At 36.2% G+C, this 72,089-nt stretch overlaps 2 protein-coding genes and 1 long non-coding RNA gene across 3 annotated transcripts; 1 reads left to right on the top strand and 2 right to left on the bottom strand.

Moving 5' to 3' along the window:
• Window positions 1-21,955: 21,955 nt before the first annotated feature.
• LOC113314256 lies at window positions 21,956-24,107 on the bottom strand. Its single transcript, XR_003342341.1, has 2 exons — window positions 23,753-24,107; window positions 21,956-22,786 (listed from the first exon to the last, which is right to left on the bottom strand). It is a non-coding gene; the product is annotated as an uncharacterized LOC113314256 (long non-coding RNA).
• Window positions 24,108-31,498: 7,391 nt separating this feature from the next.
• On the top strand, window positions 31,499-32,935 carry LOC113308437 (protein BIC1-like). Its single transcript, XM_026556901.1, has one exon. The coding sequence runs from the start codon at window positions 31,677-31,679 to the stop codon at window positions 32,175-32,177; it is 501 nt and encodes a 166-aa protein (XP_026412686.1). The 5' UTR covers window positions 31,499-31,676; the 3' UTR covers window positions 32,178-32,935.
• Window positions 32,936-34,279: 1,344 nt separating this feature from the next.
• LOC113313947 (protein CIA1-like) lies at window positions 34,280-39,763 on the bottom strand. Its single transcript, XM_026562719.1, has 10 exons — window positions 39,422-39,763; window positions 39,160-39,306; window positions 37,922-38,140; window positions 37,701-37,765; window positions 36,978-37,043; window positions 36,692-36,766; window positions 36,169-36,231; window positions 35,787-35,850; window positions 34,990-35,073; window positions 34,280-34,560 (listed from the first exon to the last, which is right to left on the bottom strand). The coding sequence occupies exons 1-10, from the start codon at window positions 39,614-39,616 to the stop codon at window positions 34,489-34,491; spliced, it is 1,050 nt and encodes a 349-aa protein (XP_026418504.1). The 5' UTR covers window positions 39,617-39,763; the 3' UTR covers window positions 34,280-34,488.
• Window positions 39,764-72,089: the final 32,326 nt, after the last annotated feature.

Raw genomic sequence — 72,089 nt, 5'->3', positions numbered from 1 at the left:
TCAATGGCCGCTCTTCCTTCTAAGATGCAAATCTCAGCCACATAAGTTCGCCACCTAACGCATGGAAACTTGCGTCCCAAATCCAAACATCACGGTTTATGCAAACCCTAATTTTGGCCGCACCTGACACATGCCAAAGCCATGCACGACGATGGTTGCCAAAACGAAGGGTTGCAACAATCAACGACCACCCTTCCATCTGAGATGCAGATCTCAGCCGTCCAAGTTCGCCACCAAACGCATGGAAACTTGCGTCCCAAAGCCAAACATCACGGTTTATGCAAACCCTAATTTTGGCCGCGCCTAACACGTGCCAAAGCCATGCACGACGCTGGCTGCCAAAACGAAGGGTTGCAACAATCAACGACCACCCTTCCATCTGAGATGAGATCTCAGCCGTCCAAGTTCGCCACCAAACGCATGGCAACTCCCGGACCAAGGCCAAACATCACGATTTTACCAAAACCCTAATCTTGGTCGCGCCTAAACTATGCCAAAGCCATGCCGGACCTGAACCATGCCGCTGGCTGCCAAACGAAGGGTTGCAACAATCAACGACCATCCTTCCATCTGAGATGCAGATCTCAACCTTCCAAGATCGCCACCAAACGCATGGCAACTCCCGACCCAAGGCCAAACATCACGGTTTTACCAAAACCCTAATCTTGGTCGCGCCTAAACTATGCCAAAGCCATGTCGGCCCTAAACCATGTCGATGGCTGCCAAACGAAGGTTTGCAACAATCAACGGCCATCCTTCCATCTGAGATGCAGATCTCAGACGTCCAAGTTCGCCACCAAACGCATGGCAACTCCCGGCCCAAGGCCAAACATCACGGTTTTACCAAAACCCTAATCTTGGCCGCGCCCAAATTATGCCAAAGCCATGCCGGCCCTAAACCATCCTGCTGGCTGCCAAACGAAGGGTTGCAACAGTCAACGGCCATCCTTCCATCTGAGATGCAGATCTCATCCGTCCAAGTTCTCCACCAAACGCATGGAAACTTCCGGCCCAAAGCTAAACATCACGGTTTTACCAAAACCCTAATTTTGGTCGCGCCTAAACTATGCCAAAGCCATGCCGGCCCTAAACTATGTCGCTGGTTGCCAAACAAAGGGTTGCAACGATCTACGGTCACCTTTCCTCCTGAGATGCAGATCTCATCCGTACAAACCTCCCACCAAACGACTCATGCCAATGTTTGACTACAATGCTAACTCTTGATCACGACACCACCTTAGCTACAATGCTAACTCTCTGGTCGCAGCACCAACCTGGCTACGATGCCTACTTTTTGGTCACGGCACCAATTCGGCTACAAACGCCAAACCCTTTTGGCCACGCCACATGTAGCAACATTCTACACGTTTTCTACGAAAACACTCGAGACATCAAAACATGTCACTAACTGGGGGATGCTCATCAAGGTATTGGTTTGGCGGTTTACAGCGTGCAGCGTACACTACGCCCGTTACAAGAAAGTATCATAAGAGTGAGGCGGTTAGTAAATACAAGGAGTAATGGTGAAATGTTTCCTTCATTATGGAAACTTCAATTCCAGACGTTATCCGTTACGGCTTTCTTCCATTTACTCAAATGTTTCCAACTCTTACGAGATCAGGGTACGTTTCGTTGCGACTTGTATAAATAGGTCTCACCTATTTCCACCAAAGGACAAATTTTTGGTCAGGAGCATACAACACTCATAAATCACTTGTTAGGTTTCCCATCTGTTAGCTTTCACAATCTGATACAAGTCAAACAACTACTCTTCCAGAATCAACTATTCTGTTCTCAACACTCTCTTCGCTTCCCTCCCCAAAACCAACCCTTCTCCTTCACTTTGTGACCGAAGCAAGTCTGGAACGGCCATTTCTTGGTTTAGGCCGGATTTGTACAGATTGATCTCTCGAATCTAAAGTAATCCCTTGCAGTACATTGTTTAGGGTTTAGACTCGTTTCTCACCCACAACACATGAAATTACCGAAACCAGCAGAAACTTTTTTCACCCTCAAACACTATCTTAGAAAACCCTAATTCCAAACTCACACACAACCATGAAGAAATATGTGAATTTGAGATTTGGTTTTTCCTTTGGGACCGGTTCTACCATGACACCTAACATAGGTTAAGTTTTGGCTCTACCAAGTCTCCAACATAGGTAGGAATCGGTTTCACCGTGTCTCCTAACATAAGTTAAGATATTAATCATACCAACTTCCCGAAATGGGTAACGATCGGTTTCATCATGGTTCCCAACATAAATTAAGAATTGGTCATTCCAACTTCCCAATATATAGATTAGGACAGGTTCTACCTAGGTCCTAGACTCTCAACATAAGATTAAGAATTCATCTTCCAAAGATAGGTAAGGATCGGTTCTACCTTAACTCTCAACATATGTTTAAGAATCGGTTATACCACATATCCTACCATAGGTATGATTCGGTCATAAAATATATTTATAAGAAACCGGATCAATATACCTATTGATTTCCTTTCGATTAATGAAACAAGTTCGTATATGTACTTTCTTTAAAAAAAATATTATAAAACATTGTTTCCTAAGATGAAATTACACTTATATCCCATACAAACAATCACGTAAAAAGTTACATAGATTATGTTGATGTCGCACTTGTTAGAGCACTGCTCGGTCGAACTAGCAAGCGTTGCTATCTCAAGCTTGTTTGTCAATGTTAGTGATCAAAACTATAAGTCTTGATTCTAGTTTACTTATAGTGATATCTCGGACTATGATAGATTGTGTAGTTGAGCATTAGACTTCACGGCGTTCATCAATTGAAGACGAATAACTACTAAGGAGAGATTGTGGAACTAAAACTCACGTATCACTTGGAAAGTCTATTTATACTCTATCTCCTATATTGAGACAAAATTATATTATTATATAGTATTCGATTATACACATCTGAGATTTCGATCTGAGTTTAACTCGCTCACATATTTCTCGAAATATGTGTTGGTAAGCTTTCGCTTCAACCAAGTTCATCTTATATTCTTGACGAAAGTAAAAAGATGATCTATGAATATTTCCGAGTAACATCTTACATGGTTTGTGTGATACAATCATTTGGTGTAGAATTGGAATGTTTCGTTATGATTATTTCAATAACTTGAAAATTTCTTTGATGCTAATAGTTCGTGAAAACAGCTATTGTCAACCTCTAAGAAAGTTTCAATGATTAAAATAGAGTTTAGAACTATTATATATAACCATAGTATGCGTACTTTCATATATGTAATCCATGTCTGGGAAACATAGTATGCATACCCGTATGCATACTGGATGGTTTGTGAAAGTCCAGGTACCAAGTACACATACCGGTACGCGTACTTGCGCAAGGTATAGGTCCGGGAATTTCTGCTGGGTTTTGGAAGTGTACTAAGGTATGCGTACCCATTCGCATACTGGCGAACCCAAACCCAGACCGGCTACTTAGGTATGCTTACCTGTATGCATACTTGAGTGGTTAAAGTTCTAAAATCGGTTTGCTCATGAACTAATACATTTATATGTTAACTGCATTATTTGCGAACCGTGGCTATAATGTTCATGAATTGATTCGAGTGAATCAAACTGATTTTGCTTCAATTGTGTTCTTGTATACTTCTATGAGAATATAACAATTGAACAACTCTAGGACTAGTTTCATATGAGTCATTTGAACTAGTTGTGGTTAAGATGAATAAGATTGATATGAGAGTGTTCATATAGCTAACTTCGGTTAAATACTGTTGAGCTAACCTGGTGTGTACACGTTTAGGTACGATTACTCAAACCTAAATGAAGGTACATTTCATTTGTGTATAACAAGCTAATTTCGACCTAACGGTTGAAAGATATTGGCTTGAGTCTAATCAGGTTTTCATCTAACAGTGAATATTGAATGCTTTGTGATCAAGGTAACTTAGATTACAAACCCTTATTTGAAAATTATATAAGGGATAACTCTAGCAACTGGGAAACCTAATCCCTACACTTCCTGTGTGATACTAGTTGCGACTAGAGTCGATTCTCCTTTAACCTTAGGTTTTTCAAAAAACCCTGTAGGTTAACGACTTAAAGACTTCATTGGGATTGTGAATCCACATCCAACTATTTTCTCTGTAGTTGCATGTTCTAATCTTCCTTCTTCTATCGTGATTGAGTATTATCTTTGCTAAGATTTGCTTGAGATTTATCTCTGATAGGTAAGATTAAAAGTAGTCACAAACATCTTCGTCTTATCGCTTGTGATTCCACAATATCTTGTTTCACTTCCACACGATTAAAATCATTGTGTGGTGATTGATAATACTAGGTTGTTCTTCGGGAATACAAGTCGGTTTATCAATTGGTTTCTGTGCACCTTGATTTATCAAAAGACGGAACAAGAGTCGTAGGTATTTCTGTGGAAGACAGATTTATCTATTCCAATAGACTTTTCAGTGTGGGACAAATTTGTGTATCAAGTCTTCGAATTTGGGTCGTAGAAACTCTTGGTTTTGGGTGAGATCAGCTAAGGTAATCAAGTGCGTAGAATCCTGCTGGGGTTCAGAGACGTAAGGAGCGCAACTGTACCTTGATCAATGTGAGATTAATTAGGGATCAACTACATTCCAGTCCGAAGTTCATTGGTATTAGGCTAGTGTCTGTAGCGGCTTAATACAGTGTGGTATTCAAATCTGGACTAGGTCCCGGGGTTTTTATGCATTTGCGGTTTTCCTCGTTAACAAAATTCTGGTGTCTGTGTTATTTCTTTTCCGCATTATATTTTGTTATATGATAGAAATATCACAGGTCATGCGTTAAGTTCAATCAGTTCTTGAATCCGACCTTTGGGTTGTTGATCGAATTGATTGACACTTGGATATTGGTTTGTGATACCGTCCAAGTTATTTCTCTTATTCAATCGGGCTCGCAAATTCCTATTTGTTGATTGCATATTGAATTGAGGAATTGAGATTTTAGCTCTTTGATATACTTTTCTATAGATTAAGTTTGACTTTATAGTTAATTCTCTTGAAAGTATATTAGAGTTTGTCTATTCAGATTGCCGAACTAAATATTGGGTGTGGTTGTTAGATCCCCGCTTTTTCAATTAGTATCAGAGCATGCAAACACGTTTAAGACCTCATAAGTCTGTGTTTGTAGCAATCTGATTTATGAGGACCTTTGAAGTATCTCACAAACTACGTACATAGAAATGTGTTCCAAAGGTTCTGATTATGCCAAAAATCTTGGGCTTCACTCAAAGGATAACTCCTTAGCAAATTCTTCCGAATCCCGAGGGAAAAATGAGAAAATTGAAATCGTATCAGAATCTGAAATGGAACTCACCGGATCCTTAAAAAAAATCTGCTGATATCATTGATTTCCTAGGCTCTAAAATCAAGACTCTTGAAGAAAATAATGATCATCTCATTGATGAATTCGAGAAATCTCTTGAAAGAGAACGTGAACTCTATTGCTTTATTGATTCTCTCTCTAACAATATCGAAAAATTGATTCATGAAACTACTCTACAGCGTGAAAAGATTAGTATACTTGAAGATACTATTAGAGAGGGCTCAATTAGAGAAGAACGTTTAATCAAGGCTCATTCATCAGAGATAAACAGTCATCTTGTTGAAAAAGAGAAACTTGTTGCATCACTTCGATGTTCCCAAGAACAGTGTAACACCTTGAAGAAGTAAAACGTTGTTTTGTTGAGTAAGCCATCCTTTGTACCTCTTTTTGATATTTACAAGGCTTTACCAAGAGTAAAGAGAATTCCCTCCAAGTAATTACCCAATATGAATCACTTGAAAAATTCGCATGTGCATGAAAGAGTCAAGGAAATTATGTTTTCAATCCACTGTGATGTTCCTTTTATGGGAAAAAGAACCATTATGCTCTTCATTGTTTTACTAGAAAGAAACAAATTTCTGATCTTCATAATTTGCTTCTTTTTACAGTCAACAGAGTAAATCTTCTGACCACATCTACAGTGAATATCTTTCCCACAGAAAACCAGAATTCTTATAAGAATGATCTTTCTTCAATAAATCGTCACAGGTTGCAAGTTCCTCTGAATGGTATAAACTCTTGTGCCACTAATGAACACATTTCATGTGTTTATAGGAACAAGTCTGGCAAGTCTAAGTCGAGAAGATGGAAGTCCTTCAACTCCTCTACTATGGAACCGATCTCTAGAGGTCCTAGACTTAGTCCTCAGAAAAATCCTTCTAATGGACTCTTAAAAGGGTTTATGACAAATTCTCTTGGAATAAGTTATAATCAATGGAAAGAAGGGAACACACGTTACAAACGCCCAAAAGATGTGTCTAACTCTTCTCCCATAATTGATAGTGATATTACTTCTCACTCCTTTACCTGATCCCAGGTAATATCATCCTTGTATATATCTTAAGAGTTGCAAGGATGATGATTGTGGGAGTCTCAAGAATAATTGTATGTTTTTATGCGTCTTTTCGTTAATTATCTAAGTTTTTTGATCCTGTTGATCGTATCTCGTGCTCTAATTTGAAGTGAAGTTTTCTAAATTGTTGAGCTATGTTAAAAAAAAATTGTGTTTTCTCTTATTGGATCTTTTCCAAATCCATTCTTCATCTGTAACCGGTCTACGAACGTCCGTTTCGTCTCCATGTGAGTTCATAAGGTTTCCATAACAAGAGATTCCTTCTCCTGTTTACAAACAGATATATATTCTATATTGTGTTGTTCCAACCCTAACAACAATTATATGGATAACTCTTCAAGATCTCAAGAGATTGTGAGTCTTGACATTAAGGAGGACACTTAAGGACGTGATTCAGTTCAAGAACTTATTCTGAAGAAGATGCTTGCAAGGAAAGAGCACAACTCCTGAATTGATGAATCTGTCAAGGATTTAACTTGTTTTCAGGATGATTCAAAGGTCGAGTTTGCAAATCTTCAACTACAAATAAATCATCTTTTAGATGGTCAGGCCATAATCCTTGCTAATCAACAGATCTTGATACGGAATCAGAAGAAACTCATTATGGATTGCATTAAGGCTAGACAACTTGCTCGTGTTGTTGACCGTAAAGTTAGTGTTCTAACTCATGAACATGGAGTTTCCACGGTCAAGAGAGTCAAGGAAATCAGCGACATCTTCTATGATGGATTCATTAAAAGGTATGAAGTGATCAAAGAACAATAATCTTTGTCTAGGAAACTTCTTATGAGAATTTATTCTTGCGTTTTTAAGAAGGATAACTAGGGTTTAGAATAGCCATTATTGTGAGTACACATAGCTATTGCCAACGTTTTCATCTTGTAATGTTTTTAGATTTATTTATTTAAATTTTAAGTAATTTGGAAGATGATTTTTGCAGTATTAATCTTTATGGTTTTATATATTGCAAATTGTTATGGGATATGTTGTTTACGTCTGTGAGCCTTGACTGTCCCATATATGTTCAAAAGTTAACTCTATCATATGTCGGTATGAAAATATTGATAAAAGATAAAATGAACTTTTGACTAAAAAAGTTAATCCTATTATATTATTATGCAAATATTGATGGAATATATGATGAATTTTTGTTTACGAAGATTAAGTCTATTATATGCCATTATGCAAATAGTGATGAAATATGAATGAATCTTTGTTTATTCCGCAGTATTAGTCTTCCCTGATCCATATATTTATGTAAATACTGTGTAGCTCCGTAAGCTCTCTTATGTTGAGCTTGGAAAATTGAAGTGATCATTTTCCTTGTGGTTAATTCAATTGAGATTTTTGGATACAAATTCATGTTTCATGCATTACACCATTTATTCTGATTCCAAACGGTTTTTGAGCGTTACGAATCGGGGTTGTAACGGTTCTTGACCGTTACGAAAAGGGGGTGCTACAATTTTTTCGCAACGGCCCAGCAGCCGTTACGAATTTTTTTCGTAATGGCCCTTGTAACAGCTTGTAGACGTTACTACGTGGCACTGTCTTAACATGCCCTAGCCGTTACGAATTTATTTAGTAACAGGATGTTGTAACAAGTTCAAGCCGTTACGAATATTTTTGTAACTGTAAAAAAATTACTGTCGGTCAACCTTGACTTGGTCAAGATCAGTCAGCAATGACCAATTTTGACCAGGTCAAGGTCGGCCGGCAGCTCATTCTCGGCCGAAATACGCCGGAATTCCAAATAACCATCTGCATACACCTTTTATTTATCCTCCACAATCAACAATTTTTTCATTCAATCACATTCATCTCAATTCAATTCTTATCACATTCAAATGGATTCATACAAAAAAGAACTTAAATTCTTCTAAGTGCCAAATTTTATTTGTTAAGTATCAAATACTAGGGGAATATATATATACCAAGTATCAGTTCATAAAAATTCCTGTGTTCACAAATTCATCTAACTTGGAATGTGTGCCTAATGTGTGCCTTGTTCTCCAACCTTTTTGCTCCAAACTTGTTGCAGAAGAGCATCATCCAATTAACCTGCAAACACAAAAAATATATACTTAGATGGAAGTATCTGCAGAAAAATCAGTCCATACAAAAAAGAACACAAAGTCATCTAAGTATCAATTTTTTTATTAAGTATCAAATACTAAGGGAATACAGAGGGACTTACTAAGTTCAATTCATAGAAACTTCATATATTCACATATTCTTCTAACTTATAAAATACATAGAAACTTACAGAACTTGCACCTGACCTCCAACCTAATCGAGCTTCGTCATACACAAGATCCAGGATAGCAACATGATTAATGGATCCATCATCTATGCTGGCATGCACTTGCCTACCAATAAACATGAAATAAAAAGAAATAAAATGGGTGACCGACTGATTATGGAAAAGAAATCGCAAACCAGATCTTTTTTTTTCTGCTTGTAAGTATGCGAAAGGGTCTGAACTAAGTGACTTTAGACGCAATTTTTAATGCCATACATACTACATAGTGGGAAGACAAAGCCAAAGTATGATAGGGATATATGTGTTGGGATATACTTTTAGATTCTTAAGGGATGTATATACGTATGCCCGTTACCAGTTGAGCAATTAACCATGCAGATAATAATAATTTTGAACGAGAAAGACTACCAGTACTTACCATCTTCCATTCGTTAGCCCTATACACTTGTGAGCATCCTTCATATCTTTGAATCTCACCAAAACAACTCCTTGAGGACGGTTCTCGCATACCTGCAAGAAAAAAAGTAACATGTAAATTTTCTAGTCCAAAAATCAACATCGGAAAACATTATCTTCGAGCAAGAGAAAGATGCTCAAACAAGACTCGACCAGTAGTATATGAACATCATAAGGATTCACTGAATACCTTAACTAGCTCTACTGGACAAAGTTTCATCCACTCCTCCTCAACATCTGACTTCATCTCGGTCTTTAAATTAGCATCGGACTGCAAATGTGCAAAACAGCTCACATACTCAACGACTTCCCTAGATATCATGGCTAATTTCAACACTGTGAATTACAATCAGCCAAAAAAGATAAATCTAAACAAATGGGGTCAAGTATTTATAGGGATAAAAAAAAGTATAAACAACATTCTCACCTCTTTAATAACGCCACACCCATCGTTTGCAACAACAAGGTCTGCACCTTGACTGATGACATCAATTCTATTGCAACCAGATACCTTGGGCAATTCAGAATTCTTCAAATAAACCTTCTCAACACCCTTGGCCTGGCAAGAAACAAAAAGTGTCTTAAACCAGCAGCTTATTTAAACACATAAGATGTCTAAATCTTACCGGTGCATAGGAAGCAATCAACTTTAAAGGTAAACCAATGTAAACAACAAGAAAAAGTGCATTGGAAGCCACAAAAGAACAAGTGCACGGGAAGCAATCACTTTTACCAGCTTGACGAAAATTTCATCATTTCCTTTCATTAAGTGAAAGCAGCTGCATAAATTCAAACGCCTGGTCCAACTCAACTTTCCTCTCTCCAGCCTTCATTGCAGAACTTTTCTCTTCTCTTCAACTACCTTTTCATACTCCTCTAGTGTCTTCTCCTACAAAAAAGAAAGAAAAACAGCGCACCATTCAGAATCAATGCTTATTTCGTCACACAAATAATGTCTCTAGCTCGTAATCTTCACCGCTCGTAAGACAGAGGGAGAAGAGTGAACAGAAAAATTAAAAAACATACGAGTAGCAAAATATACAAAGGAAAATGTCATTAACCAGGTACCTTATCCTCCCCAACTTCCTTATCCTCAAACAATACACACAAGGCATACAGGAGACCAATCTTCACTGAACCACTTAAACGGTTGTCCTTTTGAGGGTCATAGTTCTTAAGACCAATCTGAAGTTCCACTATCTCAGTGCTAAGCATTACTGCATCTTCTCTTCTATCAGACCAATAACCATTGCAACACTGCACAACACCATAGCACATTTCAGCTCTGTCGGTAACTTTTGGAACAGCTACAACTCCGCATTGCAACATCATTTCAGCTTCCAATACAACTCAGCTCAAGCTATCACTTTCTTGGCAGCAACATCATCTTTGCAGCTTATTTCTGAAGCAACCCATTCATTCAAAGCATCATCATACTCTGCACATCAACCAATCTCAATTGCAACAAGATAAAACAAACCAAAACCATCATCCTCCAAATATAAGTTCAAAATGAGATAGTAAATTTGAATTTCATAAAAATCAAATCAATAATATGGGTAATAAAGATGCAAGCATGCTAATCACGGACCTAAAGATTGATTTTCAATTAGGTTTAAAGATGGATTGATTTCTGGATTTTTAGCTCAGAAAACCCTAGAATTTTTTGTTGAAAATTTTCGAGATTTTAATCTCAATAGACAAATAAAGGTCAAGTGATTATAGATCTGTATTCTGATCAAGCATTGAGTAAGAATTTCTACATGAAATAGGTAAAATTTGGTTTTGAAATCGTCTAGATAATAATCACAGATGGATTTAAATGAAAAAGAAGAAATAAAACTTATCTTTTTCGTTTGTTTTTGACAGTCGAATCTTCAGATTCAGTTGTTGGTTATCTTTTAATCAACTCTTATTCATCGTCTAAATCTTCAGATTCAATTACTGATTTGACTTGAAGAACTTTTCATTGATTTGCACTCATAGTCGATTAAGGATTTTCTACTGAAGAACTTTCAAACTAGAGTTTTCTGCCGAAGATCTCTCTCACTCTCTCAACAAAAAAATTTGCTATGAACATTTTGGTTTGATAGAGGGAGACGATTAGACGGAGAGATAGAGATGAAGAATGAACTGATGAGGTAGATTTTGTGAAAGAAAATATATCTAGGGTTTTATGATTGAGAGGGAATCTCGAGAAAATATGAAAGGTAGAGATATTAGTTTAGAAATAGACAGTGTAGATGGATGGCTAGAAACCGTGGGCCCAGAAAACCCCAAGTGTGACCACCCTTGATGTGACCAAGCGTGTGAATAGCACGCTCAAAAAATTAGCATGTTACAATTCGTAACGGCAGCCACATGTTACGAATTATGAAAAAAATTCGTAACGGCTTGTGCTTATTACAACTGGGTTGTAACGGCTTTTTGTAACAGGAAAATTCGTAACGGCTGCTGGGTCGTTACTAATTTTAGTTGCGAATCCTTAAAAATGGTGTAGTGATGTGATTTGTTAATGTCCAAAGAAATCCTTCTTTTCTTGTAAAAGTAAGGTCGCTCATGTTGTTCTTTCGGGAATGACATTTTATGGGGGAGAGTTCTTAATTGAACTTGTGCTTAATTGTCAAATATTTGTGGGAACTACGGTTGTGGAATATTGTAGGAGTTTTCTTGTATCTTTATAAACTCCTTGATGAATACACTAAGTTTCGACTATGTGAAATCATTGAAACAAGTTGGTATGTCATTCTCTTTTGGTCATGAAGTATCTCTATGAAAATTTCATGAGTATCCCACTAGTTTTGGTACCTTTGCCAATTTTTATTGACAAAAAGTGGGAGAATTAATGTGTAGTTCACGCTACAAATACATATGCTTTACGGATCATTATGTAAGGGGGGTGGTTTCCATTGTGAAATAAATTATTGACTAAGGGGGAGTGATACATATCACTATAGTATTGTTGCCAGAGTTGTGATACAATTGAACTTTGAAGTTGTGTGATAATACTATGACACTGCATAACAATGATTGAGAGCAACTGTTTTCTCATTGATATAGCTACGGATCTTCAACAACTATGATGCTGAGTTGAACACATTTAAAATCATTGTAGTACTTGGAAGTGACGAAGATTTCGAGTAATGTTAAAGAACCAAGGAGATCAAACATTTGGATGAGAAGCTACAAAGTTTATTTATTTTGTAATCTGTATGTATGGATAGTTTGTCACTAAAATTGACAAAGGGGGAGATTGTTAGAGCACTTCTCGGTCGAACTCGGAAGCGTTGCTATCTCAAGCTTGTTTGTCAATGTTAGTGATCAAAACTAAAAGTCTTTATTTCTAGTCTACTTATAGTGATGTCTCGGACTAGCATAGATTGTGTAGTTGAGCATTAGACTTCACAGCGTTCATCAATTGAAGACGAATAATTACTAAGGAGAGATTGTGTAACTTCGTCAACAAAAGGTATGTGGAGACTAAAACTCATCTATCACTTGGAAAGTCTATTTCTACTCTATCTCCTATTCGATTATACACATTTGAAATTTCAAGCTGAGTTTAATTCACTTACATATTTCTCGAAATATGTGTTGGTAAAATTTCGCTTCAACCAAGTTCATCTTATATTCTTGACGAAAGTCAAAAGATGATCATGTGAAAATTGTCGAGTAACATGTTACATGGTTTGTGTGATACAATCATTTGGTGTAGACTTGGAATGTTTCGTTATGATTATTTCAATAACTTGAAAATTCCTATGATGCTAATAGTTCGTGAAAACAACTATTTTCATCCTCCAAGAAAGTTTCAATGATTGAAATAGAGTTTAGAACTATTGGATATAAACATAGTATGCGTACTGCATATATGTAATCCATGTTCGGGAACCATAGTATGCATACTTGTATGTGTACCGGATGGTTTGTGAAAGTCCGGGTACCAAGTACACATACCGGTACGCGTACTTGCGTAAGGTATAGGTCCGAGAATTTCTGCTCGGTTTTGAAAGTGTACTAAGGTATGCGTACCCGTTCACATACTGGCGAACCCAAACTCAAACCGACTACTTAGGTATGCGATGCATACTTGAGTGGTTAAAGTTCTAAAATCGGTTTTCTCATGAACTAATACATTTATATATTAAGTAATGCATTCTTTGAAACCGTGGCTATAATGTTCATGAATTGATTCGAGTGAATCAAACCGATTTTGCTTCAATTGTGTTCTTGTATACTTCTATGAAAATATAGCAATTGAACAACGCTAGAACTAGTTTCATTTGAGTCATTTGAACTAGTTGTGGTTAAGATGAATAAGGTTGATATGAGAGTGTTCATATAGCTAACTTCGGTTAACTACTGTTGAGCCAACCTAGTGTACACGTTTAGGTACGGTTACTCAAACTTAAATGAAGGTACATTTCATTTGTGTGTAACAAGCTAAGTTCGATCTAACGGTTGAAAGATATTAGCTTGAGTCTAATCAGGTTTTCATTTAACGCTGAATATTGAATGCTTTGTTATCAAGTTAACTTAGATTGCAAACCCTAATTTGAAAAATATGTAAGGGAGAACTCCATCAACTGGATAACCTAATCCCCGCACCTCCTGTGTGATATTAGTTGCGACTAGAGTAGATTCTCTTTTAACCTTAGGTTTTTCACGAAACTCTGTAGGTTAACGACTTAAAGACTTCATTGGGATTATCAAGCCAGAACCAACTATTTCATCTGTAGTTGTATGTTCTGATCTTACTTCTTCTATCGTGATTCAGTATTATCTTTGCTAAGATCTTCTTGAGATTTATCTCTGATAGGTAAGATCAAAAATTAGTTACAAACATCTTTGCCTCATCGTTTGTGATTCCATAATATCTTGTTTCGCTTCCATACAATTAAGATTATTGTGAGGTGATTGATAATACTAGTCTATTCTTCGGGAATATAAGTCTGGTTTATCAATTAGTTCTTGTGCACCTTGATTTATCAAAAGACGAAACAAAACTCGTAGGTATTTCTGTAGGAGATAGATTTATCTATTCCAATAGACTTTTCTGTGTGAGACAGGTTTGTGTAACAAGTCTTCGACTTTGGGTCGTAGAAACTCTTGGTTGTGGGTGAGATCAGGTAAGGGAATCAAGTGTGTAGAATCCTATTGGGGTTCAGATATGTAAGGAGCCACTGTACCTTGATCAGTTTGAGATTGTTTAAGGCTCAACTACATTCCAGTCTGAGTTCATTGGTAGTAGGCTAGTGTTTGTAGCGGCTTAATACAATGTGGTTTTCAAAGCTGGACTAGGTCTCGGGGTTTTTCTGCATTTGCGGTTCTCCTCGTTAACAAAATTCTGGTGTATGTGTTATTTTTTTTCCGCATTATATTTTGTCAAATAATAGAAATATCACAGGTTGTACGTTAAGTTCAATCAGTTCTTAAATACGACCTTTGGGTTATTGATCGAATTGATTGACACTTAGATATTGGTTTGTGATACCGTCCAAGTTATTTCTCTTATTCAATTGGGCTCGCAAATTCCTGTTTTCTGATTACAGATTGAATTAAGGAATTGAGATATTAACTCTTTGATACAATTTTCTAAAGATTGAGTCTGACTGTCTAGTTGGTTTTCTTGAAAGTATATTGGAGTTTGTATATTCAGATTGCCGAACGAAATATTGGGTGTGGTTGTTAGACCCCCGCTTTTTCAGCACTTACGAAGTTCAAAAGATAATTGTTTTACTTCATTATGTCAATATACTTCCTTGACACTTTGATCATAATTAAAATGACCAAGTCTAATACTAGAGTTTCATATGTATATAACTTTGCATTTTATGTTTTCAATCAAAAGCGACTTGAAAGATACGTTAGGAACGGAAGAAGTTCAAGTCAATATTACTAACCTCAAGTGGAATGATGATGTCTTCGTTGTAGTTGTTACTTCTTCACTTCTTCAGGTCTTCGGAGTAATACTTATGAGTCTCAACACTCCTAGACGTTCTAGTATAACCTAAACAAAGTCTAGTAATTAATCGAGCGACTCTAGATGAGTTTTGATACTAAAATATGACAACCAACCTTGACATACCAATGCTTGGTGGGTTCAACCGATCTATGATCTAACAAACTCCCCTTTGTAAATTTTAGTGGCAAAACTCTTATTACATATGGATATAAACGAATTACAAATAACTAATTCTTCATACGCTTGATTCCAAGTTTTAACAGCAAAATATCCTGCACATATTCAAAAAATAAATGTAGTTGTTGATATTTGAATAACAAAAGCTTTAACCCCCCCTCCAAAGAAAAGCTAGGTATATATTCAATCCGAACATCTTTGTTATTCCCCTTTTTGTAGTATGAAATACTACACATCATGATGATATGTTTCTCCCCCTTAGTCTATGCTTTACTCTTTCGTTAGATATAACGTTTAAGCACATATATCCTTTCCTAGTGATCATAAATCACTTGTTTAATCCATATATTTCTCCCCCTTTTTGTCATAAAAATGACAAAGAAACGAATAGACATAACAGTTAACCGAAAAGATATTACAAATCTATAATACTTGTACAACCTATAAGAGTCAAACATGAAGATTTCACATACCATTTTAGATAATCAATACTTACAACCAAAACTACCGAAGTAATCTTTGTTTTAAGATGTTATCAAGAAAACAATTGCCTGAAGCAATTTTACATTAGTCCGATTGATCAACCAACAATATCTTGGTTACAAACCAAACCGATTATGTATGTATAACTGCTTTATTCGATAAGACACAAAAAGAGATCAGAATTAGCTCAATTTCTCTTATCATTTTCTAATTATTCATAGAATAACTTGGATCTTCTTTTAGACAAGACAAAAATTAGGTTAGTTAACTAGTTTTTATTATCAAGGAATCGACTTGACTTGAATAATCGAATCCTTCATTTGAGAAGCCTGAACTAGGAACATATTTAACCTAGTTACTCTTATCAGGAATCAAAGAGACTAAAACAAATGACCCATATTCCATTAAGCAAAAACAATTGATACCAAACAATAAAGAAGATACCAAATCATAATGTCAACAATAGAATTGAATTTTTTATAATTAAACAGAACAATTGAAACACAATAATTAATTCATACATCATAATGGAAAATACCAATCGCGCCGAATTGTGTTAAGCGAAAGCAAAATATATGTAATAAATCAATCTTTAACAGGAAAAATGATTATTTAACAAAATAAATCGTTACCTTGGTTTCCGCAACGACTTCTCCCCAGAAAGATATATTATTAAGCACCGGTTCAATAAGACTCTCCCCTTGTTTATTGTCATACCCTCGCAAAGAAAAAGAACAACAACTGAAAACAACCTTTACCAGAGAAAGGTTAAATCATTTTTAGCTATTACGTGCCAATAGTAAAAGCCTAAACCGAAACTCACATGTTTTGTTAAATACACAACTTATGTAAACATACATTGATAATAGCATTATTTTGACTTTCCCACATGAGTTTTTATCAATATCTCCTTATGATCCTTTCATAAAGCACACGAAAAAGTTAGAATTAAATTCGGTTATATCAAAGAGTCACACAAATCATAAGGGATCACAATTATGAGACCGGAAAGTAGGGTCAGTTAAAACAGAAATAATGTCTTATAATTTGAATGCAAAGAATAAAAATAATCATTCAAAACATGATATGCAATCGGAACAACCATCAAAACCAATGATACACAAGGATTTAAAAATAAAGGTTAATCATTCATATTATTGATAGTTTGAATAGCCTTTACACAAATACTGGAATAAATCAACAATTGATTAGTCTAATCTCATAAGAAGTGAATCTTAAAAATCTATTTCTCTACTCGTTTTCCATGCAAAAGTCTTCTTGATGTCTGTAATATTACACTTAGGGTTCTAAATCAAGAAATGTCGTTGTGTAGAGACTGAAACTCTATCAAAACATTCTTGTGATGATTAAGAGTTTCTGAAATATGCTTAATGTGATTTGAAGAGTTTTTCACCGCCATACTTAACAGATGTTCATATGAGCTTACTTGATTTCTTTCAGAATCTATTTTTTCGTTAAGTAGAACTCTTTTTCCGATCAGTTCTAATACTCCATCGAGCAAGATGGATGCATTAAATTTTGAAAATGATAAGAGTCGAATTACATGATGACAGATTTCACCACGAGTTGTAAGTCTCTCATTTTCCGAGGAATCAAAATATCTCTCAATCTTATGAAGACAATGGTCACTAACAAATTTACCACGGATTATCCCATTTCCATCATTGAGAATGTGATAACACTTTTCGTCATCCATACGAGAGAGGTTGTTAGTGAGAACCAAAGTTGTCAGTCTTCTTCTCAGATCTTCTTTAAGTATCATCTTAGATAACTTATTTTCGAAAATTTCAAGATGTATACTTTGAAAAATCAAAACATTATTCTTTTTAGTAAAAACTTGCAGTACGGGAAAAGTTTTTATCATTAGATCCGAAAATGGAATGTTTTCCTTTTTCAAGGAACTAATATATTTTCGTAAACAATACCCTTTTTTATCTAAGACGATACAGATCCACATGTGTGCTTCTATGAACCAAATCGGACCATAGTATATGTCTATAGTATATGAGTGTGATACTAGACCATAAGGTAAGATCATCACACAGTGGTCATGTTTGAAAGAGTTTTAGACATAAGAATACAACGATCCCGAATATCATAAATTCCTTTTACCCTATCATTGGTTTCAAGAAATCCATTATGTGGAGAATGCATAACTTTACTTCCAATAGAGAAGTTGAGAAAAGACTTCCTTTTTTAAATCTCAAAGGATTGTAGTATTTTCTTAGCTCGAATTACATTGTGATAAGGTTTTATCATAATATAGGTATTGATAGAACAAAAAATCTTGTCCCATTAAAAGGACTTCAAAGTAGCTTTCTCTTTTGTTTCTCCTGAAATCCAATCCATTATAATTACTAGTGGCACAAGAGAAAAAGTTGCAAGATTCACAAGATAGAGGATTTTATTTCTCATAGTGATGTAGAAGCATACACAGTGTGGGTTGGAAGCATTTGAGGAGACATTACATAACCCATTCAAATCAACATTACGGAATTTAGTTGAATTGAACTGATTCCCTTGTCTGAATATTTCAAAAGTACAAAGAATCTTTGGGTTGTCTCTTATTTCTAAGAGAAAGTTTCGTGGGATAGTTTTTATCCGGCTTCCAAAGGATTTCTGGATTGAGGTGGTTGTTGTTGTTGATGTTGTGTCATATGAGCAACACCTGAATATGATGGTGGTGGTGGTCGGGTTCCATCGAGATTGTAGTATTTGATTCTAATAAGCAGGCATCGGATAATAAGGATGCACCACTACATACCTCTGTCGATGTTTTGGATAATATTATTGGTGTTGTGGATAAAACTATTGGTGTTTTGGATAATAAGCTGATGTCGTTGCTCGTTGCTGCTATTGTGGATAAAAAGTTGTTGCACCCTCCCTAAGTGGATGATGGGGCTCTTCTGGTTGCATTTCAAAACATAATGGATTTTGAGAAATAGAAACAGAAAAAAGATCCTGGCTCTGATTGTTTTAATAACCATCTATATCTATAATACAAAACAACATGGGTTTTGAGCAACCGTCGGTCGGATAACATTTCGAGAGACAAAACGAATGATCTAACCATGCCAGTCTCATCTTAGCAATAAATATCAGACGGTCATATGATTTGTAACCTCTCAATATGAGTGAAATTCCAATTAATACAAATTATAAATAATTTAATATTATTCTTTGTTCTTTGGAATTTGTAGGTAAAAACATGATGTATATATTTGTAAAGAAAACAATCAAGTGAGAAAAAACTTTTAATCCTGCAGAAAAAATCAATCTCAGAGAATTTATTTAAACTCCAGCAATGATTAAACTCCAACAATTCATTTAATCCCGCAGAAAAAACTTTTAATCCAGCAATGATATATATATATATATTAATCTCTAACAAATTAAAGAATTGTGCATAAGAACAATTATCTTTTTAAAAGATTCATCAAAATGACAAGTAAACTCGAAAAAATATTGATTATTAATCTCAAATTACATATTGTATTTTCTCTCTTTCTTCGGGAAAATGTATTTGTTGGGTGAAAAACATGAAAAGTCTTCGCATATAAAATGAGAAAATCTACCATAAATATCCAAGACACATCTCTTTTTCGAAATGTTATGAGAACATCTTCCATTCGTATGCATAAAATTAGGAATCTTTTGACAATTTGAAGTTTTATAGAAGTCGATAGTTGTTCTAAAGATGAGTAACTTTGTACTTGAGGGATTCGTATTATTGATTCATTTGATAGTATATTTGTATGTGACATTTTTTTTTCTCAATGATTATTTGTTATGATCACAATACAGTTATCTTTAAAAATTCGTTGGGTTTTGATAATGAATAATATGTTATTATAATTTTGAATTGATTGGAAGTATGACACAACTATTATTTTGTTGCTTATTGCAAATGGACACTTCATGATAATTGGCGATTTCTGTTTCTTCATTCATGACTGTATTTGGTTGAATTCTCTAATACGGGTTCTTTTTTATGTTTTTCTTTCTTTAACAATTTTTTTTACCAGTGTTCGTAAATTTCTCAGATATTTGACGGATTGTATTTTTTTATAATCCATTTCTCACAAGATGTGTGAGGATTTTTGTTTTTTCTATGTTATGGAGTAAGGTTTTGAAAAAAAAAAAGTATTATTTATTTGTGCTTAAGGATAATGCAAGACTTTATCCTGATTAAGAGAGAAATCATTTTCATGTACCCCTTTTGTTTTTCTTCATATTTTATATTTTCCATTAATTCTGGCTAACTAAAGCTCTTTTATTTTCTCCCTATATGTATATCTTCTAAGTTTGATTGGATTGCTTCGGTTTTTGCCGGTTCCAAGACATTACGATCTTTTTGTGGAACGGTCCAAAACGGTGAAACTTTTGTTTATTAGTCTCTTTGCATTAAACTATTATAAGACTTCAAAATAGAGTTTCTTCATTTTGATTTGTTAGTTTTTTTTTTAGGCATATTAGCATTGTTGGTAGCTTCTTACGTAATCATTTTCTCTAATGTATTATTATTGAAAGTGTGTTCTTAATTAAAACGAAATAAGACTAACTTCTTTTTTTTTATTTTCTCAACCAGTGATACCAAGATTTGATTTCATATGATTTGAATATCATTGTCTACTATGTGGATCTCATACATAGTAAAAATAAATGAATATACAAAGGTTTAGATAGTAATTTTCTGTCATTTTGAAAGATGAATTATGTGTATTTTATTTCCATTAGTTTCTTTTCATTTTAGCATCTATATATCCTCCTTTATTGAAAAATTAGATTATGCGTCGGACTCGATAGGTTAAAAAAATTAGATGTGATGAAAGACATCCACTAGATTGAAAGTTTAGATTTTTGGTTATAAATATCGAAGGTTTTGCTCTTTTTGTGTCGCTATACGTCTTAGGGTATGTAATAATTGCATTGCATTAACTTTGTCTATAGTTTGTGGCATATATTGAGCTAATTATAATGACCATGAAGATATTACGACTGCATTATACTTTACGATTATTGGTGTTCTAAGTGAGTTCCTGATCATGAAAAAATTTAATAACCCGATCATGAACGGTCTTAGATAGTTGTTGGTATTGTCGGGGATTTTTCACCTAAATCTCTTCGTTCAGTTGTAATTTGCACAACTTCATACAATCTTATGTATATGTTAAGGACCGGATTGTCGTTTTTCACTCATATAGATGGTTGATTTTATGCACGATACAAAATATAATTGTCTCATAAATAGGTGGCCGCACGAAAAATATTTTCGTTAACACGAAAAAGCACGGTCAAACCATTTATATTACAAATATATTCGTTAACACGAAAAAACCGTTACGACACGGGTTATTTCTAGTTTCTAAACACAATTAGAGACAAACTAGGTATGTGCTCGTGCATTGCAAGACCTTGTTCGCAACTTGGGTTATTTGGTTCCCGTGATTTCACCACGTAGAACTGAATTTCATTAAGCTTGTTACTAGTTCGACAATGTCCACTAAGATTTGAGCTTGTCATTATGTAAATAAATGGCATCCACATAGAAGTGAATTTTCTTAAACTTATCACCGGTTCGACAATGTCACTAAGATCCAAGCAGCTTTATGACATTTGTTTGTTAGAATTCGCTTCCCTTGTGTATGCAGTACATACAACCAACATATATTCTGAAACAATACATTACATGTTTGTTCTTGAGATATATATCACTTTTCAAAACTAAATAAAGAATCAAAGGAGAATCCAAACTGCTAACAATGTCTCTTACCTATCGAATTTTTTGACTTTTGTTAGAGGGAGAGAAAAAAGAGATTCGAGGAGAGAAAAAATGTGAATACTCACTAACCAGGACCGGTTCAATATATATTAATGAGTCGTAAAAATTTACCCTTTTTAACAACATGAAACTTTCACATGCTTATCTACTCACCGTCAAATTAACCTAATTTCCTACCCGTCTGTTCTTCTTTTTAACTCAAATCGCCATTATCAAACTTCCATGGCGGAACTGGACATTGGGTATGGGGATGGCTTGATCCATTTTGGGCTGGCTTAAGTGTAAAATTAACACACATAATATGATCCAACTCAAATTAGGCTGTAAAATAAATGGTTTTTTGGCTTGCTGGGGCTGGCTTAAGCTAGCCCTAGTCATCATGTAGTTCCGCCCTTGCAGTTCCATTCCATTAACAGAGACAAATTTTTACCTTGTCATTGCAATCACAAAAATGGTAAATTTATGGTCGTGCATATATAGAAGAAAAAAAATCCATATTAGTCTATGCAGGCGACCTTGCCATCCATATCATCTCAATCATTCTCAAGAAAATATCATCAGTTCATCTCAATGGCAACAGCAACAACCATGCCACCATCTACAACCATTTGCTGCTTCAATAACCAACACATACCATTTCCTTGTCACCACTATATTCTTTGACATCAATAACACCCGTCTTTTCTCAGCATTACAGATCCATCTCCAACTCTACAGCCGTCTTTGCAATCATCATTTCTTCCTCCATTCAAAACTCATATCTCCTCTATGTTTCAACTTCAAATTCTTCCAACTTGCGGCCATTAAATATTTTTTACATACCAACACCCCTTTTTATTCATTTAACACAAATCTATGAACCCTAACTCCAATTTCATCAGCAACATCAGCTTCAGTAAAATCATCTCAATCTCTAACAAATATTGGGGCTAAAACTCAAATCAAGTAAAACCCATCTTCAATTTCATGAATCTCTTCCTTCTCAAACACTAATTTCTCCAATATCAGAGAACCCTAATTCTTGATTTTCAACCACAACAACCTGATTTAGCACCTTCTCCATCCCATCGCCATATAATCACCACCCGAAACACGATCCAAACCTTCTTCTCTAATTGACAGAACCCTAAATCACCTATTTTTGCAGCAACAGATCATCTCTTCACCAATTTTTATCTCAAATCTTTTTCGTTTTCTTGTTCTCTACATCCTCCTGTCAAGCATCAGCAGACACAATAATCATTCTTTGATTCAGCCGTATCATCTAGTGCCACCATTATTCAGACCAAGAAGGTAAAATAAAAGCTAATGATCAGGGAATTGGACACAGAGTACAGAGTTCGCCAAAGATGATGAAGTTCATCTCTCTAAGAACGACTGGCACATGCTAGTTCACAAAACATCATGAACTCTTGCTAGAGACCAAACACAGAGTACATAGTTCATCAAAGACGATGAATTTCATTCCCCGAAGTACGACTAACATATGATAGTTCACAAAACAGCATGAACTACTTCTAGAGAACAATTATTAAGTACAGAGTTCACCAAAAAGGATGAACTCCATTTTTCTAAGAACAACTGGCATATGATAGTTCACAAAATATCATGAACTCCTGCTACAGAACAAACACACAATACGGAGTTCACCAAAGACGATGAACTCAATCTCCCTAAAAACGACTAGTACATGATAGTTCACAAAACAACATGAACTCCTTCCAGAGAAAAAACACAGAGTATAGAGTTCACCAAAGACGATGAACTTCATCTTCCTAAGAACGACTGACATAAGATAGTTCACAAAAAAAATATGAATTCTTTATAGAGAACAAAAACAGAGTACATAGTTCATTAAAGAAGATGAACTTTATTTCCCTAAGAACGACTAGCACGTCATAGTTCACAAAACAGCATGAACTCCTGCCAGATAACAAACACAGAGTACATAGTTCACCAAAGACGATGAACTTCATTTCCCTAAGTATGACTGACACATGATAGTTCACAAAAAAGCATGAACTCCTGCTAGAGAATAAACACATAGTATATAGTTCAATAAGGAGGATGAACTCCGTGAAAAACAAAGATGAAACATGATAAACATGCAGTTGAAGATCCAAATGATCTTTCAAAAACTAGATCTGAGATTAGGTTATGGTTATTTTTTACATCGTACCTTCAATCTCTTGTTCACATTCTTCTTGAACATTCGATTCCTCTTGAACTACAACTACCTGCTTGTTTTAATCTGCTCTTGATTGTGAATTCATCTTTGATTTCACCATTTTTAGGATTTTTGTGAAAATTTTCTGGTGAGTACCAAAGTTTATTGTTGATTGTTTTGATGAAATTGATTATGTGTTTGTCGATTAATGTTGTTTCTGAAGGTAATAAAGGTTTTAATTAGTTGGTTGAAGAGAATTGATTAGTTGACTAAGTATATTCAGATTTTTTATTTTTGAATCTGAAATAGAACAGAATACTTTTGCAGAGAAGAGAGAGAAAATGGAAGGTATAAGGTTTTTACTTTTTTCAGCGGTAACAGTTAAGGATATTACCGTCCATCTAACATTTTCAAATAATTATGGACAAAAAAGACACGCGTATTTTTCAGTGGACCAAACTGTTGTGGTCCCGAATATAAATAGACCAAAAGATATTGTGTAATTACGGCACAACAGGATCTTCGGGTCAGGTTCCTGGCACATTGTTGCAAGCTAGTTTTTTCATTATTATTTTTTTAATTTCTTATGACAGGAGGAATATTCAATTAAAGAAGGGTGTCATAAAGAGTGAGACCACCAAAATACATAAACATACCCCAAACAAAAGCAAACTTTACAGACTCAGGATGACAGCATCCCAGTTGCAAATCAAAGTTCAAAGAGCATAATTTCCAACAACAAAAAAACTATTTGCTACCAAGCCAATTAAAAAGAGCACATTTGACAGAATCTGCTTAATTGTTCTCTTTTTATCTAGAAAAAAATCTACCATTTTTAACCCTCCACGAATTCCACCAGATATCAAATGGGAGCAATGCATATATAGATCATGTCTTCATCTTTTTAGTTTTTCTGCAGCTCCATTCCAACAAAGTAGCTTTCACATTTTTCCCAAAGACCCAAGAATAACCAAAACTCTTAAAGAAGTAATCCCGAACTTGACTAGATATGAAACAATGAAAAAATAAGTGACTATTGGACTTAACTAACTGCATTCTGACAGAATAAGCAGTTAGCATTCTTCCCTTTGCTCTCAATAAGAAATCCAAAGTTGGATCCCTTTTATAGCACAAAGTCCATACCAAGAAAGAGACCTTTAAGGAAACCTTTGATTTCCAAAGATGAGCATGGGGAAACCTTAAGAAACATTCACAATCATAAATAGATTAAGAAGCAACCACAAAAAAGTCTGTACCAGAGCCCCCACTTCTGCAATATTTTTCAGAAATTGACAAGTTTGGAATATTAATAAGTTGAATAAGATGCATGAGATCATTTTGCTCATGCAGCTTATTCAACTTATTGCAGAAGTGGGGGCTCTGGTACAGACTTCTTTGTACCAGAGCCCAATTTGTTCTGGTACAAAGAAGAAAAAAAATCATTTTACTCATGTTTCTGTTAAGCATCCAATTTTTTCTGTTTTTGTTTCTCTTCTTACTAGTAACCCTGATCCCAAGACATTTAAAGGTGCTTCTAAAGATCCTAAATAGTTAACTTCTATAAGAGATGAGAAAGTTTCTTTGGATAATAATGGCATATTGGATCTTGTTCAACCTACACCTGACATGAATATATTAGGTTGTAAATGGGTCTACCAAGTTAAGTTGAAAGTAGATAGCAGTGTGTCTAGATATAATTCTAGTTGATAAAGTCTTTAATCATCTAGATGGTATTAATTATACATAAACCTTTAGTCCTGTAGCTAAGTCTACTAAAGTAAGAATAGTACTTACTTTGGCTATTACTTCAAATTGGCACATCAAGAAGTTGGATGTGTCAAATGTTTTTCTTCATGTGGATTTAAATAAAAATGTCTACATGCAACAACCTCCAAGCTTTGTTGATCCAAATTTTCCAAATCATGCTTGTCACTCAACGAAAAGTCTTTATGGATTAAAACATACACCAAGACAATGGTTTGCAAAATTCAGTGCTTTTCTGCTATCTGTTGGCTTTATCTAATATGTGAATGATCATTTTGTGGTCATTTTACATTCTGCTTCGACATCTTGGTCTTACTGCTTTATGTTGATGACATTATCGTAACTGGTAGTTCTGAACATTTGATGGATAACTTGATTGCTTCGCTCAAGTCTGAATTTTCTATGAAGGTTTTTGGCAATTTAAGTTATTTTCTGGGTATTAAGGTTGTCAGACATTCTGTTTTTTTTTTTTATCACAAAAGAAGTATACCTTGGAGCTTTTAGAAAGGGAAAATATGTTAGATTGCAAGTCTAGTGATACACTAATTACTAAGACACATAGGGCCTCTATTCATGATGGTACCTTATTGAATGATCCATTGGAGTTTAGAACTATTGTAGGAGGATTGCAATATCTCACTCATATTATGCCTGACATTTGCTTTGGGGTTAATTATGTCAGTCAATTCATGCATGCTCCTACAGATTTTCATCTTCTTTTAGATAAAAGGGTTCCAAAGCATCTAAAAGGTATTATTGGATAAGATCTGACAATTCATGATGGTGACTTATCTTTACTCAAAGCCTACACTGATTCTAATTGAGATGGTTTCCCTGACAATATAAGGTCTACTAGTGGTTATGCTATCCTTTTAGGTTCCTCCTTGATATCTTGGTCCTCTAAAAATCATCCAATTGTTTCTAAGCATTTGCTGAGGCCGAGTATAAGTCATTATTTTGTAGTTGTTGCTGAGTTACAATGGGTTTCATATGTGCTGAAGTATTTATAAGATCATATTCAATTTCATGTTCAGTTATATTGTGACAACACTAACGCCATTGATTTATCTGCTAACCCAGTATTTTATGCCAGGAAAAAAAATATAAAGATTGAATTACATGCTGTCAGGGAGCTGGTGGAGTCAGAATTTCTTCTTGTTTCTCATGTTTGTTGTGAAGAGCAGATAGCTGACTAGTTTACTAAGGGCTTGTACTTTCCTACTTACTCCAGATTGCTACATCAACTGCTGGGTGTCTCTGTTACTTCGCGTTTTTCATTTTGAGAGAGAGTTTTTTTCTTTATGTTGTTTTGCACATTGTTTCCTACTTGCAGGGGTGTTGCTTCTTATTGTCTTTGTTTTTCAAACTTCACAATCTGCCTTTCAGTTTGCATGGGTGTGTTACAAACAATATTGTCAGTCAAAGTTAGTCATGTTTGACTTGACTTAGTCGTCTAGTACAGTTTTTCCAGTTGTAATTTCCTTCTCTCTCTGAATTAATACTTTCTGAAACAGTTTATGTCAGTTAATCAAAAATATTAACCTGTTATCTCAATTTTATCCTCATTTTCTCTGTGCCATTCTTTACACTTTGTAGGATTTCGAATGTCGTCGAATACCTGAATTGAAAATTTAAACAAGTCATATTTCCTATACATATCAACTAAACCTACATACACAAATGAATCTTTATCGGAACAAGTTTTTTTCATGTAAAGCTTGCCCCTGTTTGACTGCAACTTGACATGCACAAGCTTTGATCAAACTAGAGTATGTAAAATCGTTGGGTTATATCCCCTGCATCTTCAACTCTACAAAAACACTACACGCCTTGTCAGTTTGCTCCATCTCCACTACCCATCAATCAAAGAAGTATAAGAAACAACATTTCTAATTTCAGAGTCGAATCTTAACAAACTTGAAGCACTCTCCAAATCTCCTAATTTTGAGTACAAATTAGTCAACGAATTTCTCACTATAAAATCTGATATAAAACCCCCTTTCACAAAGCACAAGTGAAGATATTTTTCTAGTTTCAAATTCTTCAAAGCTGCACAAGCACCCAATGTACTAAAAAAGACATGTTGATCAATAGTTATCCCCTCATCAACCATATTTTTAAACGTTCAAAAAGCTTCATCAAAATTTCCATTTTTAGTATACCCTTCAGTCATATATGTCCATGAAACCTCATCTTTAAATCGCATCTCATCAAATATTTTATAAGTGTCAATTAAAAACCCACATTTCGCATACTTTTCAACTAAATTACTGCCCACAAATAATTCGATAGTAATCCCAGAATTTACAATGAGGGGATGCATTGTTTACTTAATGCAATCGACGAGTATAACAATCGAAGCTTGAGTAACACTAGAGAAAGCAAACAGTGTTGGCTTTTCTCCAACAACTTTCATTAAAGAGATGTTTTTAAAGCATCTAAAGAAAAGTCTGAGTCGGCTAGAAATACACATTACTGAGAGTAGCTTGGTGGTTCAGGTAAACCCGGTGGTTATAAGCCCAAATCATAAAGAACCCGATCCATCGAAGTTAGTTAACTACTCCCCATCTCACAACCCCAGTCACTTATTATATCCTGAGTCAGAATTGAAAGTAACATAGTTAAAATCAATTAGAAACCTAGGAGAGGATCATCTGCATCTTCGATTGAAATAGAATCAAAGAAGAAAACGGTTGGAACCCATCTACTATAAGATCAAACAATGAGGTTAAGAATCATGGTCAGCAAGAAATCTTCAGTGGATTGAAAAGAACAACTTGTCTTATGGATATCAATTGTCCGAGTAAGAAGTTCATCTCGACGGAATTCCCTCAAACGGGTGTAGTGGCTGCACAATATCAATGTTAGTCTTCTCTTATTACTATCGAGGATTGAGAAACATCTCGATAGTCCATAATCTTAAGGAAGCTAGAGCCAGGTCTAGTCTACCTCTAGTTCCGCCTCAGCTCACTAGTAAATGGCAAAATTCAAACTCACTACTTAGCGGATGTATGCTTCGACTGAACCACGTAAATATCATACGGAGAGAGACGGTAATTACACGAGTATGCTGCCTAAATAATAAAGCCTCTCCAGTGATAGCATGGGAGACTGGTACTATTTTGCTGGAAGCTATAAACTCGAGACAATACCAGTCTGGAATTGTAATTTCATTCCTAGAATTTTTTTTGTAATAAATCTGCTGACATACTAGCCAAGTTCAGCCGAAAGTTTGGCGTGACAAAATATGGCCAGTTGGTCCTCCAAGAATTATTGAGAGTAGATTACTGTTAGACAATATGTTTATCTCAAGTTAATAAAACATTCAATCTTTAGCATCAAAAAAAAAAACCTATATTACCTATACTGTTTTCTGCAACTTGTACATAAACTGCCAAACGACTTGTTTTCAGATTAACGACCATCACACGAGAGACGAGTGACGACGGTATGGAATTATAAGATAGTTATTCTGTGGATTGTTTCTCTGCATGATCTCTTTATACAATACCCTACTTCTTGTCCTTTTTGCGCTTGAATGAGTTTTGCTGTGAGCAAAGCTCAAGATATTACTACTAAAAGTATATTTCAATACTCAAGAAAAAGGAGTGGACTCTGGAAACCAGAGACTGATAGGTGTAAGAGCGTCCACAGTGGTGCGAGTATAACCAAAGACCAAAGATTAAAAAAAAAGACCAAATTTGGGTTTAGTCCGTCATGTGGCGTAGTGGGAAAAGAGTATATTTGGTCGCGCGTTGATAAACATTACGCCTGGGATCAGGCGTTGGTAAAGATAACGCCCGAATGGGGCGTTGGTAAAGATAACGCGCGAGTGCGGCGTTGGTATAGTATACGCTTCAGAAACAAAAAAAAAAGAAAAAAAAAAAATGGGGCGGAGGTATAAAGCCCGCCCCATGTAAGTTTTGAAAATTTGTGAAAGTGGGGCGTACATTATATCAACGCCCCATTTCATGCGTACATTATATCAACGCCCCATCGGGCGTACATTATATCAACGCCCCGTTTCAGGCGTACATTATATCAACACCCCGTTTCATGCGTACATTATATCAACGCCCGATGAATGGCGGAGATTATATCAACGCCCGATGTGCAGCGGAGATTATATCAACGCCCGACTATATTTGGATTTGGTCCTGATCGCAGACCAAATTTGGTCTGGACTTTACTCTTTGATCAAATTTTGATCGATGGTCCGTCCCACTACGCCAACCCACTCGACTGAAAATTTGGGTTTACACGTCCATTGCAGTTGCTCTAATGGACATCAATGAAACTTTTACATCCGTGAATTTTGTCCGCTTGATCAAAACCCAGAATCTCAACCAATCATATATCCAAAGTATCAACAATAAACAAAAAGAAAAGATCCAACAATGGCAATCCCAACATATTAAATAGAATTCGAAGGGGGGTACTCTTTTTAATTATTTGTTTAGATGTGTCCTATTGTATGCACCACAGGCCAACCTTTCAAGCAACTTGGCCCAGACTCAGAAAAATCTCGCAACTTCAAAGAGTTAATGACTAAATGTCAATTTTTCCAACAGAAAAATAAATAAATATCATGTGCATTGAATATTCTTACGTAACATATATTAGCAACTATGTTATGAACTAGTTCCGGATTCATGAAACCTAACCGGAATACAACAAATACTGTATCAAGTATCAAGCACATTGCGATGAACATTCATCCATAATATAATTTGCCAAGACGACCTAGATCATGCGTGTGTCTGAAAAAAGTATGCGGAGGGGACTTTGTCTCCTCGTGAATTCGGTAAAGCTTTTCCAAAAATGAATTGAGATTGGATTCAATAATTAAAATCGAAAACTCATAACATCTCCAATAAAGTTTGGGTCTCTACAAAAATTATTGTCACATAGGATTTTAGATACTCTAAAATAAAAAAAAAGTCTCTCCAATGGTAGTTGGATAGTCAAAAATCAATATGAGTTGACAGCTTGAGTTTGGATGGGAGTATACTCCAATCCATGCTTAATTTTTAGGTTTTCACATAGGGTATATACCGAGACACCGTTGGAGATGCTCTCAGGGAATAATTCAAAATGGTCTCTTGACATTATAAGTCGATAGTCATTGTCTGTTGGGATAGTTTTAACAAAAATGATTAGACGTCCCGTGGCAAATGAACAAGATTGTTGTACGATGTACCAAATTCATACAAATAAAATTATTATAGCTCCGTGTTATTTGGTAACCCTGTAAAAATTTTGCAAACAACCTTTGCCTAGAAGTTACTGTTTTCCTGACACTAACTTATAAACCACGATTAGTAACCCCCGAGCGAGGAACATGCAATACGCGATCTAACCTGGATCCCAAATCTTCTATGCTATAGAAGTGAACTTTTTGAGACGGGCGGTTGTGGAAACTTGGTCATATCCTGTGGAACGTGAGAGCTAGAGAAGAAGAAATGAATTGCATGGCTGTTAAAGGGGGGCCGTAATTAGCATGGGTACCGTTTGAGTGATCCAACGGTCAGGATCGGATATAACTCTTTTATCTCATATGAAACGGTAATCCCTAATAATTTATTTCGATCCCCTTAACAGTCATGATGAATTTTATAGCAAATTCCTGGAACTAACGAAAAGAATTACCTTACGCATCATATCCTGTGGTCGAACTCTCAATAGGGACACATGGGCAAGAAAAACTAAACAAGACGAGGGCGTCGTCCTAGATTAGAACCGTACACTCAAGATCAAATTATCAAAGAGGTTGGGACGTGGTCTTTGCTTGCGATGACTTTACCACTTATTTCAAAGAGAAAACAACGGACTAGCAATTACCAAACCGCGGAAACTAAAATCACGTCTAAAACAAGACACGTACTTAAATTACATACCATACAACACAAACACTCCTACGTGCATTACCCAACACCACTCTCGTTCTCCTTTCTTTATATATCTCACAATCTTTCTTCCTCCTCTCCCATAAGTCATCTCATTCTCGTCTCGTCTACTCAAATCTCATTCTCTCTCTCAACTCTCAAGATCTTGGCGAACTTAGTTTCACCGTATCTACAAGAACAGAAAAGAACACCAATTCATCAAAAAGAAGAAGAACAGGTAAAAGAATTTGAAGATCCCGGTTTTGTGTCTAGCAACGCAACCAAAGATGACTAACCAGCTAAGTTTTGCTAGTTATTGTGGCAGCAAAGATCAAGAAGTAGATACTACTCATCAAGTGATTTCACCAACACCATTATCAAACCTTACAGAAACAACCCATCATTCTAGTAACCTTGATGAACACAATCGTCAACAACAACAATCAGAAAAAGAAGAACCAACTCCGGCTACAACTACTACTGATGAGATCAGCCATATCGAAAACGAGGAGGAACCAGCTTCTGTGGTAAAAATGTCAGTTGATAAGTACTATTCTCCTTTGCCAGCGGTGGAAGTTGTCTCGGGACGTGAAAGATTAAAGAGACATAGAAATGAAGTAGCAGGTCGGGTTTGGATACCAGATTTATGGGGACATGAAAAGCTTCTCAAGGAATGGACTGATTGTTCTGCTTTTGATTCTGCACTATTCCCCAACGGACTTATGTCAGCTCGTGCAGCATTAGTTCGAGAAGGAAGGCGAGCCAACATGGAGAACAGGTGTTCTTGAATATGATAAGTACCTACAATTTGATTATTATTATAATTAATAATAAAAACAAGAAAGATTAATTTTTTTCTCCATGTTTAATAAAGTTGAATCGGAGGTCATTTCTTACTAGTTAGGTCTAAATATGTAGAGAGTATATGTATACGAATAGTCCTTTCGATTCTGTTTCGCACTCAATTTTGAATAAACTCTCCATGAACAGACTATGCAAACGCAAGCTTACATTTGCTTTATTAGTTCTTTTCTCCAGACGTCTACCGGGAGTAATTGTCTTTGGATCTTAAACTTTTATCTGAAAGTTTTTGGATATTCTCTGTTTGGTTTGTCAATTTCATTTGATGGCAACCGCAATAGTACTGTGTAAATTAATCCAAGAATAGACGGACACTTGCATCAAAAAAAAAATTATATATATATATATATATATATATCAGACATAACTAGCGTGGAACACTTGAGTCCCAAACTTTCGTCCTCCTGATGAGAAGCCGCTGAGATTATTTTGCATGCTATTGAACTAGCGTGTGAGCTGCTTTTGTACTTTTGTGTGATACAGTTCTATCAGAAAATCCGTGGAACCATTGGAGATCCATGACCGGGTTTTTCTTATCTTTCTTTTTTTTTGTTTGCCAAAGATTGTAAATCAAATGATAGGAGTTTGCTCACTATCGTAAACAGCATGATGTGCCTGATTGAGATCCTTACAAAAAGCTACATTGGAAATAAAAACAATCATGTTAAAGGGGTGGCGGATTTCATTAGAGGGGCGGCGTTGTGATAGTAATGTCTCTCTAGTTGGTTAGGGATGTCTTATAGGGGGTGTAAATTGACTGGATTACTCTTCCCATTTTTTAACCTAAATCAAAGCTAAATTGAAATTTTGTTTTTTTTCTTCTTCTTTTCTCCTCCTCCCATCAACCGTAACCTCCATTAAAACTCAAAATTTCATCGTCTTCGATTAATCGACGATTCGAATATTAATCAAGTGTAGTGTAATGACTTATATGAGATATGTTTTGAAAAACCCAGTTACGATTTGGTTTACTTTGTTCGATTTAAGTTTAATTTCTATCAAAAATTAGGGATTTAAATGAAAATTGAAATTTCTGGGTTTATGTGAGTTACGGTTGATTTTAACTCAATTATGAACCGTAACTGGAGATTTTGATGTTTGTTACGGTTGATAATTGAACTATTACCAATCGTATGTTCTTATATCTGAGAATTTTCTTCAGTTACGTTTTTTTTTCCAACCGTAAGTGAACTTACGGTTGATGTCGATACCAGAATTACGAACCGTAAATAATCCTGGAACCCAGAGTTCAGAAAGGTCACCAATTACGGTTCATAACTAAAATTCGAGATGAACCCTAAACGCTGTTACGCTTGGTAACCATTTTAGTTTACGAACCGTAACTAAGTTACGGTTCGTCTCGAGCATTTGGTTACCAACCGTAATTGGTTTTACGATTGGGTTTTCCCCAAATTTAACCAATTACGGTTGGTAGTTCATATTTTACGAACCGTAACTAAGATTTACGGTTGGTTACGGGCAAAATTCCAACCGTAATTAGCTCTGAAAATGTAAAAAAATGGAATTTTTTTTTTTTAAACTCTAAAATTGATTTTGTTTTGATTTAGAGTTAATATAAGTGAAAATTAATCATTAATACTAAACTAGATTATCAACACTAAACTAAGTAAGGGTTAATTCGTCTTTTCAGTTTTTTTGATAAGGGACACTTCAAATTACCATGTAATGACCTTTTTTGTCCTATTACCCGCCGCCCCTCTAATGGAAACCGCCGCCCCTATAACAGGATTGAATAAAAAGGTAGAGCATTAGAACCAAACGAAGATGTCTTGCAATCCTAGCGTGTTTTGCCATCCACAGCTTTGTGGCCCTCTGTGTTCGTATGTAAGCTTTGAAACCTGACAAACTTCTTGGAGATCTCCATTGCTTCTGTCAAAAAGGGTTGACACTTGACAGTGTCATTCTTACATATAAATATGTGATAAGCCCATTGGACCCCCAAGGGAACTGCAGTACACTCTGCTCCATGGTGCCCATGTTTTGAGAAGTCATTTACAATTGATGAGTGTAATCAAATCATCTTACGCACAAAGGTTAACAATTACTCAGAACCCTGTCGTAATAACTTTGTATATATAGTTGTTGATAATTTATACAATGAAGAGTTCATTCTCATAAAGGTTCACCCTGGGAAACTTCCCCACGTGGGCCTATATGTAACAGAAGCCAATGGTAGCTGCCAAAAAAAACATACTAAAAAGATAAAAAGAACTAAGATCAGGCTACCGATGCCAACTCCCATATCTTTATAGTCCCATCATCACTTGCAGAAGCTAGTAACTTAGTTCCCTGTTAAATTTATCAAGGGAGAATACAAATTAGCCACGTAATTCAAAATTGCATAAGTCGTACAAAGACTGGAACATAACGAAGTCGATAAGTATAACATAAAACACCAAATGTAATGTATCTCCCTGGGTGTAAACACACCTAGTTGCTGATACTGAGCAGCATCAATCATCTGCACTACTAGTAGCATAACCTCAATTCCTAGATCACCCAGTGATGGTATAACCTCAATTCCTAACATGTCCCTACCGAGATTTAGACTGACCTAAGAACCCCACGCCTCTGCGAGTTTATTTGCATGAATGTAACTTTTTGTCTCCTAGCAGGATTTAAGAACTCATTTTCTGTTATGGAAACATCTCAGGGATTTTACCTATTTCGTGTTATATGAATTCTTAAAGAGTTAGACAGTGAAAAAACAGTACAGACCTGGGAGCTCCATTGTACTGCATTTACGTCCATATCATGGGCCTTCTCCTTCCTAAGCAGCAATTTATATGATGGTCCATCAACCTGTAATGCATCACAAATAAAAAAAGTTACAATCTGCATCACCTTCATCAGACGTATTGAAGGCATTGGGCGGGGAAAATTGGACGACCAACAACATAAATTAACAAATGTAACACCATACAGATATAGGGTACATGTAATAGCAAAAACAAGTCGAACCACAACTAGAGTCGGAATTAATTGAAGGCTCTGAAACAGGAGCTCCAAAGGGAGCATCCATTAACAAAGACTTGAAGTGTTGGCCCTACAATCAAATATTGTTTGAACTATAGATCGTAAATAGAACATGCAGTGACTTTCTTTTAAGGGTCAATAATTTGAAAAAGATAAGTGCAATCACTCAAAACTGCCGCAGTTTTTCCCCTCTCTTCCTATAATCACTTATAGAGAGAGGCATAAAAAAACTCTACAACGGCCTTCTTCTGTCCCTAAAACAACAGTTACATGGTTACCACATTCATTCACATTTCTGCAGAAGGATAATGAACTTAATATTGATTTTGGAAAGATGTCATGACAGATATCATATAGCCAAACCAGGTATATTAACCGTGACCAAGAGTTACTACTGTTCCACTCATTGGTATCACTAAGAATTTGATAGGTTTGGAAGCCCTTGAATGACTTTTGATGGATATAAGCTTGTAAGTTATCTCAGAGTGAATAGGAAACTAGCCAGCTAAACATTGTGATGTGAGAGGGAGAGAGAGAACCTCTTCATTCCTGATGAAAAGACGTATAGCATCATCAGCAGCTCCACTAGCAATTATGCCCTCCCTGTATAAACAAAAAATTCCCAAATTCAAAATCCTAAATAAAAACTGAAAGCAACTGACAAATGGATCAATTGTGATCCGACTTGCACAGCTAAATGTAAAACATTACTGGTATGGCAGAATAATTCTACACCATATAAATTATCTTTCACCTCTTGTTTCCCAATACCGGCCATACATACTTCATATTTGATTAGACCTCTATGGTGCAAATATGTTATCAAAATTAAGTTACTGGAAACAATACCCCCACTCTGCTGAAGAAATAAACAAGACATGCCAGAAAGTTGATTTTTGACTCAGTTATACGAGTTGTTACCTCGACCAATGAACTGAGAATATTGTTCGATCATGATATCCAGCGAGAGTGGAAACATGTCTCCTGTCAGAATGGAAACAAGGTAGAGTCCTTAGCAATTCGAAAATATATATCAAAAACTCAATTAACGTAAAAGCAGAAATTAATTACTCATTTCTTGAGTGAAAGTTTAGTATTATTTTTCGAAAATACTGTATAGACTACAATTAACAAAATTAAGTTATCGGTTCCTACAGGAGCATCGTCCCACTAGAGCTTAGTTTTCATAACAAAAATGACATAGTTCCAACCTGAGAACCAACATGTAATATCTAGTGAAGCAAAAAGCAAGATCCAACAAAAAGGACCCATCATATTCAAAAGAGCTATTTGTTGTCATTTCTAAATGCAGCATTGGCATGCTGTCCACTTTTAAATGAACTTATAAGCTAGAAGCCTAGAAGTATTGAAAGCTTTCCAAACAAGATGACTTTCTAGAATGTTCTAGGTACAGAATCAAATATGGGTGAAGATTGAATCTTACCATGGAGTAAAGCCATCTTCAGCTGGTGGTGTTGCTTTGGGGTCACTTTCCCATATTTTCAAGCTAAGATCGTCACTACAAGATCAGCACACTTGTAATCAGACCCTTTACATCAATATGGTTGTTAAAATTAGGTAGGAAAACGAACAAACTAAAATATAATTTGTCATAGAGAGGCGTACATGTGTATACAGTATCCCTTCTCCTATAAAGGACGATATGTTTAGAAAACCGTAAAGAAATTAATTGAAATTTTATTGTAATACTTTTTAGCAGATTTGCGCACCTACAGGTGACCATTCTGTCCCCTGCAGCGTTAAAAGATAATGCCCAAACTGTAGATGAGTGCCCACTGCAAAATGAACAGCCAAAAGAGGAAAGAAAAATTAAAAAAACGAATCTCAAGTATTGAAGGAAAAGATGACTGCAAACTGGGAGATGGGCAAGGTGAAAATATATCCGAGAGCACAAACTTCCAAATTAAAATCCAAAGATATTATAGTTCAAACACCTATACAAGCAACATAACTGAGACATCTGCATGTTAGTATTAGGGTTTAGCAGAATAGGTGTACGATAGAATGCGTCTATACCTCAAGAACGACCGAAATGACTGGAGCATGGATTGAATTCTTATAATCCGCTAATAGCTAAATTTTTACTAGTAAAGGATCTTTTGACAAACAGAGATTTACAATTACAAGAGGCTCCAATAAGATGGATGAGATAGTTTTTAACTTAGTGCCTTGACAAACAGAGATTCGCAATTACAAGAGGCCACAAAAAGATGGATGAGATAGCTTTTAACTTAGTGTATTGGATCTAATGTGCAACAAGCACAAGAAGGGCAATTACCCCCTCTCCCCTGTACATGTAAACACACGATTTTATTGTTCGATTCCAATACATCAGAACCACGTAGACATTTGATCATATTTTCAGAGTAAAATCAGTAGAAAAATGAAATGAAAATATGAGTGTGTGAGGAAGAGGATGTATAAGACCATACTTGCTAGCTTCGTTTAAAGTTTGGACACAATGCCAGTCATCGCTATCACCATCTTCAGCCCAAATCTGTCAATAAACATGATGGATACATGCAAACCAATCAGGTACATGGCAATATCTTCTTGTCTTAGACAGTAAAGCACCTAAATTTCAGACATTAATATGAGTGATTCATTTGAGAGGAAAAGAACGAAGAGAAAAGTGTTTTAAGCAACTGTATACCTTAATAGTGTTATCATAACTGCAAGTAAACAACAAATCCAGAAATGGATGCCACTGAACCATCTTCACATCCTGTGTGTGTCCTTGCAAGATTGAAAGACACTCACACTCATTCCCTGGTAAGACTTCCCATATCCAAACAGATTTGTCTCGACTGCATGTTGCAAGAAGGGAACCAGCTGGATTCCATGAAACACTTTTGACTTCATTCTCGTGACCCTAAGCGAAGAGCAATATCAAAACCAACAACACTAAGAAGCAGAGAACAGGAATCGAATAGTTGTATAACTATGATATTTCGAACTCTAACCACACTATCATGGTTCTAAAGTGTAGAAGTCTGTTACAAATTAAAATGCACGCGTTTCACTGTATTAGTGAGAGGTATTTCAACTCGTTTCTTATAAAGTTCAGGGTGATTCCATTTGATCTCGCCTCCACACTTCGATGAGTCGACAATTTTATATGGGACGAAATTTAAGAACCTTTTAGAATTAAGTCACTTTCTACATTTTCCACAGCCTGTTTTTTGGTTTTCCATTGTGATGAGTCCGTCTTGAGACTGCCTTGAGGCACCGTATCGTATAAACTCAGTTATGTGTATTACAAGTGTAAGGAACCATGCAACTTCCATAATATTTCAGGCATCAATTAACAGAGATTGCACATGCAAATAGTGAAGCAAATTTGATATGGAATGCATTAGTATGGGTGAAATAGTGAAGCAAATTTGATATAAAATGCATTAGTATGGGTGACTCAACAGATTTCTTGGGAGAACAATAAAATTAAAATAGCATTATAAAGGAGTAGAACTGCCTGCTATTGTGCCTAACGTCAAAGCTTACTATTGTGCAACTTAAGTCTCCCATAAATCTAGAAAACCACATTCCACGCCAATCAATGGATGGATGCTTGATCTCTGCCTAAATTATACGTAGGCCGGAAAAAACAAACTTTGCCCATACAGTAAAGCCTGTATAAACACTTCCTCTTCAGCTGAACACGCCCCAAAATAGATGTTAGATAGAATACACAGACTTAGATTGGTCACTAATACGATGTCTTTGCCCTGCTTAGTTATCATAACTTTTAAGATGATAAAAACTCAACCTCAATACATGTAATTCAGGATACAATTCTATTTTTCAATATTACCCATTCTCTTTTGCAAAGGTTTGTCTTGAAAGGGTAAAAATCATAAACACCAAAGACGCAAATGAGAAGAACCAAATTACCTCAAGAGTGGAAACACATTCAAAATCACCACCAACATTTGCCCAAATAGAAGTAGTAGCATCAAAACTGGCAGTAGCTAATAGTTTCCCACAAGGTGACCAAGCACAGGACCTAACTGTTCTTGTATGTGTTTCATCCAAAACCGCCTGTTTCAATTTTAACCCAAGCCAAACAGAAGTATATCTCTTAATCAGTTGGTACCTTAAGAATTATTAGGGTTTCGCTAAAACTTTGAAACAAAAATAAGAAAGCAAAACTGACCTTGCATTCCCAGGAAGTGTCGAATGAGTTCTGTTGCCATATACGAACAGTTTTATCACCACTGCAAGAAGCAAGCATAGCAGGAATTCCAGAGATTCCAGTAGCTGGATTCCAAGCGAGATTCCAAACCCTATCAGTGTGACCTTCAAGTTTCTGAATCTCTTTAAGTTCGAAATTTCCCTCAAACAAATCCATTATCACTAGAAAGATTGGAAGAGGAAATGGATGTGAAGAATTCTACTACGTATCGAGAGAGAGAGAGAGAGGTTGGACTCTGGAGGAAAATCTGTTGGCCGCCGAGTTTTCACAGGTAGGAAAGAATAGAAGTGGACATCATGGTATCCGAAGGCTACAAACTACACGTTACACTTTGTAGGTTTTAATGGCCTAGTTTAATTGGGGGCCATAACTTCCAATTGGGGGCATGGAATTTTGTTTGCCCCCAAAATTTTCAGGGGTGTAAATAGCAATATGAATATACTATTTTACCCTTCACTAATTGAAAATCAGTTTCACTAATTAACTACCCTAATTAAGGTCCCTAATCTATATATCCTAATTAAATCAAAGAGAAAATCAGTTTCTCTTTTATCTTCATCTTCCTCTCCTCCCTTTTTCTTCTCCACCTCCACCATTAACGACTCCACCTCCACCGAGGAAAATTCTTCGAACCGATTCATCGCGTAATCGTCGATGATAAAACTTTAATCGACGATTAACTTCTTCTACAAATATGGCTAAAACAAAGCAAACCGCTCGCAAAGCACTTCAAATTCCTAATCCTGTAGATGCGGTGAATGCAAAGGTGTACGTGCGAAGAGCTCCTGAAGCAAGCAAATCGAAACCCAAAAAGGGAATGGCTCCAATTAGAGGGTACGTGAACTTAAACCCACCTCCTATTCGATGTTTTGGTTGTTTTTTGATTGTGTAATCGAGATTGGTAACTGAAAAATAGAAGTTACAGAGTGGGAGTCGTTAGCATCGAAGAAATAATACCCTAACGACTCTTACATTGCAAGCTTTTTCTATGAAAAATCGTTAACCTGTTAGTGTAAATATGACGACCCTTGTTCTGCTACTTCGACCTTTTGTGCCCTAGAATAGAGTCGTCGCCATATTAGGTCGAAGATGACGACTGTAGTTTGACGACCCCAAATTAGTGCGTAACGACTCTGGGTTGAACTTGAACTACCTTCTGTTGGAGAAAACGATAGAGTCGTCAGTAGTATATAATCCCTAGACTAGAGTCGTTAGTAATCTATAATCCCTAGAGTCGTCATTGATAGACACATTTTTGTGTTTAATTTGATCTCAATACCATATATTGTTGGCACTCGAGTTTGTACTAATTTTGGTGTTTTATGTGTTTGTAGGCACCTTTGGAAAAAAAACATTTTTTGGAAAATTCGGCTCGAAAAGTTGGTAAAAGCCCCGGAGGACACGTGTTATTCGGACTCTCACCGTTGGATAAGGGGCACCTCAATTACTAAGGGGCACCCCAGGTCACCCCAAAAGGCATTTGATATTCGCACCCCAGTACAGGATTAGGGGGAGGTCATCTTCTCCATTTGAATTTTTTTTTTGGCGGGAAAATGGAAAACACTTCTGCAGATTTTTGATCGAATTGTTGAACGTGTTCTAGGGAGATTCAATGGCTGATTTTTGGTAGATAGTTGTGATATGGCCTATTAAACACACTGTGGGCGTTTGGTTCGACCAGAATTGGCTAGAATCAACTAAACAATTCACGGGTTGAAAACAGGGCAGTTCGTGTATATCACGGGTTTCACGTGATTTGGAGAAGATTCAACGTGTTTTGTGCGTGCATGGAAGACCCTCACATCCTGTTGGAGCGTGAAGGAGTTAAATATGGTAATTTGGAGGCTTGAAAACGCGTGAGAAGATGAAACAGGAAAGAAAATATTCCCAGAAATATTTTCTTTACTGCCGAGTTAAAGAGAAATATATGGAGTGAATGAGCGAGATTCGATGGGTCTGTTGGCTATAAATAGGTTGTTGGGGTTGAGTAGAAAGGGTGTCGAGAGTCTGGGGGGATGAGGAGAGCCAGAGAAGAAGAAATTCGAGTTTTCCCAAACTCGTTTTCTGTTGCTGCTGAAGAACATGAAGAACACGAAGAACGGACCTGCACCAGCAGTCGTTTTTCTACAGTAATAACGACTCACACCTGTGGGTCGTACATCAGGCAGACTTATTTGCTACAGCGTTTGCGACATAGCTGCAGCAGTCTTATTTTGTCACTGAGGGTCGTAGTTCTCTGGTTTGTAACAAAATAATTGTTACAAACCCGGTTTTATTGTATTTCTCATATTCTCATCATTTGTAAACCATTTTTGAGCATCAATGAAATATTTTGAGAGGTTTTCCAACATGATGAGCGGCTAATTCCCTCGTAACCAAGGCAATGGAGGAAGCTATTCACGCAACATAAATGGGTAACTATTTCATTTAATTATATAATTCACCTAATCGCTGCTTTTGCAGAGTTTTAAATTATTTGAATGATTGTCTTAATTATTTGTTATTCAGTTTGATAGGTTATGATTGGTTTAATATCTTGATAATCTATGCTTAAGGTTTACAAATAATGTTTGAGAATCTGTATGATTGATAGTGAATTAAAGATAAAAGAGGACTTAAGAATTGAATAGAGTTTTGAAATATTTATCATTCAATTTTGCATAATAGTGGAATCTAGTGTCCTGGTTACCTCTCGCACCCATTGTTAATATTTTTGTATATATAATTTTATCAAATCTTTAAATTTAATCTTCACAAGTCCGAGAGTTTGAACCTCATTACTACAACATCTTCAAAAAAACATTATCAGTCATCTCTTTTAAAGGGTTGGCAGTTACTTGTATGACGACCCAAGTTTAATCTTTAACGACTCTTTAAGGACCAAAATCATCCTCATTGTCCAATTTTTGCAAAGAGTCGTTACCTTATAAATTAGAGTCGTTACTTTGTAATGAAGAGTCGTTATTTTGTTAGAGCATATCATTGACGACTCTTTAACTGATAGAGATAAAGTTGATGTCTTATAAAAAAAATCGTGTTTGGAATGTAGTGACAAGAAAATGAAAGATAAGGTTGAAATCACGATAACTCCTCCTTCGAAACCTCCCCGCAACGATAAATACTTACTTGCCGGTCTATTGCGTGGAAGAAGGCCGAGTGAGGTATCATTTTCTATCACCGAACCAAGAGACAAAGGTAATGAGTTGTCTGATTCGTCAGAATCAGACACTCTTGTTGTTTAAGCTAACACTAGTGCTGAAGAAGAAGATGAACAATAAGAAGAGCAAGTAGAGGAGGAACAGGGTGTAGAACATGAGATACAAGAAGAAGAGATTCAAGAAGAAGAAAAGGAACAAGAAGAAGAGCAAGAAGAGGAGGAAGAAGGTGAAGGTAATGGTAGTGGTGATGATGAGGATGATGGTAATGAGGAGGAACAACATAAAGGTAATAATGGCAGTGATGATAATGATGATGAGGAGGAAGAGAATGAAGGTAATGATGATGAAAAGGATGAAGGTGGTGATGATGGTAAAACCACTGTTGAAGATGAGGAAGAGAATGCAAAGGCGAAAAATCCGGTAAAGAGTGTTAATAAGGATGGAACAGATATTGCACCCAGTGCGAGACACGTTCCCGCTACTCATTTGATGTTGCCTCCTCTTCGAGGTGGTAAACTTAGAGGAGAACCTAGAGATGGGGGCAAAGTTCTATTTGGATATCCTGGATCGTGGGCTCATTGCATTAGTGAGACAATTTTAAGAATCCCAAATTTGCTTGTTATTTGATTAGTTGGTGTTAACTTGTTTATGTTTTGTTTTTTAAACACATGTTTGTTTATGTTTTGTAGGATCATAAGGATGTCGCACGTCTTTTCCGGCACCAATCTTCTTTCAAGAAAATGGAGTTGTGGCCGCTCGAAGGAGAATGTGCAAGAGTTAGAGATTTGGTTGAAAACTCAGGTTTGTACAATGTCGTTCTGAACTCTGTGATTGCGTATGACAAGGTCGCAGTATCTAGTCTCTGTGAAAGGTATCATGCTGAAATCGACACATTCCAACTTCCTTTTGGTGAGATGGCGATAACTCCTGATGACGCAGAACAGATATTAGGGTTGCAGGTCGAAGGCAAATCAACCGGTGAGAAGTTCAAGAGAAGGCCTAGTTGGGAAGAAATCTATACATGGACCAAGAACTTGTTTGGATGGGATTCCGAGAAGACTAATGGGCTTTTCGAGAAGGGACCTAAGTACCCGAAGAAAGAGTTCAAACTTGTAGATATTAGGAACATGTTTTCTGGGACAGAAAAGAAGGAAAAAGAAGGAGGTCTCTCTGATATGGAATGTCGTTATGCGGCGGTCGGGTATTTGTTGTATGTCCCTACGTCGGTTATATTTCCTGACAGCAAAGGTAACCGGGTGAGCGCCAACCTTCTTCATCTTTTGGATCCCTTGGAAGATGTGAGCAAGTACTCTTAGGGGACTGCCATAATTGCACACCTGAATGGTCAGCTTTCTCATGGATCTCGCAAACTAACTTCTCAAATTAATGGGAGTTTGGCTCTAATCCAGGTATTTGGATTGATGAAAGTTTTCTTATTTTTGTACATTTTAAAAATTGAATTATTTATGTTTATTTCATTGGTTGCTATAGGTGTGGATTTATGATCATTTCCCATCACTGATCAAAGATAATGAAGATGTGTAACTCAACCCATAATGGAGCAGAGGTAGTCCAACGGGAACCAAATACTTGTTCACTGGTTCTCAAGATAGGGAACAAACTGATGCGTTGATACAAATGCGTCAAAATCGTGACAACATCACGGCTAAAGAGGTAGTCTTCAATCCGTACAAGAATAATAGAGTTGGCGCAATGGAAGATGTCGTGTATTACCATGGCCCTTTGTTTCACCCTAACGGTTTTTCAATGTACAATCCGATAAGAATCATGCGTCAACTTGGTTTCATTCAAGATTCACCCGATGAGGATTATGTACCTCTGTTCAAGCACAAGTTGGAAAAGTGCGAGGCTGACGAAGCGGGTATAAAGGTGGCTTATGAACCTGAAGTTGATGTCAAGCATTGGAATGATAGACACTCTAGGATTGTAGACATCTCATGGTGGGTGCATGCGGATGAAGGTCATGAGGCAACACCGGATTACGTCGAATGGTATGAAGGCTTCTCCCATGGTAGGGTGATATGGGTAGATCCGACTCCGGGTAGGAGGACCAACAGAGCATCCACCTCTTCTTCTTCTTCTCAAGTCGACAGTGGAGATGTTACTTCCATTCCGACACTAGTGATGAGTATTTAATTTTGTAATTGTGTTATTCATCTACATATAAGAGAGTTAATGTGAAATTGTTTTTGAATGCATATAGAGGGAGCGAATGAAGCTTCTTGTCAAGGCTTTTTGTCGCTCGACTGACAAAGGGGAAGTGATGGATCCTGCGAAGCAACGTCGGTATGCAGATTACTGCAGGCACATTGAAAATGCAAAGAAGATGTTCAAGGAGCTGGCTAAGGAAGGTAAGAGGAGCCGGAAATCACGTAGCCAAAGAGCACAAGAAGTTGATGACCATGGCCAAAGTAGCCAACATCATGATGAACATCCCTCAGAGGTACAAGAAATTACTAGAGAAGATGCTGGTTCCCCAGAGGGTGCTCCTCCTAAGAAAAGCCAGAGAGTTAGCAGGTCAGGGAGGCATTAAGGTGGTGGTCGAGGTCGAGATGGTCGACTTCAACTTATGCTAATTTTACTTTATGAATTGAACTTAAGTGTGTGTTGAAACAACTTATGTGTTTGGTTTGGAGTCTTTGTTTTGAGTACTTTTATGTTTGGTAACTCATGTGTTTGTTGCAAATACTATGTTTTCAAGTATGCTCGTTAGAACCATGTAGTACTCCAATGCAGACAACATTTCCCTTCCTCATACCAAGGGTCGTCATCTTCGTTTCATAGTACTTTGACGACCCTAATTGTATTTACCACTTCAACACACAGAGTCGTTAATATCCTCAAATAGAGATCTAACGACCATTTTTCCCAAAACATCCAGGAGATGGAAAGAATATTTCTAGATAGAGTCGTCAGTGTTTATAATGAAATCAATGACGACCCTTGGTTAACAAAATATATCCAGGAGGTTTGAATTTATTTGGCTAGAGTCGTTAGATTTTTCATGTCAATGACGATTGTTTGTTGGATTTAGGAGTCGTTACTCTGCTATGGATACCTGTGACGATTCTCATTTTGAAACTAGAAAGGATTTTGATTTTATTAGGAAAATAACATTACATCTATCTCGTATTGCATAAGAATTAACATGGGTATTCTTGAAGTTGATGCATCAAATGGTCGTCAATGTTGTATATTATTTATGGTGAATGGAACTTAGTTTCCCCATTACATATTGTCCATAACCCATCGAAACGTTCCAGCTGAAATTAAACGAGGAATGTTATAATTTTGAAGCATGACAGAAGTATAAATATTAACGGAATACTCACTTTTTCCTTAAGAGGAGCTCTTGGATGGCGAAGTAGATCCCAACGGTCTGTTATTTTGAAATTCAAAATAAGGGTCGTTAGTTTTGTTTTTACACAAGATGAAATTCAAAATAAGGGTCGTTATAACTTTGAAGCTTCCAAAAGATATAATTCGAGTGTGATGTTTTGAAAAGAGAACTTAAGGCTGTTAGGGAAGCCTTTCCGGATATGTTGAGTGTTGTAAGAGTAAGTGTTTGAACAAGAGGTAAAACTTATAAAAAGCTTTGATCGATAGTAACTAAGTATATTTGCATTTTCAGTTGGGGAAGGTGTATCGCTATTATGAGGAGCTTCGTGGGGAAAAGTTTGAGCTCCACGATTGCTACTTTATCTTGGAAGGCACTAGATATAACTACGCCATATATGATTAAGTGTATAAGTGCACCTTTATTATCTATTGTATTTCATTTCCTTCAATGCAACGCTATGCGAGATGTATTCCTTTTACGATTCAATGAAATGATTCTATGAAATCAAAAATTATGAGAATCTAATGCAAGGGTCGTTATTTTATATAACTAATCAAACTAACAACTCTAAAAGAAATTAGTAATTGATAGCTAGGATCGTCATTTCATATGACTACATGTATGACGACCCTAAGTGTTACTTTTTACAGAGAGTTTTGGTTTTAGAGTCGTCAATGTGTAAACAAAACAACAAAAAGACTCTAAGTGACCTAGTTAAAAAGGGTCGTCAATGTTTAGCACATTATCCTAACGATTTTTCATAACCTGGAAAAGTTACAGGTTTGAGTCGTTATTGGTAGTGTCAATATACTGACGACCTTAGAGAGTCGTTTGGGTATACACCCCCCGACTATGACGACCCTTTCTATGAGTTGTTCCATAGTGTGGATGATTCGACCACTTGGAGCACCATTCCGACAATTTGAAGAGTATAGGAAGTTTACCTGATTGTTTTGGCCTTGGGGTTCCTCATTTTGAGTGTTGGTTCCTTCATCTTGAGCAATGGGATCTTCATTCCAACCATTGTTCATGCCTTCCTCTATCAACATCTCCTCATCAAACATCCAACCCATATCATTAGTTGAGACAATCTTACCATCAACACAATCATTGTTGTTATTTGAAGCTTCACCAATCTCATTCCCTCCACTTGAATCACCTATTTGTAAAAACCCTAGGTTTTCCTCTCAAAACTCCTCCTTTGCTTCTCAACACATAAAACACATTTTCCATAATTTTTTTCCTAAAATCAGATTTTAATCTAAATACACTTACCACACTAATTAAACTAGTTAATTCCTAATACTAATCATATAAGGGCAGTTTTTCCATTTAGAAAATATTTTTTTAAGGGGTGACCCAAATTAGGATTGGGTGACCTTTTTTGTCTCGTAGTGCATGGCCCCCAATTGGAAGTTATGGCCCCCAATTAAGCTAGGTTTACTGGGGGTACTGAAGTTTTGACATTTGCCACTGCGTCATTTATATTCCTTACCAACATGAAATGCATCGGGCAAAAGTTGTGCTTTGTGGTCAATCGTTACGGCTAGGTGCCTCCCCAAACCCATCCCCATGAGAACTCGTCCCTATTATATAGGTTCTACTACACACGGAAAATGGGGTTGTCCCTATTGTATATACGGTTTTGCTACACACACAACGTTGTGTACATCGAGAGGGGATCCAACGGCAGAAAGGTCACCCTCTCTACATTGGGATAGGGGTGGGCAGAAGTAGGCCCCATTCCTCCCTCACATGGTACATACACAACGTTATGTATCTATCATTTTCTTTGTATATATAGGTTCTACTGCACACACGGAAAATGGGGTTGGATACGAATAATCCCCTAAGTTATTGATGCGGGATAGAGCAGAAACGGGATTTAAAGTCCCTGCCCCATACCCATCCCGTATCTTTCATATTTAGGATTTAGAAAGTATTATTATAAGTTTTATTTACTGTTTTTTTCAATGTTTATTGGGTCAAGTTATACTATAGATGATTAATCTTACAATGTTAATTATATTTTCTTTTAGTCCACAATTATAGTTAAATTTACTGAATTGTAACCAAGAATCATAAATAATTGGAAAAAGAACTTTGTATTGATAGTTTTACTTTCGATGATGATAATAAAAAATAAAAATAAATAAAAATGACTTTACTATGGCATCTTGATAACAGTATATGAAGTTACGACATAGCTCAAAATATCTCTTATACTGAAATGGGTAACTCATGAGAACCCCGTTTCTTAGGGATATTTTTCATATTCGTCCATCTCCCAGTTCTTATGGGTTACAGGCAGGGGATGGGTTTTTATTTTTTTGAACTAGAAGGGGATGGGATTCAAGGTCCCCACCCTATTGCCATCCCTAGTTGCGGCAATCGTCTGGGAATCAAATTAGGTATAGACATCGACTTCTGAGATGGAGACGCAGAAGGAGAAAATCCAGGAGAATGAAATTAGAATGGAAAACATCGAAGCTGTGGAGAAAAAATTGGACACAGAGGTAAGTACACTCTTCTATTACATAAAATTCCACAGAAGCATGAACACAAAAATTAGAATAGGAATGCAACACATCTATCAACCAACATGTTTGTTTTGTATGTATGATCACAATGTGTATGTTTTTCATGATCTAGAGTACCCTATAGTGTCGTACTTCTGGCAATTTGTTAAAATGATATCATGGAATTGTCAAGGATTAGGAAACATACCAACTATGAATAGTCTATCTGATCTCTTAAATCAAGAAAATTCAGACCTACTTCCTATCAGAAACTAAACAACAAAACTACGAAATGAAAAACATTATGCGAAAGGTAAATATGCTTAATTACTGGCTTGTCCTACCTAGAGGAACAGCCGGTGGTCTCTGTTTAATTTGGAAAAAATACAATGAATATTAATATCCTTGATTATGCCTCTAATCACATAAATGTTGAAATAATAAACTCTACCAATAATATAAACTGGATTTTAATTTGTTTCTACGGCAGTCCGTATACTCCGCTTAAAGAAGAGTCGTGGAATATTATAAAGCAAATGTCGACTATGGTTTCTTACCCCTGGATTATAATTGGTGACTGTAACGTGGTTCTCTATGAATAAGAGAAAAATAGTAACCACCATTTTAACCAAGGAGAAGCTAGACTGTTTAGAAATATTATAAATAATTGTGGTCTCGTTGATCTAGGATTCACAGGGTATACCTATACTTGGAACAACCATAGAACCGGATTAGAATTCACGGAACAGAGGTTGGATAGGGCGATGGTGAACAATGAATGAAATGTAAATTTCCCGAACTCTAGTATTAGACATATGAACCCTTTAACATCCGATCATGTGCCTATTTGCTTAAATACTCATAATATATGGAATGACGGTCCGACACCTTTTAAATTCTTTGGAGAATGGATGAAACATGAGCAATGTAAACCTCTAATCTTTGATTGCTGGAGTAACTCTGTCCAAGAATCGCATGCTTTTAGCTTTGTTAAAAAACTAAAAAAATGTGAAACTTACCCTTAAACCATGGAATAAACACACCTATGGTAGTATTAGAACAAATATAGAGAAGACAAAGATAAAGCTGGATGAAACCAATAAAAGACCGAACTATCTAGAGAAAGCAACAGTTTTGTCTAACCTGAACACTGAACTCAAAAATTGGTATAATATTCTTGAAAAATTCTGGAAGGATAAAAGTATGGATCAAAATCTAGCCTTAGGCGACAGAAATACTAAATATTTCCATAGTAAAGCTAAACAAAGATTCAGAAGAAATAGAATTGAAACCCTGAAAAACGAAAATGGGGACTGTTTAAACAATAGAGAAGACATTGCTGACCGTATCACAAATCATTTTAAAGATATCGCGACTACTGTTGACCCTAGTATAGACAAAAAGATGATTGATTTAATTCCTGAATGTGTTACAGCTAGTGACAATGAAATGCTTCAAGTTATCCCATCCATAACAGAGATTCGGAAAACGTTGTTTAGTATGGAACCTAGTACAAGTCCGAGTCCAGATGGATTTCCTCCCATTTTTTTCAGCAAAACTGGGATATTATAGGAGATGATCTAATAAAAATGATTCAAACTTTCTTCAAAACAGGTCATTTGTTAAAGGAAATCAATGCAACCTTTATTTTTCTTATCCCCAAAACTTTAAATCCCACAACTCTGGCTGAGTTTAGACCAAATACTATTTACAAACTAATTTCTAAGCTTATGGAAAATAGAATGAAAGGAATGCTAAGTAAGATTATATCCCCTTTTCAATCGGTTTTCATCCCAGGAAGACAAATTTCAGATAATATAACTATTGCGCATGAACTAATACACACCATGAGAAGAAAAGAAGGCCAAAATGGCCTTATGGGTCTAAAAATCGATATGTCTAAAGCTTTCGATAGAGTTGAATGGAAATTTCTCATTGTCATTATGACAAAAATGGGTTTTTCTAAATTCTGGTGTAAATTAGTATTTGAATGTATTTATACGACTTCTTTGTTTGTCTTGCTGAATGGTTCTCTAACTGTTTTATTTAAACCTTCTAGGGGTTTAAGACAGGGATATCCAATATCTCCCTATCTATTTTTGATTTGCATTGAAGCCTTGTCTAGAACAATTATCCATGCTAATTTAATGGCCTAATAAAAGGAATAAAAATATGTAAAAATGCTCGCCATCTTTTATTTGTTGACGATTGTTTAATTTTCTGTGAGGCTAATATAGCAACCATCACAAACTTAGTTAAACTGTTCTCTGATTTTGGCGAGGCTTCGGGGCAATTAATAAACCTTAGCAAGTCTGGTGTCTTCTTTAGCCCTAGAACTGATCCAACCAAGAAATTAAAAATACAACAAATCTTAGGGGTTAAAGCAATCCCTTTGGATGTATATATTTTTAGGAGCCCCTTTATTTACTAATAAATCAAAAGTAAAATGTTTTGAGCCACTTATCGAAAAAATGCTTAGCAGACTTGTTGGCTGGAATGGAAAGGACGACTTAAACACTGCTGGAAAATCTGTTATGATAAAAACTGTTACCTCTTCATTAACTGTTTACCAAATGAGTTGTTTTAAAATTTCTAAAAAAATATGTAAAAAATTAAACAATCTCCAAAGAGATTTTTGGTGGGGGAAGAATAAAAAAGGAAAAAATGAACAAGGAAAAATGGGGTTTATTTAAAAGCTTGGGAGGCTATGTGTAAGCCCCTATCTGAGGGAGGAATGGGTTTTCAAAACTTAGAAAATTTTAATCTTGCCATGTTGGCAAACATGGGGTGGAGGTTGAAAGAGAATCCAGACTCCCTTTGTGCTCAGCTCTTAAAAGCTAAATATTACCCAATACAAATATTCTTCACATGAAAACAAAACCAAATGAAATGGACAGTTGGGTCTGGAAAGGTATTTTAAATGGTGTTGAACAAATACAAAAGCATTGTTTGTGGAAAGTAGGTAGAGGAACTAGGATAAATGTTTGGAATGAGTATTGGATTCCGGAAATCAGACCACCCATTCAGAAACCAAGTAGGGGAGCTGAAGATATAGTAACGGTAAGCCAATTGACAACTGATGTGAAAACTTGGGATATGGACAAACTGAGAACTTGTTTTTGCCGGAATACAATAAATTGTATTCTTAAAATAAGCCTAACTGTTCAGGATGAAGATTCAGCTAAATGGGCTCTAAGTACTAAAGGTGATTTTACTGTAAAATCTATGTATAACAAAATCAACTCTACTGGTGATGATAGTAAGGATTGGGATCAAATTTGGAATCTGAAATTTCCACCCTCAGTTAAAACTTTTGTATGGAAAGAAGCTAATGCTATCCTCCCGAACAGTTTGAGGGTAGCAGCTGTAATCCCTTATATAAGTACTATGTGTACTCTTTGCAATGATGGTGAGGAATCTCTAACACATCTTTTTATGACTTGCAATTTTGCAAAACAGGTTTGGTTGCACTTGAATTTTAGTATGGATTATGTGGTTGAAAATAGTACGACGTTTCACGATTGGTTAAATTCTTGGTTCACTAATACTAACGGAAATGGATTTGTGATGCAGTGGCCTGAGTTTTGTAGCATTATTATGTGGCACGTTTGGAAATCCAGATGTGATTGGGTTTTTAGAAAAGAGAAACAGAACAGTGCGGTGACGGAAAATAAGATAATTAAATATATAAATAGCTTATCTATTGTAACAGCCCCAAGCTATAATATCTTTCAAAATTTATACTACAACCCTATGAAAGATGACGGCCTGAATATTTGTACAGTTGAAAAATAGAATTATAGAATCAAAAATCGCTTATAAATTCAGTATAGCCTTATATATGATGAATCATATATCCTCTTGTGGAATTGGTATAACTCTTACAGATTTTGCAGGTTATACTATTGAAGTCAGGGGAGCAACCTGCAATTGCAACTCTAGAGACGAATTAGAAAGAAGAGGAGCAGAAATAGCTTTCCACTGGGCAGCAGAATGGAGTGGTCATGAGGTGGCTTTCCAAAGTGATTTCATGCCTATTTTGATGCTGCTTAAAGGAATGTACGTTAAAGCTAGGAAACTTAGATATTCTATTAGCAGTGAATTTCAAAGAAATAATATGGAAGTCATCAATTTTAAAATTTTTGAACTTATGTTATCTACTATATTTAATGTAATGTGTGGGCAGCTAATACAGCGGCATATTGTAACATTTTCAATCTTCTAAATAGTTGGATGGGAGAGGATTTAGGACACCTCTTAAACTTCTTTAGTTCCCAGTATTTCAATGAAAATATATCATGGTCGAATCCTGTTCCGATCATGACTCGTATCATGAATGTGTAATGTTAGAGGGTATCTTCCTCTTTTTTATGGAAAAAAAAACAAATTAAGACATAGAAAGATAGAGAAGGTAAGAGAGAGAGAGAGATATCCAATTACCAGGTGATCTTTCTATTTCCCTTGCTCGTAAGTGATTTGACTAAATCAACTTGTAAATACTTTACCATATATTGTGAAAACCAAACTCAATAACCTCGTGGAGTAGACATAGCTGAAACACGTATATGCTTATGTCATTTACATTTACGCACTTATATTACTGCATTATTAATTGTCGTAATGCATTTATCGTACTTCAGCTTTTATATATTTACGCACTGCCGAACATTCATTGTGACCTTTGGATATATTTTTGCGGTCTCCACTGTTTACAGTTTGGCACTAGAAATAATGACTTGTGTCTCGGTAAAAGATTTATTTTTCCAGTGATACTTTTAATCTTTCCCCTTCCTTAGTTTTGCATTTGATTTTTCAGAAAAAGTGGGATAATGATTATTGACATCTTGATCATGTGGGCTTGAAGGAGATCATACTTTATAGTATTGTAGCAACTTCGATCTCACCGTATGTTGAGTTCCTAATCTCGAAATGAAGTATTCAAATTGGGTTTGTGATCCACACATGCATTAAATAGTACGATTGTTATCCAGATTCATGCATTACATGGATAAACACAAGTTTTCAGACAACATCGAATTCTGATTTATCCCTGACCTCAAGGGATTGCGAAATGACAAAGGTACCAAGTACACCACAATCCTTTCGATATCAACCTATGAAAAGGAGAGGGCGTATCAAGTACACCACCAACTTTTTCGTTCAGTAACCTGTATGGAAAAAACTTAATACAATTGTAACTAGACCAACTCTATGATCCTTGAAAATATGTATATAGAGTTTATATGTCTATCTCTTCTCAACCGGAAAGTCTAAAAAATGGAGTATGTGAACCTTATTGTTAAAAAGAGGACTCGGACGATACCAAAAACCAATATCCAAGATCAATCTAGTTGTATCAAAATAATCCATTCGGAATTATGCCAAGTATGAAACTTGTTATGTATCGTTCAAGATTCGATTTTACAAAAAAAAAGTCTCGTGTATGGGCGTACCTACTTATGTACTGCTTGTGAAAATCCTATTACAAAGATAGACAATAAAATACGGAAAAGGAAAAACACAAGACACCCGAAGTTTTGTTAAGAGGAAACCGCAATAGGATAAAAACCCTAGGAACTCGTCCATATTTGAACACCAAACTGTATTAAGCCGCTACAGAAACTAGCCTATTATCAAACTTCACAATGGAATGTAGTTGAGACAAAATCCACTCTCCAAGCGTTTCAGTTATAGGCGCGCTCCTTACATCTCTTGAACCTCACAAGGCTTTACACAATTGATCCCCTTAACTGACGTCCTTTACATCCTAAGAGTTGTTTCAACCTAAGTGAAGAAAGTTGATACCAACCTGCCTCTAACAAATAAGCCTATTTGATTTCCCATTAAATCAAGGTTTGAAAATCTTCTTGAAATAAACAAAGCTATCAAACCTCACAATCTATAACACTTACACTCAGTTAGCTGAGAAGCCTGGATTTTTAACCACCTCTGAAGAACAATCTTGAACTAATGAATTAAGAGAAGTTTTCAGATATCTATCTTAAGAAAGCACAAAGTCTGAGACAAAAAGAATTTTGTGATTTTTATCTATCTGGACTGAAAGAGATTAAGAAAACCTCGATAACAGAAAAGGCAAGATCAGGATTCACGAACTATCATGGTAAAAATAATCTGAACTGGATTCACAAATCCCTAATTGAAGTCTTTAAGTCGTATACCTAATTATGTTTCTCAAAGGAAAACTAGGTCATAAGAGAACTACTCTAGCTATCAACTAGGACACAAAGTGTTAGGGATTGAATTTCCCAGTTGAAAGAGCATCTTTATTTATAGATGTTCAAGACTGAGGGTTGCTTCGAATTCAAGCTAAGATAACTTGAGATTTTAGCAAACACTTTCTCTATTTAGATAAAACTTTAATTAGGTTTTCAAGTAAGCATGTGAGAATTAGTCTTGAAATCTACAAAGAATAATAGTCTGGTTACAGAACCGTGTATAATGACCATTATTTGTCAAATATGCTTTATAAACTATAAGCAATTTGATGTTCATTTAAACACTTAAAAATTTAATCATGATCCACATACACAAGTGTTTTGGTAATCAATGATGGCTTAGAGGCGTTTATGAGAGTCACAAAAATGCTAAATGTATTTTAGAAAATAAATCTTTGAGCGTCTTTTACTGGGACCGTTGGTGAAACGGTTCGTGAACCTTAAGGCATAGTTCACGAGTCAGGGTGCAACGGTTCGTGAATCGGGTTCGCCTACCCTACTTGTCTCGAGAACCCAGATATCCCCAATTAAAGTCTTTAAGTCGTATACCTAATTATGTTTCTCAAAGGAAAACTAGGTCAAAAGAGAACTACTCTAGCAATCAACTAGGACACAAAGTGTTAGGGATTGAATTTCCCAGTTGAAAGAGCATCTTTATTTATAGATGTTCAAGACTGAGGGTTGCTTCGAATTCAAGCTAAGATAACTTGAGATTTTAGCAAACACTTTCTCTATTTAGATAAAACTTTAATTAGGTTTTCAAGTAAGCATGTGAGAATTAGTCTTGAAATCTATAAAGAATAATAGTCTGGTTACAGAACCATGTATAATGACCGTTCTTTGTCAAATATGCTTTATAAACTATAAGCAATTTGATGTTCATTTAAACACTTAAGAATTTAATCATGATCCACATATACAAGTGTTTTGGTAATCGATAATGTCTTAGAGGCATTTATGAGAGTCGCAACAATGCTAAATGTATTTTAGAAAATAAATCTTTGAGCGTCTTTTATTGGGACCGTTAGTGAAATGGTTCGTGAACCTTAAGACATAGTTCACGAGTCAGGATGCAACGGTTCGTGAATCGGGTTCGCCAACCCTACTTGTCTCGAGAACCCAGATGGACACAGTTCTTGAACTGTGTTCTCCAACTGTCCCATTCTGAACTTGCAGTTTGCGAACTGGTTCTCCAACCTTCCTTGTATTTCAGAAACTCATATATCTAAGATTTTCCAGATGGTTCTCCAACCGACCCTGAGTCGAAATATCAGAAGTTCTGAATTTCTCTATTTTGATGTTTGAAATATTGCCAAATGATAAAATCATTGCTTGGACAATTTTCAATTGATCCACAGAATTAATTATTGAACAATAAATTGTTTCGAACGAATATTGTTAAGGACCTTTGAATATCCAATGCTTGTATCATATTTGAGGATGTTTAATAAGACAAGCTTGGCTCAAAAAAAAAAAAATCTTTACAATAAATTTACTATAAGTTATACAACATAATCTCAAATAGATAAAATGGCGATGCAAGTGAATAAATAAAATGGTTCAGTCTTCACATATCTTATTGATGAAGTTCCTTGAATATCTTCGTCGATCTTCAGTCTTCAAGGTGATGTCTGATACTCAACTACGAACTTCTATAACTAGTCTGAGACTTGACTTAGTATTCTAGAAATCAAGATATAATTTTGATCAACTAACATTGACGACAAGATTGAGATAGTAAAACTTGTGGGTTCAGCCGAATAGTGCTCTAACAACCTATATGACACACACACCTTACATGATCTTATACGGACATATACTGGCAAAAAAATAGCAACCATAAAATGTATACTTGGTATATAGTATATGTTCGGACCGAACCAACTATAGCATCAAACCAAGTGTTTGATTAATGTAGAAGTGTAATTACTTTATTAATTATAAAGACAAGCTAAATAATGCGGAAGTAAACACAACACAAGATCTTTTTAACGAGGAAACCACAAATATTTTGTTAATGTACAAGTATACTTACTCTTTATAAAGACGAGTTATTTGTCCAATTTCGAATACTTTCAGAATTAAGCCGTTATACAAAGACTACTACCAATTTTGTTTATCTAAAACCAAGTAACTAATCCCAAGTTTCCTAGTTCTTTCAGTATTCCAGCGGCTACTGCCAATCTGGTGAAAGCACGTGAATCCTAAGATACGATCTACTATCTTAAGTTACTTCACCCGCTTTGAAGACTTATTTCACTTAACTCCTTTAGATCGTATTCTGGAATAGTAACACCACGTGTTTTTGGACTGAGATGAAGCTTCATCCAAAGCTTTTGTTGCGTGGGAAGAGTCATATTGACCCAAGGACAATATCGTGCAAGAGTGGCGCATTATGTCTTGCATATCATGTTGTTAGCTATATTAGCCAAAGGACAATCTCACATCAAATAATGCATTAGGAAAGTTGGGTAGATGGCCTTGAGCGTTGTAGCTCAACCTTAACACATTATCCAGGCTATTGGCCTAAATCCAATATCGCACAACAGTTGTACAATATGCCAGAGCGAGCTGGGCGAGTGAATATTGTGCAATCATTGCAAAATATTGAAGTTGGCCTATGGGCCAGAACAGAAACACACCAATTATTGTCAGTTTTTCAGAATTACATGGAAACTACCATGAATAGTGAAGCAAGAACCTCAAAAAAAAAAGACTTAGTGAATGTAAAATTCTTCCCCCAATTTGAGTTATAGAAATATCAATATAACATACGTGGAGAGGGGTAGTTGGTTGAAGGTGCATATGCGGGCTATGCACCTAGTAAGCTTCGTAGCTGTAGTTACCTAAAATCGGTGAGAGGTTAGATATGGGATTCTAGGGTTTTGAAAGTGAGTTTCGGGAGGTTGAGCACAAACAGTCTTCGCCTAAACCACGCACAGTGGAGATTCAAAGGCTGCTTCAGTCACAGGCATGGAGGTTTAGGGATGGTCTTAGGGAAGGAAGCAGATGAAGAGAGAGATCGGGAACAAGTTATTGCTCGAAGAGGTTATGAAAAAGATGATCGTAGCTTGGAAAATAGATGACCTATTTATAGCTGAATTCTTTAATCTCAAGTCGGTGAAGATAAGGATTGCTTTCCATGTCGTGCGAAATAATTCTCCCGTCTCTTCAGGAATAAGGATAACTAGGTTGAGTTTATCTCATTATTCCACCACCTTTATTCTCTTCTGCGGTGAGAAATAAGCCAGGTATTTCTCACACGTGTCGTAGAATGCCATACCAAAACCCTAATTGATATCCCCCCATTTGTGTGAAGTTTGAGTCAGCCTTTGTGTTGATGTGTTGAGATAAAAATATTCTCTTTAGCCGAGTTGGCCAAGATAGAGAGATATTCTCTGATTGTGAGAATGACTAGGATGAGTCACGTGAAAAGGCATGAAATTCCTTAGGAATCGTGTGCATAGTGTGAGAGGAGCTGAGGCTGATCTCCCTCTCTCCATGGTCGGTCACATATGTCATGTGAAGACCGTATTATTGTTTATGGGTCCCTTTGTTGAGCATGTGGAGCTCAAGAGAGCTTATCCACGTTTTTGGATAGCCATGTATAGTTCAGGCTCAATTTACAAGTCGTTATTGTATTTGAGAGGCTGAGAAATATGCTTGAGCACTAGGTAAGGCGTGTGCCTATCATGTGAATCTATCCGAGGTTTTGAGGAGAGATTTGAATATCTCCGAGATTTTGTGAAGAGATTTGAATCTCTCTGAGATTTTTGCAGACAACTCAAAATCTCTCCGTGATTTTTGCAGAGAGATTTGAATCTCTTCGAGATTTTTTGCGGACGACTCAAAAATCTCTCCGTGATTTTTGCAGAGAGATTTGAATCTCTCCGAGATTTTTGCGGATGGATCAAAATCTCTCTGAAGATTTTCTTAACGGATTTGTATCTCTATGTGGTCAGCTGGGACTCGGCTTGGAGAGAGAGAGAGAGAAAAGGCTTTGTACGCCCGATTGAAGTCTATGCAAGACTTTGGCTCACTTGTCTTTGACCAGCGTATCTTGCAGAGATGTGCTAGGAATCAACTGTGTGTCCATATGATGAGCCAACAAGACCAGTGTATCTCGAAAGGATGTTCTAAGAGTCTGTCGAAAAGGCTCAGAGGTAGAATAACCAGCGTATCTCGCGGGGATGTCCTAGGAGTTATCCGGAAACCTCAGAAAGTCGAGTAGGAGCCTAAAGCATACATGACCAGTGTATCTCGCGATGATGTACTATGAATCAGTATTTGATATCAAATAGGGTGAGTCGTGCTTACAGAAAATATGCAAATCTCCGCTGTGGGTCATAAATCCGTCGGGGACTTATTTGCGCATCTACATAGCCTACATGACCAGCAACATCTTGTTTAGGACGTATACTAGGAATCATGGCATCACAATCAGCTACGTCTCGCGAAAACATGCTGGAATTATGGCTATTCTGGTTCATAAGTGTGTCGGAGACGTTTTACGCTCTACAAAACCTACGTGACCAGCAGTATCTCGTTGAGGATGTGCGCTAGGAATCATGGCATCACGACCAGCAGTGTCTCGCGGGGACGTATACTAAAAATCGTGGCTAAGGATTCCTTGAGGACCAAGGGCTTAATCTCTCCCGTGAGAGTTGAATTCTGTCTATACGGTTGAAATGACAATTTTGCCCTTTATCTTCACCATATACATTAAGTCCCCTACTCAGAATAGAACCTTTATTGTTTTATGATGAGTATATAGATGGTAACAAATCATTCGTACGCAATTACAATTCGTTCGTCCTTGCAGAATCCCTGAATTGATGTTTAGCCTTCGATGGTTGTGACTCTGATCTTGGAATCGATTCTGGACCTTGGAATTTCCTGAGACTTGGTGTTGGACGTTTATGACATGATAATGAAGTCTTGATGAGACAAAATTTCCGTCTTGATCGAATGGAATTTGTTAATTAGGGTTTACCAAAACCCTAATTTTTTCTCTTTGTGCATCCTTGAGCTTTTGAGTTTGTATCGGAGAGCATGTGGGGAAGAGAGAGTTTATGAAGCTTTCCTGGATGGTCTTGATGTTGGTGAAGAGCCGCGAGAAAATATAGGTACTTACTATTGAAGTTACAGAGTCCATATCCCATGTAAATCTTGAATTCAGGCTTGTACTGTACCTAAACCCTATTTTTTGCGTCCGACTCCTTCAGAAACTCTGGAGAGGCTTGACGAGGCTTGGAAGGTGTGCATCCATCTTGTGGATTCGGTACCTCGTGTGATGAGATCTTTTTTAATTCCTTGTACCAATCAGACTCCTCTTTATTGGAGAAAATACACACTTTTGAAACTAAGGGATTTTTATCAAAAACCACTATGATCTTGATTTTTCTTTAGAATGAAAGGTGCATGGAAATTCCCTAGGCATAATCACTTCTTTAAATAGAGATTGGCGCTTCTAATTCTGCTTTTGGAAGTGATGAACCCGAATTCCTTGTTTTTAGCCAGATTCCCTTATTTTCCCTGGAATTCTGCTTTTCTGGATTCCGTTTCAATCCCGTTCTTCTTCAAACACTTAGAAAACTCAATATTCACGTGTATGAGACCCTTGGAATGAGTTGATGAGAACTTGGTCGGTCTATGGTTGCATTAAGGCTTTTCTTCTTTGAAAATACTCAAAATCGCAATATAAGGGTATTTTGGTCAAAATTCCTTATGAGCTCTTGTTGAAGAGTAGTGAGATAAAAGGGAGTGAGATAGGATTATAGAACCGTCTAAGAGAATAGGAGAGGCTCGGTCTCCTCTCTTTTAGAATAAATCCCTTTTTCACATAATTCTGGTTTTTCGTCAAAACCCTAATTCTCTTCGACTTTGATTCCTCTGAAAAAATACCGAGAGAATAAATCACGTCCCAATGGCCTAGGATAGAACCTCATGCATGAAAAGGGGTTTTCCACGGTTTGGGGAATTTTTTTTAGAAGGATAAAAGACCTTGGTTTCCTTATTGAGCCAAAATATGGCTATTTTCCTCAAAACCCTAATTCTCTTCAACTTTGATCCCTCTGAAAAATCCCGAGATAACAAGTGACGTCACATTGTCCTAGAAAACTATTCCCATGCATAGGAAGGGCTTGGATCTTGGAGTAATTTTGGAAGGAGAAAAGACCTTGTTTTCCTTATTTGACTCAAATTTCTCTAATTTCCTCTTTTAGTTCTAACTCCTTTTCCTTTTGCGTCAGAAATTCCCTTTTGATATAGAATTGAAAAGAGAAATTTTCCTTTATCTATTTTTGAACGTGTACTAGGTTTAGGAATCGGTCCACCCTGTTCCACAAATCCACGAACTCTATTTGCACTAGACTTCCCTTTTATCAAAAATTTTGAACTAGGTATTTCTGTAAGAAACCCTTATGGGCCTTGTTGCCACTGCATTATGGTGTAGGGAAGAGATTCTAGAGATATTAGATATAATTATGCACCTAATAGAATAGACATGCACGTCCTTGACCTGTCTGGAGAGGATTAAGAACTTAGTTTCCTGATTCGAGTCAAACTTCTTTTGTTTTCTTCAAAATTTCAAAAGCCTTCATATATATAGCGTTTCTAATACCTTCATAGGATAGAGAGGATTTGAGTGACCTTTGTATAGAGGCATGGATGTTATTACTTGAAGAGTTTCCTGGCTCTTTTGATAAAATCCCATTTTTAAAAATATTGAGAAAGTCTCAAATCAGGGTTATGTTTGTCAAAACCCTAATTCTATCTTTCCTTGTACTCACGAGGGAGAGAAAGTATCCGAGTGGAATCCATTACGTGAATCTGATCACACATGAATATAGAGTAAAAAACATTTTAGCTTAATTTGGACAACCAGGTGGCTTGGGTTTCCTTGTTGGAGTCATATTCCTCTTTCTGCTTTAAGTAGAATTAGTTTTACAGGAAACGTGTTCGTTATACTTAATGCTTGCAATTAACTCTTGATCCCAGATTCCAAACATGGCATGAATGTTTCTGAATGATTACATATTCTTTTTGTTTCGATGGTAGTTTTTTTCTTCTCTCAAAACGATACTACTCTTCAAACTGATGACATAGAAGTTAACAAAAGTACTTATCATCTAGTTTGTTGATGTAGATACCCGCCCTGTGTTCTCCATTGAGTCATCCTCGGTAAGTCTTGATATTTATCCCTCCTTAATCATACATTCATATGCCTTTGATCATTGAATGAATATAAGTAATCGTATTTGTTAAGGATTCACTTTGTTTAGGTGTTCGTCAGAAAACTTCAGATTTGAGATACTTAGGGAGAATAGTTGTAAACTCTTCATAAAGACCCTGATTCGAGTCCCCGGCCCCAACTTTGAAAGGTAATAGAATAATTTTATAACAAAAAAAAATCACTTGAATCCGAGTTTGTTTGGCTAATCAAATCTGTGTATACTTTCGACTTCAGAAATCTCGTATAAAAAGTTCAAGAGTTTTTCAGATTGCACTTACTTCGGTTTTGGGACCACATCTCCTATATTGTTTGTCTGTTTAAGGTGCCCTTTTAGTATGTTGCTAGGAATACATGGGGGAACATATTTCCTTCAGGAAGTACCGCGAAATTCCTCATGGATTATCGTCAGTTCTTGAGTTTTTGCGCTGGAATTTGCGGATGTATGTTTTCGAAAGGGATCCTTGTTGCATTTGAAATCTTGATTATTAAAACTATTAGGAAACAGACTCTTGGAGTTTTATGAACTAATTAACCTTCCTTAGCTTTTTATAGGTCGTGAATTGATCCCCTTGAGCCAAAACGCGTCTGTGGCGTGCTTATACGTTTTTATCCTTAGTTACGAAAAAGCATTTCTTCTCTTGATTCTTCATGGAAAATATGGACCAAACAAATATATGAGCATCCCATGAAATGTGAGATGGATTCCTTGATAAGGATAAGACTCTAGGCATGAGGTTAGGTTTGAAGGGATTAGCAGAGGACAAGGCTTGAAGGGATTGGATGAGACAAAACTTTTATGGATTGGGACTAGAGCAAACCATAGTCGTTTGTTTTTGTTCCCTTGGTAGTATGGAGACGAGGTGAGCTTCGAAAATTTTAGAGGACTTTCAGAAAGAGACTTAGGTTGCATATACAACTGATCCGCATGAGGGTGATTCCACGGGACCCATGTCTTGACTTCAGATGAGACACTTTCTGATGGATTTAATATCATGAGAAATGATAACTCCGAACGGTCTTGCTTCTGATGACCTTGTTAACCTGGGAAATTCGGTGACGACTCGTGAGAATCTTTGCCTTGAATATGAGGTGGTTGCGAGAGTGAATCTATTCTTTCAGGGTACGTTTGGGTGAATTGAGTTCAAAGAGGTTCTTAATCTGAGTTGTGTATGGTAGATGAAGAGCTGGAACATGCTAAGAAGGCGACTCGAGATGCAGAGGCCGAAGTGAAGCAGCTGAACATGAAGAAAGGGACTTTTCTAAGGGGCCTTTGCTGGATGATTTTCTTCAAGGTTGATATTTTATCTCTCTCTGAACCTTTCCCGTATGCATCTGTTAAAGGAAGGGGACCTTCATGAGTTCGAACTTGATGCAAATCCTAGATTGCTTCGTCGGGTATACGAGTAGGTGAAAATCCTAAGTTAAATTCGTAATAGGTGTTCCTCCTTTGCGCGGCCTTCACTCCAGAAGCTGTAGAAACTTCGTTTGACATCTTATTTCAATTGTTGACCCCAACTATCGAACATGGAAGATTTGACTTTCATTTATCAGAGTAAAATTAGGAATTGGAGATTGTTTTTCTGGTGATAAACCCACATGAAGTTAAACCGGGGAATTCAAATATTTAGTAACAATTCCTTTAAGTGTTTTGATGACATCTCTTGGACCGTGTTTTATTCCCTTTTAACACGTGGTAGCAGAGACATTGACTGATATTATTATCAATTGTGCGTTGTCGAATTTGTTAAAGCACTGCTTGGTCGAACTCGCATGCGTTGATATCTCAAGCATGTTTGTCAATATTAGTGATCAAAACTATAAGTCTTGATTTCTAACCTATTTATAGATGTCTCGGACTAGGACATAGATTGTGTAGTTGAGCTTAGTTTTCACGGCGTTCATAATTTGAAGACGAAGAACTACTAAGGGGAACTTGTGGAACTTCTTCGACAAAAGGTATACGGAGACTTGAACTCATCTATCACTTGGAAAGTCTATTTCTACTTTATCTCCTATATTAAGACACAAGTCGTATTACGATATAGTTTTCGATATACACATTTGAGATTTCGAGCTGAGTATATCTCGCTTACATATTTCTCGAAATATGTGTTGGCAAGCTTTCGCTTCGACCAAGTTCATCTTATATCATGAGAAAATTTCCAAGTAACATCTTACATGGTTTGTGTGATACAATGATTTGGTGTAGACTTGGAATGTTTCGATAATGATTATTTCAATATATTGAAAATTGCTTTGATGCTAATAGTGTGTGAACATCTATTGTCATCCTCTAAGAATGTTTCACTGATTGAAATAAAGAGTTTAGAATCTTGTAACCATCTTTGGATATAAGCATATAGTGTGTTCGCACATTAATGTGTAAGTCCAAAACCGGGAACCAAAAGTATGCATACTTGTGTGTATACAAAATGGTTGATGGAGACTGGGTGAGTATGAGTACCCGTACGCATACTGGCGGAAGTTCACGTCCATGAATTTCTGCTGAGGTTGGATTTCAAAAGCAACTCATCTAGTTACCTAAGTACGCGTACCCGCACGCATATTGGTGGAAAGTTCACGTCCGTGAATTTCTGCTGAGTTTGAAAACTAAACCAAACTCAAATTTGGTTACTTAAGTACGCATACTTAAGTGGTTACTTTCTAAAGTCAGTTGTGTACATGAACCTAAACATTTATAAAATAAGGAATGCAACCTTTGCAAACCGTGGCTATAACATTCATGTATTGATTTGAGTGAATCAAACCGATTTTGCTTCAATTGTGTTCTTGTATAATCTTATGAGAATATAGCAATTGAACAACTATTTAACTAGTTTCATTTGAGCCATTTGAACTAGTTATGGTTAATATGAATAAGGTTGATATGAGAGTAATCATATGGATAACCTCGGTTAACTATTTGTGAGCCAACATGGTGTACACGTTTGGGTACGATTACATAAACCTAAATGAGGTTACATTTCATTTGTGTGTAACAAGCTAAATTCGATCTAGCGGTTGAAATATATTAGCTTGGTTGAATCGGGTTTTTCATCTAACGGTGAATATTGAATGCTTTGTTACCAAGGTAACTTAGATTGGAAACCCTAATTTGAAAACTATATAAAGAAGACATCTAGCAACTGGGAAGACTAATCCTCACACCTCTTGTGTGTTACTAGTTGCATAACTAGAGTCGATTCTCCTTTAACCTTAGGTTTCTTCGAGACCTTGTAGGTTAACGACTTCAAAGACTTCATTGGGATTGTGAAGCCAGACCCAACTATTTATCTGTTAGTTGCGTGTTCTGATCTTGCCCGATTCTATCGTATTGAGTACAATTGAAATAATTGACTCGAGATTAATTTATCGGATAGGCAAGATAAAAGTAATCACAAACATCTTCGTCTCATCGTCAGTGATTCCACAATATCTTGTTTCGCTAGTCGATTAAGATTATTATGAGGTGATTGATAATACTAGGCTGTTCTTCGGGAGTATAAGTCTGGTTTATCCATTGGTTCTTGTTCACCTTGATTTATCAAAAGATGGAACAAAAACTCTTGGGTATTTTTGTGGGAGACAGATTTATTCAATCCTATAGAATTTTCTGTGTGAGACAGATTTGTTTATCAAGTCTTCAACTTTGGGTCGTAGAAACTCTTAGTTTTGGGTGAGATCAGCTAAGGGAATCAAGTGCGTAGTATCATGCTGGGATCAGAGACTTAAGGAGCGCAATTGTGCCCTGAATCAGTGTGAGATTGATTAGGGCTCAACTATAGTCCAGTCCGAAGTTAATTGGTAATAGGCTAGTGTCTGTAGCAGCTTAATACAGTGTGGTGTTCAATCTGGACTAGGTCCTGGGGTTTTTCTGCATTTGCGATTTCCTCGTTAACAAAATTCTGGTGTCTGTGTTATTTCTTTTCCGCATTATATTTTGTTATACAATTGAAATATCACAAGTTGTGAGTTAAGATCAATCAATTATAATATCCAACCTTTGGTTGTTGGTTTACATTGATTGACACTTGAACATTGGTCTTTGGTACCGTTCAAGTCGTTTCACATAATAATCAGGCTCACGGATTTCAATTTGTTTAATTTGTTGATTACATTGTGAAACAGAGATATTAAACTCTTTGATATACTTTACTCTAGATTGAGTCTGACTGTCTAGTTGATTCTCTAGAAAGTGTATTGGAGTAAGTCCTCTCATATTGCCAAACGAATTGTTGGGTGTGGTTGTTAGGCCCCCGCATTTTCAACTGGTATCAGAGCAGGCAAACACATTAAAGACCTCACAAGTATGTATTTGTAGCAATATGTGTTCTGAGGACCTAAGAAGTATCTCATAAGATAACGCATAGTGATATGTCTTCCACAGATTCCGATTACAACAGAAAACTTGGTTTGCCTCAAAGGATAGATCCTTAGTAGATTCTTCCGAATCCCGAGGGAAAAACAAGTTTTGTGAGCTCATATCAGAATCTGAAATGGAACTCACAAGATCATTAAAAAATTGTGCCGACCTTCAGGCTTCTAAAATTAAGATTCTTGAAGAAAATAATGATATGAATTTGAGAAATCTCTTGAAAAGGAACGTGAACTCTACATCTTCATTGAATCTCTCTCTAACAACATCGAACAATTAGTTCAAGAAACTACTCTGCAACGTGAAAAGATTAGTACTCTTGAAGATACTGTTAGAGAAGACTCAATTAGAGAGAAGCGTTTAGTCAAGGCTCATTCATCAAAAATAAATAACTATCGTTTTGAAAAAGAAAAACTTGTTGCATATCCTCAACTTGCCCGAGAACAGTGTAACTCCTTGAAGAAGGAAAACTTTGTCTTGATAATTAAGTTATCTTCTACACCTCCAAGGAATTACCTAGGGTGAAGCACTTGCAAAATTTGTGTGTGCAGGCAGAAGTGTTGGGTAAAGGGAATCATATCTCAAATCCACGATGTTGTTCCTTTTGTGGGAAAAAGAATCACTATGCTCTTCATTGTTTTACCAGGAGGAAACAAATTGCTAATCTCCATAATTTTCTTCTTTCGACTTTCAATGGAGTAAATAGTCTGACGACATCTACAGTGAATCTCTTGCCTGCAGAATACCAGAAATCTTATAAAAATAATCTCTCTTAAAGAAATCATCACATGTTACATGTTCCTCATTACGGTATAAACTCTTGTGCCACTAATGAACACATTCCCCGTGTTTATAATAATGAGTCTGGTAAATCTAAGTATAGGAAATGGATCTCTCTAAATCTTGACCCAATTGAACCAATCTCAAGAGTTCCTAGATTTTGTCCTCAGAAAAATCCTTCTGACGGATATGTTAAACAGGTCATGTCCTACTCATCTGGGATGAAAGTCAACCGAAGAAAGGAAAAGAACACGAAGGTTAAACATTCAGATGATGTCTACAACACCTTTCTCAACGATTGTAGTGGGATTACTTCTCACTCGACCACCTGATTCCAGGTATCCTCATCCTTATATCTAGCTTGGGAGCTGCAAGGATGACGATTGAGAAATACTCAAGTATGTTGTATAATATTCCCTTTTGCGTTGTTTGTATTCTTATTGCTTCCAGTCTACGAACGTTCGTGTCCTCCTCTAGTGAGTTCATATGGTTTTTATAACAAGAGTTTCCTTCTCTTGTTTTCAAACACATATATATACTCTATATTTTGTTATTCCATCCCTAACAAAAGTTATATGGAGAATTCTGTAAAATCTCAGGAGATTGTGCATCTTGATATGGAGGAATACTCCCAAGGACGTGAGTCAATTCAAGAGCTGCTTCTTAAGAAGATGCTTGCAAGGATGGAACACAACTCCTGGATTGATAATTTCGTCAAGGATTTAACTCGTTTTTAGGACGATTCGAAGGTCGAGTTTGCAAACCTCCAACTGCAAATAAACCAACTCTTAGATGGTCAGGCCAAAATCCTTACAAATCAAAATATTCTGATACAAAATCAGAAGAAACTCATCATGGACTGTGTCAAGGCTAGACAACTTGCTCGAGTTGTTGATCGTAAAGTTTATGTTCTAACTCACGGACATGGAGTGTCTATGGTCAAGAGAGTTAAGAAAATCAGTGATACCTTTTATGATGGATTCATTGAAAGGTATGAGGTTCTCAATGAACTTTGATTTTGTCTAGTAAATCTTCTTATATGAATTTATTTTTTGTGTTTTTAGAATAATAACTAGGGTTTGGAATAGCCATTATTGTTAATACACATAGCTATGTCCAACATTTTCATCTTCATGTTTTTAGATTTATTTATTTAAATTCTAAGTTTTTTGGAAGATGATTTTTTGTAATTTTAATCTTTATGATTTTATATATTGTAAATTGTTATGTGATATGTTGTTTACGTCCGTGAACCCATGACTATCCCATACTTGTTCAAAAGTTATCTCTATTATGTCGGTATGAATATATTGATAAAAGATAGAATGAACTTTTGACATTACAAAAGTTAAAGCCTTTTATGTCATTTTCTGATGGAAGAAAGGATAAAACTTTTGTTTACAAGGATTAAGTCTATTGTATGTCATTGTGCAAATAGTGATAGAAAATATAATGAATCCTTGTATATTCTGCAGTATTGGTCGATCTCCGATCCATAATTTTTGTGCATATACTATGTTGCTCCGTAAGTTCTCTTATGTCGAGCATGGCCAATTGAACTGACCATGGGTTCTCTTGTGGTTATTTTCAATTGAACTTTTGGATACAAATTCATGTTTTTCATGTGATTTGGTTACATCAAAAGAAGTCCTTCTTTTCATGTAAAAGCAAGGTCGCCTTTGTTGTTCTTTCGGGAATGACATTTTATGGGGGAGAGTTCTTTTTGAACTTGTGCTTAATTGCCAAATCTTTGTGGGGAGTGCGGTTGTGGAATATTAAAGGGGTTATCTTGTATCTTAATAAACTCCTTGATGAATGCATTTTAGCTTCGGCTTTATGATGGCATCTAAATAAGTTGGTGTTGTATTCTATTTTGGTCATGAAGTATCTCTGTGAAAATTTCATGAGGATCCCACTAATTTTCGTACCTTTGCCAATATATATTGACAAAAGGGGGGAGAATTAATGTGTAGTTTCATACTACAAATACATATGGTTTACGGATCATTATGTAAGGGGGAGTGGTTTTCAAGTTGAGATGAAGTATCGCTACGGATCTTCAACAACTATGATGTTGAACTGACAACCTTTAGGATCACCGAGTACTTGAAGTGATGAAGTTTTTGAGTCGTGTTGAAGATGCCAAGGAGATCACGCATTTGGATGAGAAGCTACAATTTTTATTTATTTTGTAATCCATATGTATTGATAGTTTTGTCACTAAAATTGACAAAGGGGGAGATTGTTAGAGCACTGCTCGGTCGAACTCGCATGTGTTGCTATCTCAAGCATGTTTGTCAATGTTAGTGATCAAAACTATAAGTCTTGATTTCTAGCCTATTTATAAATGTCTCGGACTAGTACATATATTGTGTAGTTGAGCTTAGTTTTCACGACGTTCATAATTTGAAGACGAAGTACTACTAAGGGGAGCTTGTGGAACTTATTCGACAAAAGGTATGTGGAGACTTGAACTCATCTATCACTTGGAAAGTCTATAAGTACTCTATCTCTTATATTGAGACATAAGTCATATTAAGATATAGTTTTCTATATACATATTTGAGATTTCGAGCTGAGTATATCTCGCTTACATATTTCTAGAAATATGTGTTGGCAAGATTTCGCTTCGACCAAGTTCATCTTATATCATGAGAAAATTGCCGAGTAACATCTGACATGGTTTGTGTGATACAATGATTTGGTATAGACTTTGAATGTTTCGATAATGATTATTTTAATATCTTGAAAATTGCTTTGATGTTAATAGTGTGTGAAAACGGCTATTGTCATCCTCTAAGAATGTTTCAATGATTGAAATAAAGAGTCTAGAATCTTGTAACCATCTTTGGATATAAGCATATGTTGTGTTCACACATTAGTGTATAAATCCAAAACCGGGAACCAAAAGTATGCATACTTGTGTGTATATAAAATGGTAGATGGAGACTGGGTAAGTATGCGTACACGTACGCATACTAGCGGAACTTCACGTCCGTGAATTTCTGCTGAGGTTGGATTTCAAAACCAACTCATCCAGTTACCTAAGTACGCGATCTGTACGCATACTGGCGGAAATTCACGTCCGTGAATTTCTGCTGAGTTTGAAAACTAAACCAAACTCAAATTCGGTTACTTAAGTACGCATACTTAAGTGGTTACTTTCTAAAGTCGGTTGTGTTCATGAACCTAAACATTTATAAATTAAGGAATGCAATCTTTGCAAACCGTGGCTATAACATTCATGTATTGATTCTAGTGAATCAAACTGATTTTGCTTCAATTGTGTTCTTATATAATCCTATGAGAATATAGCAATTGAACAACTGTTTAACTATTTTCATTTTAGTTATTTGAACTAGTTATGGTTAAGATGAATAAGGTTGATATGAGAGTAATCATATGGCTAACCTCGGTTAACTATTTGTGAGCCAACATGGTATACACGTTTGGGTACGGTTACATAAACCTAAATGAGGGTACATTTCATCTGTGTGTAACAAGCTAAGTTCGATCTAACGGTTGAAAGATATTAGCTTGGTTGAATCAGGTTTTTCATCTAAAGGTGAATATTGAATGTTTTATTACCAAGGTAACTTAGATTGCAAACCCTGATTTGAAAACTATATAAAGGAGAACTCTACCAACTGGGAAGACTAATCCCCACACCTCATGTATGTTACTAGTTACATAATTAGAGTCGATTCTCCTTTAACCTTAGAAAAGTAATCACAAACAAACTTCGTCTCATCGTTTGTGATTCCAAAATAACTTGTTTCGTTAGTCGATTAAGTTTATTGTGAGGTGACAAAGCAGGGTTTGCAATCTAAGTTACATTGGTAACAAAGCATTCAATAATCACTGTTAGATGAAAAACCTGATTTAACCAAGTTAATATCTTTCAACCGTTAGATCGAAATTAGCGTGTTACACACAAATGAAATGTACTCTCATTTAGGTTTATGTAACCGTACCTAAACGTGTACACCAGGTTGGTTCACAAATAGTTATACGAGGTTAGCCATATGATTACTCTCATATCAACCTTATTCATCTTAACCATAACTAGTTCAAATGACTCAAATGAAACTAGTTAAAGAGTTGATCAACTGTTTATAAATCACAATTGAAACCATATCGGTTTGATTCACTTGAATCAATCATGGACATTATAGCCACGGTTTGCAAATATTGCATTCATTATGATTTAAATGTTTAAGTCCATGAACTGACCGATTTGACAAAGTAACCAGCTTAAGTATGCGTACGGGTATGCGTACTTAAGCAACCGGTTTTGAGTTTCTAAAGTTTCCAAACTCCGCCGAAATTTTCGGTTCAAAAACTTCCGTCAGTATGCGTACTGGTACGCATACTTAAGGTGACTAGTTAAGAGTTTGTCAAAAACTAAACTCACCAGAAATTCTCGGTTCGAGAACTTCCGCCAGTATGCATACGGGTACGCATACTTAACCTGTCTCCTTTACAAATTTCGTAAATACACACATATGCATACTCTTGGCTTCCGGATTATGCATTTATACGCTAATGTGCGAACACACTATATATGCTTATATCCAAATATGGTTACATCATAAACTCTTTATTTCAATCATTGAAACATTCTTCTATAATGACAATAACAGTTTTCACACACTATTAGCATCAAAGCAATTTTCAAGATATTGAAATAATCATTATCGAAACATTCCAAGCCTACATCAAATGATTGTATCACACAAGCTAAAATAAGTTCAAGTCTCTACATACCTTTTGTCGAAGAAGTTCCACAAGCTCCCCTTAGTAATTCTTCTTCTTCAAGAGATGAACGTCGAGATATCTAAGTTCAACTACACTATCTATGTCCTAGTCCGAGACATCTATAAATAGGCAAGAAATCAAGACTTATAGTTTTGATCACTAACATTGGCAAACATGCTTGATATAGCAACGCATGCGAGTTCAACCA

The sequence above is a fragment of the Papaver somniferum genome, chromosome 9 (genome assembly GCF_003573695.1).
Source record: "Papaver somniferum cultivar HN1 chromosome 9, ASM357369v1, whole genome shotgun sequence".
NCBI lineage: Eukaryota > Viridiplantae > Streptophyta > Magnoliopsida > Ranunculales > Papaveraceae > Papaver > Papaver somniferum.
Note: the sequence above shows the minus strand (reverse complement) of the source record. Positions and strands in the feature narration are given on the sequence as shown.

What these genes read in the sequence shown, in the direction of transcription:
- LOC113308437 (XM_026556901.1), top strand. Translation starts at nt 31,677, where the DNA reads ATGACTAACCAGCTAAGTTTTGCTAGTTATTGTGGCAGCAAAGATCAA.
- LOC113313947 (XM_026562719.1), bottom strand. Translation starts at nt 39,616, where the DNA reads ATGGATTTGTTTGAGGGAAATTTCGAACTTAAAGAGATTCAGAAACTT. An exon ending in GACAGAATGGTCACCTGTAG is followed by an intron (nt 36,767 to 36,977) that starts GTGCGCAAATCT and finishes CTGATCTTGTAG; the next exon opens with TGACGATCTTAGCTTGAAAA. An exon ending in CAGTACAATGGAGCTCCCAG is followed by an intron (nt 34,561 to 34,989) that starts GTCTGTACTGTT and finishes TAAATTTAACAG; the next exon opens with GGAACTAAGTTACTAGCTTC.